Here is a 72,089-nt window from a genome sequence, read left to right on the forward strand (position 1 = left end):
ACGGAGTTTATGGACTGACTAATGAGAATAATTAAATCTTCACTTTTCTTTAGTGCTTTGAAACTTAGCTGTTTTGTTTACTGAGCACATTATTAGAGTCTGCCAGTGTCAGTGCTGCGCCTCTTTAATCAGAACTCATCCTCCCTTTCAACTACTACAAACTATAATGACGATCAGTGATGACTACACTGCGTTTTAACTGAACCTCAAGGCATAGAGTATAAGTCTTTTAAAAAGATTTATTCATCCAGGACGTTTAGAGCCTTAAAGATGACACATATGCTAAGATGATCCCCATGTGAGTGGAAGCGACTTGAATAGGTGGCAATATATGTCAGGAAATTATCAATGCAATTTTCCGACAGACATTATAAGGCAAGGAAATGATACCTCAGACACCAGAGGGCATCCTGTAGTTTTTATGGAGAACATAAAATCTTTAATGGATAACGATCCAGAATCAGTTTAAACACAAATCCAGTTTGCAAAACGTACAGAGAGAAAAGAAAGGACGGAGGGAGAAAGCAAGATGATGCCTAATATGATATGTGGGGGAAAAAAACAACCTGGGAACTGAGCTGTCTGCAGTTTTCTGTTTACCAGCATTTGTCAATCAACACAAGACTGGACTTGGCCTGTCCTTGAGCTTGACGTTTGTTGAAAGGGAGGTGAGGGCTGAAATTATGAAAATAACAGTTTGACTCATTTGCATGAACCGTACTCAGTTTAATTGGCTCCATTTACACTTTTTTCAAGTGGCTACTCGACAAACTCAGTTTCGGATGACTGCATGAAAAACAACCAGGATTATCTCGTATTCAGGTTACAGAAAAGATTTCCTGGCTCACTTGAAAATGTTTGCTTGGAAACGTTCAGATCACACATTTTACTCACTGGGGCCACCATGATTTCTCTCCCACATTACAGAAGTCACTGTAGTATTTCTCAGCCAAAGTACGAGGGATGATCGCATAGAAAATGGATGGATGGATGCTTTATTTATGGAAACAAGGACACTCAGTCACAGGCTCATAACGATGACTGTAAATATCTTCACATCAATAACACCTCATGGCTCTTGGACGTATGAAGCAGAATGTCAGTGTCTATTGATCCTTGTCGAATCCCCTGTAAGTGCATTGATTGAAATTGTCAACATGGTTCATACATTATTTAAATAAAGCTAATAGAATATATTTTTGCTGACTTTTATTTTCTACGAGCTTGGTCAGTCATTTTAGGAGCATTTTTCTGAACTACCGTGTCACTGCACACGCTACCCAGTGGCCATCTCTCTATTAGGAACAAGATATTCGTGATATCAGCTTATTGTCCAGACAGTCTGAGGCTTTCTGAGCTTGATTTCTTCCTCCTAATCAAACCATTGTTCACTGCCGTTTGATAGCGCATGTTTATTCTGACGCACGTTGAGAAGGTAAGCCTTGTAATGATGCTAGATGCCACAAGCAGTGATGTCAAAGTATCACTTTATTTTTTACCACTGGCTCACCTCAAAGATATTGCATAATTTGGGCTACAAACTGTGAATTAAAGCTGCTGGTTTCTTGGCACATACAGTTTAAGACATTTAAAAAATAATTGGATGGTAATTCATTCAGAGTTCTTTGGCTCTCGAGCATCATGTTAAAAGACTAAGTAACCTGAAGTGTGCCTTTACATCCAATCATTTGTTTACTCCTCCTGTACTGATCAGTGCTCTGCAGTAACACAGAGAACACTGATTCCCCAGTGGAAAGTGTTTGATCTTCTCTCTGTACAGTCGCAATAAGTGGTTGGGGCGGGGGGGCTGAATCTCACAAAAGCACAATGAAAGCCTTTTAAGTACGACACAGCTGCTACACATGTGTATGCTCGAGTGGCCGTGTAACTGCTGTGCCTCAGTCATTTGTAGATATTTGGCTTCCTTTCTGTCACCTGCCTGGTGTTTTTAGGCTGCATTCAATAGCACGCATGCCAATTTCTGCGCGCATGTATTTTTAATGAGGGGTCATTTGAGCTTTCTGTAAATTGCCAGACTGCAAGCTCCTTGTAATAATTACCAATAATTACAGCGTTAGGAATGCAGTGCAACATCTAGACAGTGGAGATATAAGGAAGGAGGAAACTGTGTACTGCTGTATAATGTGTTTATTCCAGGGTTTTATGTGATGTATTATCCTGGTTGTGTTTGTAAACTACGTCATTGCTCATGATTACTGAGGGTCCTGTGGGTGTAAGCCCAGACAACAAGAACTCACAATGAATGTAACAGTGTGGCCATCGGTGCACAGAATTGCCAAGCGTGCGCGAATTTGACTAACAACACAATAATAAACTGGTTGGTTCACAGTGGCAGTTTATGGACAAAGCAACTACAGCCCCATTCTCCAAAAGACGAAGAGACAGAATCAATCTGTTACACTGAAAAGCAGCAGCAGGAACACACTGGTTTGTATTTAAAATGTGCGTCAGTCACTGCGCGTGGAGGATACGGGACAGCCAAAAACATTGGCAGACGCTCGCGAGCTGCTCGCACAGCACAGCTTGTGTCCGTTACTGCTGGTTGACATGTAAACCAACAAGAAGCAGGAGGAGTTCAGTGTACATCCAGTGTTTTAGAGTCAGTTTAACACTGAATATTGAGGGGAGAACATAAGCTTTCTTTTAGCTTTTCATTTATTAATTAATTAATTTAAGATGATGCAGCCCAATGTGAACGTTTTATATCTTTATGTACCATCAAAAAGTGAAATTGCAATTGCCAAATTTATGGCCAACTTAATAATTACCTACCAAATATTCCAGCATGTCTCAATCTTTGAACCAAGAGCTACTAAATTAACAGGTAGCACCACTGTCAGTGAATGAGTTAGTAGTATTAGTAACGCTGCACACTTCACGTACAAAACCTTTTTGCTTTATACCACTGAATAAGAAAGACTCCGGATGATATGTTTGACAGCCACATGCTCTCATGTATTAAAATGTCAGTGTATCAGTTTAAGACCAAACAGACACCTTCAATCATAAATCAAAAATATAAACCAGTCAAGAGGAGGTGGATTGAGCAGGGTGACGTGCTGTAATTGAGGCTTAAATTCATGTTTCGAAATAGCAGTAGCAATTTGCCGATGCTTTGATGTCCATCACTTTTACCTGTTGGCTATTAATATCTTTAACTTGTTTTCTGGAGTCACTTATTAGCTGTTTGCCAGTCTTTGTGAGTAGCTTCACCATGACATAATGTCCTCCCTCCTCTGTCATTTCTGCAGGAGTCTCCTGTTTAAACTGATATGGCTGCTGCACTTTGGAAGCCTAAATCACTGGACTTGGGCCTGTGGATCTTCCTCCTGCTCCTCAACCTCCTTCCTGAAGCCAGGTACAACAACGTACTGCATATCACCTCTCAGTCTCACTCTTCCTCTGTTTTCTGTTTAACGTCTTCCTTCCTGTGGACCCATTTCATTCCCCAGACTCAGTCCCTCCTGTATTAATCAGGCTCACTGCTGCAGCAGACACTGTAATCTAACCAACACCATTAGAAGCAAAAGTTAATCTATATTGTAAGCTGAGAAAAAGCAAGAAATGTTTTTTGTTATTACACAGTGAGATGGTCTCAGCTGTGACTGTCAGTTTGGCAAATGAAATGAGCAGATCTCTATAATGGTGTTGACAAAACAACTGCAGGACTGTCTAGGAAAACCTTTAGCATTGGATGATCAAGGAAAGAATATTCTTCATTTTTTCTCCTGCACCATCAGTGGTATATACTTTTTGCACCCAAGGACTTCCTGGACAACATTGTGACTTTCACCTTGTCCTAAATTAGGCCGAAACATGAACATAAAGTGAACTTATCCTCTCATCTAAATGTAGCTCTCCTCAGCTGTGGTCTAAATTTCACTGACTGGTGAATTAATTTGCATTGTGCAGCACACCACGGCTATGATTGTCCATTCACAGCATTTTCACTCCTGCATCCTGTGCACATTTTTCAGTTTGTGGGTTAAGAGTCAGCAATAAAAAAAAAAAAGAAGCCAGGATGTCTAGAAGTCATTCTAATCACACTCCTTGTAATTTCAAGCGAAGAGATTGCACAGGTTGCCATGTTAGCATTGTTGATAAGGTAGGATGTTATGGCAGGGAGATGCGGCGGAGTGTAAATCACTTTAAGATTTTGCATGCTAGGAAAGGCTCACCGAACCAGGGAGAAAGCAGGCTGGGGAAAGAAATCAGAACAGTGTGACAGGGATTAGCCCAGTTTGCTTTGTCATTGTGCCACTTGGCTCTCCTTGCCTATTAGGAGCACACAGCACTTGTAATTACATATATTAAATAGAAATGTGTGGCCAGGAGAAGGTGCTGGCCAAACCTGGCAAGAGATCTTTAACAACATGTGTTTTGACTTATTGTACCTTTCCAATTCAAGGACATGGTGCATGTTCAACTGAACAACTTGGGGACAAACCTGCACCCCTGTCTACATACAGTGATCTACCATTGGTCTGAGGCTGTTTTTCATGGTTTGGGCTAGACCCCTTAGTTCCAATGAAGGAAAATCTTAATGCTACAGCACACAGTGATATTTTAGTCACATAGTTTGCTTCCAACTGTGTTTCAACAGTTTGTGGGAGACCCTTTCCTGTTTCAACCAGACAATGCCCCCATGCACCAGTCCATAAAGAAATGGTTTTCCCAGTTTAGTGTGGAAGAACTTGACAAGCCTGCTCAGAGCCCTGACTTCAACCCCATCCAACACCTTCAGGATGAATTGAAACGCTGACTCTGAGCCAGGGCTTATCACCCAACATCAGTGGCTGACCTCACTAATGCTCTAGGGGCTAAATGGGAGCAAATCCCTGCAGCCAGGTCCCAACATTTTGTGGGAAGCTTTCCTAGAGGAGTGGAGACTGTTGTAGCAGCATATTAATGCCCATGGTGTTAGAATGAGGTATAATGTTCAGTGTCCACATCTATCTAGATCAGAGGTTTTCAAACTGTGAGACACTCCTCCGTAGGGTGGTGCGAGTTGAAGGGTTGGCGTTGAGCTGCAATTTGCGTCAAAATTAGTCCTCCCTCTTGGAGTCATCACTCAGTCATATCTAAACACACAGACATGATATACATATTTTTTGATTCAGTGTGACATACACTTTCTGGGGATATTATCTCAGCTAAATCCACATAGAAATTATAGAAAAAAGATGCTCCTTATAACTCCAGAATTTAACTGAGAATCAATGTGTTTTTCAGTTTTCTTCAGTATCAAAGTAATCCGGTGATCCTGCAAACAGGAATTTCTAATAGCTAATTCGGCATACTTTTAATGGTTCCAAATTGACAAAATGTAAACAGATCTAGATAAATTTAGGGTAAAGACCATAAAGATATAGCTAAAATTCACACTAAACGTTAAACCATTGTAGCTGAAAACTGTCCATTCAAAACATTTTGTTTCTCGTCATAAATGACAAATCCCTGTCCAAACCTTTACTTTCACCTTGTTCTTTAAAACAAAAAAATAGGGAACAGATAATTAATATACTCATAGTTATACAATTGCAAAAGTACTGGAAGCCTGCCCTTGGTTTGATTATGCAGCATGAGGCCAGAGAAGAAGATTGAAGGTAGAATTATTGGCATGAGTTTTCAGGATGTTAAAAAAAATATGGAAAAATCATTAGATGTTATGAGAGCAGTGGGTTAATAATGGAAATGTGTGAAATGTTGACATATTCAGGAACAGAAAATTGTTATCACACCCTTTACAGCAGGGCCCAAGCAGTCAATGCAATTCATTATGCATGGACCTAACAGCACGTGACAAGGATTTTCACAAATGTTAATCTTTCTGCAATTACTTGAGACATGATGTAGTGCACATATGCAAAGCCCTTGCACAGCAGTCTTTACTTAACACATTTTATTCAGTTTAACCTGTACTAAATGAGGCTTTACTTTAGTTCATTTGAGGGAAGACATTATTATACGTTGCCTCACGAGAAATCAAACCTGAACCAAAAATGAAATTTCTCTTGAAATTTGCATCTGAAAGTGAAAGTATATGTTAATTGTCCATCAAAGTTCAAGTTGCTGGAGTTTAGAAATAATCCTCAGAACATCAGCGCACACATCCTCACAGAATATCTGCGTATCAGCAGAGCTGTTTCTCTCTGAAAACTGCCACCTCCCTGATGCCCACTGATGCTATCGGCAGGCTCCAAATCGGCTTTACTGCAGTTGAGGCAGGAGACTTTCCTAATGGATTAAGGTGTAACAGACAAATCCTCTATATAGGGGTCTGTCATTCTGCACAGCACCAAATTTCCTCATTTCCCGCAGACTGAAATACAGGGATGATTAAGCTATTATTCCTAGGAATCCATGTATTACATATGAATGAGAAGGCTGTGTTTATTTCCATTCACCGAATGTGCGAAAGTCCCATGGATGACAATGAGGCTGCCACGGTTGCTTGGTAGTTGCTAGAACACAACCCCTGCCGACCAGACTATAAAACCCCGCCTACTCAGTACTGGCACATGTTTTTGCCTTCTTTTCCTTGGTGGATGGTGGATATTCAACAACGTGTTGCTGTGTGTGAATGTCTACCCACGCTGCCCATTCCGCCATCAGTAAAAGATGTTAACTGCATCAGACGCCTCGACCTGAGTTATTTCCACTAGCCAGTCGAGCTGCTGATCTGTACCCTGAGAGTGCACCTAATCCTAGAAAGAAGGAGCAGCGCACAACCACCTGCTATCTCAACACCAATCACTTCCTCAGTGGCAGGTGTTGCCCACCTATGCACTGGAGCGACATATGCAGGACAGCAAAGTAGGCAATGAAGAATTTTTTCCATCCAACAGGCCTTATATTTTGGGACAGCGACAGCGACTGAAGCCTGGGACCTGGTGAACAAGATGAGGGAACTGCTTTCTATTAGCAAAACAGCGAGCTGTGGCTTTCTGAGGAAAGCCCCAACCTCCAGGAACGTACCTTGTGCCTGCGCTACGATTGTTGTATGAGACACCCTAGGGTACAAGAGTCGAATCTTGGAATCTTCCCTGCCCACCTTGAGACAAATATACAAGGTGCTTGCTTCCCAATAAGATCCACTGGGTCACCTACTTCCATACACTACCCGCGTCAAGGTTTTAGTACAAGATCTTTGGAAGACCTACTGGAAACATGGCAAACATGGGAAATCGAGCTACATGACCTGAACAAAGTGGAGATTCCTCTGTGCTACAACCCTCAGTGCTAAGACATGGCTCCAGATCCAGATCCAATTACGCACAATATCCTACTGATGGGCTGCGGATCATTTCTCGGTCAACTTTGTCAGGAATTACCTAACTGACTTGCAAGTGCTAAAGAAGGGGAAGAAGGATGAAGGAAAAAGGCAATCAGTCAGTTGGTTCTTATTATTGATCCTCAAAATCCTCAAGCATTCTGGCCTGTAGGAAGAGTATCAAACATCTTTCCTGGAGATGATGGATGCGTCTGATCAGCAGCCAACCCAAGACAAGGAATATGTACGACCTGTTGCCTGGTTGATTAGACTCCCTGCCAAAAAGGAAGATGGTGAGGATGTATCTACTTAGTCTATATACTGATGGACCTTCTGTTGTGTGTACAAAGCTACAACTGCTAACTTTGGGGAAGGCTGTGCAAAACTCCCATAGATGAGGCTACCATTGTTGCTTGGTAGTTGCTAGGACACAGCATCTGCATACCAGACTATGAAACCCTGTCTACTCACTGAGTGGCACATGTTGTCAGTTCATACACTACCTATTTTACAATCAGTAAAAGATGTAAACTGCATCAGACGCCTCAACCTGAGTTATTTCCACTCAACGTCAGTGCTTTAGGTCTCCACAATACTCTCTAACCAGGGTAATATCTGAAGGGTTACTCAGCCAGCCAAATTAATAGCGAAGTAATAGCGAAGGTCTTTCAATCCATCAGCTCGTTTCACTTCCAACCCCCTGCCCTCCCCTTATACAGTCAACACTTAACAAGTGTGGACACTCAGGCCGTCTTGTTGTCTATTTTGTTTGTAATCTATTGCCAAGCTGCTGGCTAACGTGGCACATAATCAATAGCTATAAGGATGAGAGTGCTATAAGTACACTTTGCCTATGGATTGATTCTGAAGTTGCCCAGCCTCCACTCGCTTTCTCACCCAATCTCACATGAATTATTCACAGCATGGCAGAGAAGGGCATCACTTTGTGATGTGACCTGGTCAACAGATAACATTTTGTTTCGGTAGCGTTGTCAAGGTTAATGTGTCACAGGTCCGGACAAGGGTAATGTATTCATGGCTGAACCACTTTGCTGATTGAATGACCAGGCAAATAGTTTCTACTCCAAAAGAGTGCCAAAAGAAAAGAAAGTCAAAGGTAATGTTTAATCAGAAATCATCTGTGAATATATAACTCCTGCTTTACTTAACTGACAACAAAACAACAATTATATGCAGCCATTTTTTTTTCGTTAAAGAAAAAATCAACAGGATTATATTTTACGAGTTGACCTGATTTTACTGGTGAGGGTCACAGTGGACTCAAATCCTCTTTTCAATTGAGTCCATGGGCATAGAACAGCAAGACCGGTCAAGCATCTGTTATATTCATCAATAGCATTGGAGAACTGCATGCACACACAATTAGTGCAAGTATAGTAGGTCAAAGTGGTGCCAGAAACTAGCTCTATAAGATCTAATGGATGATCATAAGAGGTTTAGAGGTTAAGGGTCTTATTGCTTGTGTTTGTCCTGCTGGAGAGTGTCTGCAAGCCTATTAAACTTATGAGTAAAATTATCTCAACTGATGGGAATGCTGGCCAAAACCTTGAAAATAAGACCGAGATTAATTAAAAAAGGAATAAAGAAAAACTGTTTTTTTTTCCTTTTTCCCATGTCTTTAATTCTTTTGAAGTTTTATTGATCTGTTTTGTAATTACATTGCGCTAGCGCCTGTCAATATTCTATTAATATAGTAACTGACTTAGGGCCTGTGTCCACATAGCGTTTTTTTCAGGAGAAAAGCGCTGGCAGAAGCGCTTGTGCTGCGCGTCGGTTTTGTTTCTATGACAACAATATCTTCACTCTAGTTAAAGGGTTTACTACACGGCTAACAACAATCAAACAACGCGTAGGGTGATAAAAGCACTCACACTCAACAGCAACGTTCAGTTTCCAGTCGATCTACACCTACAAATGGGCTCTTCTGTCTCTGTCTCTCCAGCACCTTCCTGCAAAGTTCAGAGATTTTCAACTCAACAAGCTTGATTTTCTAGAGTACGTGCATACTAACTGTAAACAACTAGAGAAATAATGCAAGTAGCAACAGGAGTGTCATGTTAAACTACTGTCCTTCCAACATCCTAAAATCTTTAAAAATGTCATTCACCTGGGCCCTCATTACTTTTGAGTTTCAGTCAATTTTCTATTTATATAATAAGCATCTGGCCAATGATCATCACAGTAACCAATTAGCGGACAACCCCAGCAGGCATGAATCAAACTGAGGCTGGAATGGATTTCCCAGAAGGTGTCTGCACAGCTGCACACTGACCACTCAGTGCTGGAAAATACACAAATGCTGAACTAATGTCTGGTGCCTCTCAGAATGGACCCTCAAGACGTTACCAATCCATGAAATTGTTAGATTAAATAGCATTTTTTGTTTGCTCAAGCAGTATCTTTTGCATGTTTATATTGTTTATTTCAGGGGTTTTTTCCTCGAGGAAATAGCTCTGACTCACCTTCCATGGAGCATTGTCTATGAAACACAATCATTTCAGTACATCCCATATCCTTCGCCACCAGCAACATCCACCCCCGACTCCCTCTGAAGTTGAATCTGTGTCTGAGGTAACGCTATGGATAAACAGCCCATTCAATACAGATTAAAATCCTTACACCTAACTGTGCCTTTGAAAATGTTGCACAGACTGACTCAAAGTGTTGTGAACAAAGAGTTTGTAATGGCTTTTCATGGAAAATGTAGGTGTACAATTAAACAAGGAATATAAATCTACTTTCCTGTCTGATTTATTGTGGCAATTGGGTTTTAAATAGAGTTGTTTCATAGAGTTATACATGTAAAACGTTTGTGTTGCTGTTGGCAAATTAACACTCATTTGTGATTAGAAACTCAAAGCAGGTGAGAGGTTTCCTCTAATGCTGACTGCATGGACATTTTCTGTTGCTCATAGATACATAGAAGAATCCTCCCTGTCATGGACTAAAAACTATCTGCCAAAAGTTAAGTCATAAAATGTGAAGACACAGAAGCTGTGCAGTAAAGAACGCAATATCACACAAACCAGCTGTATTGCACATTTTAACGACTCTAAAACTATGTTAGACTTCTTTGGCAGTTTATCAAATAGCTTTTAAATCGTAATAATAGGGTGGATGGTTATGGTTCTCCAGCCTGTGCTTTTTTAAATCAAATGTTTGGCAGAGTCAAGATAGACAGTAGGAAACAAAATCACAGAATCAAGGTAACCACAATATCTGTGGATCTGAATTGCCACGAGTTAAGCTGATTATCATTTTATCTGCAAATGTCTATCAGCTAGTGTATCCTTTTAATATTGTGATTGTTTAATCGATCATAGTGGTGGATTTACAGAATCAATAATGTTAAACTGGTAATGAGTAACTATGAGTAATTCCCCTTTGTTAGTTCTGTTAGTTTGTGTTATTGTAAATAGAGTTTATCCTTTCTACTCACAAACATTTGGTTTGTGGTTTATGATCCAAAGAATCCATGCAGCTCACTTGCAGCTTGTTCTAACAGCAGTTAAAGAGGGAAAAGTGGAACAAAGTCTGGAACAAGATGAACGCAAAGTAAGCAGGAGGCCAAAGGAGCAGCCTTGTGATAACGGCAAATTTCATTCCAGATCAGATTTAATTTAGTCAGAACTGTGATAAAACACACAAAAACCTCAGTACAAGGACGCGTACCGCTTTTTAGATTCATTATTTTGTCTGTTTCTTCAGTGTGTTGAATAAAGAGAGAAAAGACTATTCCTGTTCAACTTTTGTTTAAGGTATCCAACAACTGTAGAAATTGGTCAGTGCGTTTGATTGTGTACTGAAAACAACTTGGAGGATTACTAACAATGTTTAACCTTTCCAGCGCAAGGAAAAATACCACATATCCAGCATTACTCTTTTCTTTTTAAATCACTATGGATGCATTCTTCAGCACACCAGGAGAGGCTTAGAAGAAAAAGAGAAATCTCAAGGTATTTATTTTTTTGTCCCCCTCAACAGAGAGGGAATAATGACTGCACGATATACTACAAAAGAAAAAAAAGAAAAACAGAATGTGCTTCAATTGATCATATTATGCTTATCTGCATCCAAATATATTTCATTTCAAACTTTTTTGAAAGTTCAATTTTCCAAACATAAACTCTGGATGGTTTTACTGCCCTGTCTGTTGAACCAGTGGCAGTAACATTCATTCATGTCATGTTATCATAATGGCAGAACACTAGCAGGAAAAGATTTATTACACTGGTTTGGGGACAGTTAGACTTGGCACTTAAACCCATCGACCACGAACAAAAGATGATGCGGCAGACATAAAATCTGGGAGCTTGTGTCAGTTTTGTTCTAGTGTTGGCTGCAGTCCAGTAATTAGCTGCAGGTGAAAACTGTCATTTATGGATTACTTTTAAAATGACTTACGACTGTATAAATTGGCAAGATATACAGTTTTATATCTACATTATGGGCTCAGCATCTTCACATATTGTTTACTTTCACTGAGACCAAGTGTGTTTACATACACTTAACTCTTCAAGCTGTACAGTGGGAGGCTACTGTAGATTGGGCCTACTAATAAAGACGTCTACCTACTACTGACTAATAGGAACCAGCAGTGCTGCTGTTAGATTGCACTGTGATAGCACCTCCTTCACAGTTTTTGTTGTACTGTAGCTCTACCAGCTTCCTCGGAGGTGTCACAAGCAGTGGTGTGATGTGCCCCACAGGGTTGTCATGTAGGTGTCTTTCCAGAAGCGGCAGTGATTACAATGTTGCCTGGAAGCTTTTGACAGTGTCTCAGGTGTGAGATAGTTTATAGACCAGTTTATCCTGGTTTACAGTCCACTTGGCCCCTTGCTTTCCTCCTCTGGAGCCACAAAAACACCAAGTTCTCCACTGTGAGACTTCATTGATAATGAAATGAATCGCTAGTTGCCACCCTAATTTCTGTACTGTACATTCCCATCACAGGAGTAGGTCACTCCAGCATCAAGTGCTAAGCACTTTCTCCCACCAAGTACCAAATATGTTATCTCATCACAAATTAGCAGATTTTTAGCAAACATTACAGATCACATTGTTTATACTAATATCAAGCTAAGATCCCATTATGTTAAATCTATTCCCTAACTTGGTCCGAGTACTGTAGTTGTGTGGCTGTGTGTACAGAAGGTCATCTGAATGTCCTTAATGTCGCAGCGTGGTCGGCATGCTGAACGGACTGCTGTGAATGACACAGGTTGCCGAGGACAAGCTTTTACTGCAGAGGCTATTTTGGCAACACCTCACAATGACTGAAGGGTGAAATTTAATGTAAACTAGTAAATGTTTATGAAAGGCTTTTTTACCCTCGTATTCATACGCTGATAAAAACCACTTCCATATATCACATCTTACCTATGCACTAGTCCAGCAGAATGAGTAACATTCAGATATCTCAATTTGTTGGAAATATAGTCATTTTCTGCTGGAGTCAGCAAAAAAGAGAGAGAGAGAGAAATCAAGTTGAAAGGAGCAGAGCGATCAGAGATGAGGAGAGAGAACATGTGTCAGCGAGATGGAAAACGATGAAAGGATAACACTGCTGTCAAGGATGCGAGTAATGAGAAAGAGGAGCTCCAATATTTTCAGCCTCCTGTTTCACAGAGGACCCAACACTGTCACATACCCTGCCCAGTCAGACGGGGATCCATATGCCGGCTGCAAAACGTGCGAAACACTGTTATATGTGTCCTTTACCTGTGGCTTCGGGATCACTAAATCAAGGCAATTTAGGCAATATAAAAAGAAATATACGCACACTCCCTGGTTGGGAATTACATGGAGTGTAGTATGGCCTGTGCAGCCAGGATTTATGTATTGGCCTGTTACAATAAACTCGGCACGGCCCTATTTGATGTATTGGATTGTTTGTTCCCCTTCCTCTAGCTGTAATAATGCTGTATTCTTTGGAAATTGTAATGAGATTTTGAATTTAAAATGGGGAATGTCAGCCTCAAGATCATCAGCTCTTGAGTTGTTTTTAATCTAGCTTTCCCGGGGCTTTATGGGAAATTATTTACCACTATGAACTCGTCTACAGGTCCTGTCCTCCTCCATGAAAAATCTTTTTAAGAGTCAGGTTTTACAGCACTGCATAGCATGGAGTGCTACGGAGCATGCTAACAGTTATTCATGATCTCTTCATTGCTGCTGATGCAGGTGATTTAGCCGCTTTATTTAATCCCTGTAGATATCAGTGCCGCATGTGACACGAGAGCCGTGGCTTTCTTCTAAAACCGCCTCGGAAAGTAGGTTGATGTCACAAACGTTGATATCACGCGCTTCAGATCATATCTTTATGTTAGATAATTTCCTGCTGCTGTAGGGAGGGTGTTGTCCTATCCAGCATATTTCTTTGTGGTGCTGCATTTTCCAAATAAAATATCTGCAAAATGTATGTCTCTTATCACTGTTGCATGATTTTTAAAGTGGATTTGTTACTTTAAATGAAATGTTACATTAATTCAATCGCAGTAACACCTTGCAGTGGATCTACACATTAAGCCTGGATTGCCTTTTCAAATCGGATTAGGTTGAAATAATTGTTTACAATGTTGTGATGGAAATACTGAACTTAGCCGCCCTAGCTCTCATTATATTTTAAATAACATTTCTCCAGTTTTTTTTTTTGTATGTACTCTAAGCTTTTCAGACGACTGGTCAGCTTTCGTTTTGCAGCCTGAACAGACCGGAAAGACATCTCCCTGCCCTCTCTCTGGCCTTGGTTGTCATGGCAGTGAATTAAAGCTAGTTAAAGATCAAGGACAACAAGACAGGCGAAAACTGTTAAAATCCAAGATCAAGTAAGGCAGAGGCTTTTACAGCGATGGACTGGGGAATTGAGACTGTGTGTGGGAGGAGACAGGATGAATGCATGGAAAGAGGAGCACAGTGCTAGAAAGGATGGACCAGTGTTGTTTAACTGAAGACAAGAATATGCACCAAATGATACTGTACATGTAAAAACAGCTTGACGTTTGAGTGGATTTATCTCAAAATGCAGTATTAAATGTGTGATTTCTCAGTGGAAGACAGAAGTGTCATATACACACACTGTAAGCACACATTTCTGTAACTTCTCCTAACAAAACTTCTATGCAGAGACTGAAGACAAACTGCAAAATGCTACAAGACATTATTGCGCAAACTTCCACAAACAGTCACAGATAGCATCTTTTTTCTCAACACCATCAAGTTCAGGGTATAGAACAGCAGTGTTGGACGATTTGTTGGTAGTACCAGCTGGAAATTAACATTTTCCAATTGATTTTATTTTCTTCCTCTAGTTCCACAGTCTGAACACATTGTGCCTGTTAAACACAGTCTCTAACTTTTGGCGTCTAATGATGATCAATGGGCCAATTGGCCTCCACCTCTTGCTTTATCTGGAAGTGTTGAACAGATGCTGGGGAGGAAGTGCTGGCCATGGCTGTCGTTATTGCTGAACAACTATTGAAAACCTTTTCCCAAGGTGAAATAGTTTCAGCAGTCCACTGCTCCGAGCAAGAAAGCCAATGCAAATCTCCTGGCACTGTCTGACATTTTGTTCCTTTAAGTCAATTCAATGGGTAAAAGTAGTGAGCACTCTGAAGAAATGTTCCCAGTGGACACAAAACCTAACTTGGCATCTACTGCAAACACGCATCACAAAGTGTGTTCAATGGAGGTGGTTGGTTTGGGCATTTGCTAAAAATGTCCCCCAGGTGCCTGCCGTAAGACGTGTGCCAGGCATGGGCAACTGGGAAAAGGCCCGGGGGCTGACCCAGAACATGCTGGAGGGACTCCAGCCCAGCTGGCAGGGGAGTGCCTGGGGATCCCGCAAGAAGAGCTGGAGGAAGTTACTGGAGAACAATGGATAGATGGATGGACATGGTACAGCTACAGCTCTGCAATGGATATTGTGCAGAAAGCCTGGAAATTTGATATTTAACAAGACCTAAGAGTCTATAGCTAAAGCTAGGGTCTGAGCTAAATGCTATCATCAACGTGCAGACATGCCCACAATGATGATGTTAGCATGCTGATGCTAAGTAGATCTAATGTTTACCATCTTCATCTTAGTTTATCATGTTAGCATGCTGTACTAATTAGCACTGAACACAGTACAGCTGAGGCTGATGGGAATGTCATTAGGTTTGAAGGTATTTGGTCATAAACCAAAACATTGGAGACGTTTTTATTTTTCAAATTCATTTTTTGAACTGATGAAGGTCTTCAATATGATTACAATTCATCCTGATCAGAACATGAATGTGTGTAAATTTCATGGCAATCCATCCAGTAGTTGTTAAGACATTTCAGTCTGGACCCAAGCGGTGGACAGACCAACATTGCTGCATGGATAAAAATGACATTTTTTAAAGAAATCACTGCCTTCTGCAGTTGATTCGTTAAAACCACTCTGTTTATATCAAGTTTAAAATTTAAAGTGCACATTTCATTACACAAGTTCCAGTTTCCACAAATTCTAAAATATATTCTTAGGGCAGCTCCTTGAACTTGAATCAAAGTGGATGAAAGACGCAACAGGAGAAATGTTGTACTAGATGAACGAGTATAGTAGATGTGGCAGCTGTCCCCGGAGTCAGCCAAAGCTACTGTATGTTAGCAGCTATTACACCCCCCCCCCTTCAGTTTCTCTCCTGTGCACATTATCTGCTCCAAACAGGCTGGTGGAAGACAGAAGAAAGAAGCAAACAAAGAGAAATCAGTCATATTGTAAAGGCTTTGAGTGATACAAGGCCTCCATTGGTAAGAGACAATATGCTGCATAATGCGCTGCTGCATAACATTATCAATATATTGTTGGTAGTCTTGGAGAGAATGTGAGTGGGAGGACCTGGTGAGGAAGATTAGTTATATTGTAAAGGTTAACTCATGCATGAATTCAAGCTTGGAATTTACTATTTATTAATCAAGAATGTCTTTTCCCCCATTGTGGGATTTAGATGACAGGAAGATGGAATTAAATATTTGTTGCCACATAGATAATAAATAAACCAGTGCCCCCATAACCACAGTCAAGAAAAGTCATCAGCTTCCAATGAATCTTCCTACGAAAGCTCCGAGCAGCCTCACTAATCCCCTCCATTCGCCCCCGGTGCTCAGCAGCAAGACAGTTCAGTGAGTGCGTCGTCTGGGCACTTTAGTGGTGGATGGATATCAGGATTCTTATCAGTCATCCGCGGGGTGTTGCTTCAGGTACCAGTGAAACATGAAATACATTCCAGCAAGTCCAACAGATCCTTGAACTTTAAGGTTTATCACGGAGGAAATTATTTTATCTTTCCTTGTGATGTAAACAATAGAAATTCTGTGTTCATATAAAAAGTAGTCCACCAAGAATGTGTGCCTGCGTGTAATGGCTGCCGCAGAGCCTTGCCAGATGACGTCTCACTGTTGAGCCAGGTTCAACTTGTTTTTTTCCAGACAACCTTCTACCTCCTTGTAAATGTCCAATCAATAAATATCACAAATATTTCAACAGTCCGGCCTTCCTGACCATTCTATCAAATAAAATTGCCTAAGCCCATTAGCTTACACTTAAGATTGACCCCCCTCACTGTCTAATATGCCGCTTCAACATCCTCCTTTAAATGGAAATGTATTACATTAAGAAAATAATACCATTTCATGGGACCTTTTTAAGTCGGTTGTAGCTACACTGTGCAGGTGACAGAACAGGAGTACATTCGCCAGCTTAACCGCAGTTTTTCACACCGGTCTTAATTGGTCGACTTTTCTGCTGGCCTCTCAGAGCTCTTTTCTTTAGCTGATAATGAAATGTGTGCCCTGCTGTGTACAGAGAGAATTTAATCAAATTGTTTCAAACTGCTTCAAATGTTCAACACCCAGGAGCTGTAGGATAAAATAACTGACCTTATAAAACCAGTCAAATCAGTCGCTGAATGGAACGCAGGTTTGCACACTTGAACTGTAACTTGTACAATTACTCCTCCTCACCGAAGCCTATTTGCCATCACTCTGTCAGCTCATGAAGCACCTTCATCTCGTGCTGCCACCCAAACAGCTCTCATTACTGCCCACTTCCCTCCGGCGTCCCCACTCACTCCACACCTCCTGGCTGGCAGCAGGCACCCGTGTGCCCAGAGAGACCACCACTACATCTCTTCCCCGGCCAAGCCTGCAATCCTTCACCTGTCTGACTGGTTCAGTGCACTAACCTTGGATCAGGTCCAATCCACTCACTCAGTACATGCCCGTTCCACTAACTCTCTGCTCGGCCCACACACATTTGTTCCCGCCAGGCCACAAAGTCTGTACCCCCTTCTCCTTCTCACCCACCATAGAGGACATCCACAGTAGAAGCTGGCTACTTTATGATCCGCAGCATCCATGAACATTAATGAATACCATCAAGGTAAAGGTGGACACCAGTGACATGAAAGCACGGAAAGTAGAGGCATTCATCAAAGGCTTTTTGCAATTAGGTACAGTGGTTTTTAGAGCCTGTAAACTTGTGTGCACTAATAAATGAGTATATGTTCTGTCTGTCATCTTTGAAAGAGAGAAGAGAAAGAGTACCCTTCATTTCAGCTGAAGAACGCTGCAAATCCGGTGCAGAAATGGTACTGAGCAATAATTAATTAAAGAGACAGCTTCTACAGAACACAGCCAATTAAGAAACTTCATTTTTGCAGGGTAACATCTCAATGCAGAGTGTCTCTTCTTCTGAAGGAATGAACTTCCAGTAAAGTTAAAAGTCTATTTGCACTCCAGGACATATAACATGCTTGACTTTGTATTTGTGTTTATTCCATCGGAAAGTCTGACTATGAAGTTGTTGATGTGCTACTGCTTTATACTGCTACCATGAATGTGATTCTAACAAAATGATTCCTTTAATGTAATAATAATGACTTTTTCACGTCGGACTGCCCAGGCGAAAGATGTACTCTTTGAAGTATCAACAAAAAGAGTTTTACTTTGGAGTTAGGGTTAAAATATTTAGACCTATGCCAACAAAAATCCATTTTTGTTTGTCCTCCAGTCAAACCTCCCTCAGGTTAACATTGTGCACTATTCTCTGCTCCATTAAGTCTGAGGTGTTGTTGGATGTGGCAGTGATTTCCTTGTCGCGAAGAGTGAAGCATGAGTTGTCAATTTTGGTACTGCAAAATGTCAGACTTGGTCAGTTTCTGTGGCAGTGTGTACATGCAGCAAATAAACCAAAAGATAAAAAGGTGTGGAGAAGTCTGTGCTGCTTCCTGCCTGGAGCAAGTGGTGACCCTGTGCCAAACAGCCAATCAGCAGTCACTTTGGCCGAAGGTGTGGTACAGTTGTGTAGCAAAGAAAATCATTAACAAATGAACTACTGTAACAGACAATGAATATTCTGATATATTTTGGTAGCCGATGGTGCTGACGTTATTTAGTCAGTGTGAAAGACAGAGTTTTGAAAGGTCAATTGGACTAATCTGTCAATTAATCTGTCACTTAGACGATGTGGCTGAGCAACACATCACCTACAGTATCATGAGGATACTGACTAGACTTCCTATTGATTTCACACGTGAAATAAATAAGAAACTGAGGTGTTTTCACACATTCTGTCTAATTAACCCTCTGCTCAGGTTGACGTTGGGTTGAGCCAAACTCCATTCACTAATAGACCTTTTTTATGGCAGACATTTTGACTTGTCATGGCAGAAAAACAACAGTTGTAATATTATTGATTAACACTCCATTTACAGTAAGTGTCTCAGTAAGCCATTCAGTAGCAGTGAGCCAGCATCAACAATACCAGGACCCAGGAAATGGCACATCTGAAGGGAATGCAGCTATTGTATTATTAATGCTATTAGCTACACCTGTGATGAAATCTGCTGTGAAAACAGTCTATAAGAAACATAAAGGTGTTAGTTGTCTAACTGGTGCAACAAAACTAATATTTCACCCTCCTATATCTAAACCTTTTTACAACCAGATGTGCAATTTTGTAGTGAATCATGTCTTACAATTTAGTTGCAAACAAGCAAAATGTGTTTCAGTCAGATGTGCTTTGGGGCCAGTTTTCCAGGCTTACACAGCATTGGCTAATACATGTCAGTCATCTCATGATCAAATACTCACAATTCACTTTTAAGCATCAAACTTCAACTTCACAGCAACCACACGAAATAATGCAGTCAGAGAGCATGGTGTTATTAAAAATGAACATTATTTAACTGCTAAACCCATGACCAATATAAATATTCTATAAACGCAGGATACACATTGAAATGAGAGAAGATGCACAGAAGTGGGAGGCTTTGTGAAACATTGCAGATGGCTGTCTTTAGATCCTCAGTGTTTACACCAACAGTACTTCTCCCTTTTCGGCTCCTAATGCAGCTTGTTCCCCTTCAGGCAACATTCAGACATTCAGCATTCAACAATGTCAATTGCTGACGCAGAGTTTGTTCTCTTTAAATGTTTTTTTCTTTATGTGTAAAAAGTTCAGGATTATAATGACTGTTCTGTCCTTTCTTTTCTTATTAGGCATTTATTTGCATGTATTGAGACAGTGTGAATAATGAAGGAGACTGGGGAAGTCAAACAAGCGGCTGGCATGATTATAAAACCTGTGTGTTTTAACACAAATGATGTCAAATTCAGAGGAAATGTCCCATTTCTTTGTCCTCATCAGGGAATTTAAACAGCTGGCTGACACTGGAAGACGTTAGCATGCGAGCGTGTGTGTATGTGTGTCAGAGAGAGACTGTGTGTGTGTGTGCTTCAGTAAAGCATACAGATGCTACACACCACGCAAGTACTTTGTTTTTCTGAAGTGGATATTTTAGTGTGGAGCAGACATTGTAAGAATGGTTTCTCAGGGACTAAAGGTTTCTCATTAATTTTTGAGTTTCCACTGGTGCTGTCGGAGAGAGGCCACAGAGGCTTTTTGTTTGATGTATGATTCATGTTAAGTGAGATATTACCTATTGCAGTTAAACTCCCAGCAATTTCCAAAGCGTTGTGTGTTTGGTGTTTTCAGTGCGTCAGAGCTCCCTCAAACATGCATGCCTGTCACTTTTTGACAAGGAGCGTGAATGACAAACCAGTAATGTATATTTCTTTCAAATATTTATGAGTACACTGTTACACTGTCATATTTTAACATATTTTTGACAGAGCTTAATTATACAGTTAGGTACCCATTTGACAACCAGAATATATCAAACTGTGCTCCTCTCAATGAGGTGCAAATCGTGAGCTTAGTGTTAAAAGGCTCAGTCTCTGCGGAGTGCACTTTGGAGATACTGAGCCTCAAATATCTGACATGATCTGGCTAATCATTAGTACTTTCTTCTTATAGTTGTAATTCTTTCAGTCCTGGTTGATTTGGCGACACCTATGGTTGCCATGGTGACAGCAAGTGTGGTTTAATACTACAGCAAACACTCCATAAGTAGCTGCTTTGTCAGAAATACAACAGAAGAGTAACCGGTGTATCTTTAGTTTAGTGCAGCCAAACAGTTTTAATAAGGAACTCAGTCAAAAAATAATGGCAAATGATTTGATTTGATTTTTTTTAAGAACGATCTTGCGTTTCCTGTGGCTGCCTCAGAATAAAAGCCACAGTGTTTCACCAGCTAAATACACTTAATGTGAAGTAGCAGCAACAGGAAATAATTACTTAATACAGCTCTGACATGGTGTGAAGAGAGCATACAGTGAACATTGAGGCTTATATCAATTAGATAAAATTACGCTGGATTACATGCATGTATGCATCTAGTGAGTCCCTCGTACGTGTGAAGGCAATTTGAATCCAGCGCGGGAATGGCGGACTCCGCTACTAAAAGTAAAAACTATTAAATAGAGCGGTAATTACTGAAAATAAATACGTTGAATGGCTGTTGTAGAAAAAAAATCATAAAAGAAAAGATCAGTAATATCAGTGAGACAAAAATATGGGAGATTCGGTTCGAGAAAAAGATGGAATTTTAATTAATGAATGCATAAATGCATAGTTAATCCCTCAGTATTCCTGCATCCATTGCAACTGAACATCCACACAAACAACAAAATGTTCAGTACTACTGGGGCAGAGAATGGCCTTACTGGAGAGGTATTAATGCTGCATTTAAAACTTTATAATGTAATACTGGCAGTAGTTGTTCTCCATTCTTCTTTCCTAAAATAAAAACATACCTTTTTGTTCAATATTTTGGGCTTCGTAAATGTTGATGTCCTGGTTTATCATACTGTACACCGCGGGAACACGAGAGAGCTTTGACGCTTAATTGATATCTATTTATTGCCCACATATGCCCACGTAATAGCCACTTAGGTAGGCGAAAGTCATTTGCCCAAATGCCTCAAAATGATGATGCGTTTGCTGTTCAGAGCATGCAAGATTATCATTTTGAACTCCCAAACACCCCAAACGGATAGTAATTACAATTGCATACATTTTAAGAAGTGACCTTCACCCAGTTGGTGTTTTAATGGATGGGGTTGTAGCTCAGATGGACTCTCATGGTGAGCTGTTATTACAGGGCAGATTTGCTTCCTTTTAAGCAACACTCAGGGGAAATTCTTGTTACTCTTCAAGTCCTACATTCCTCCGTTCCTACCGAGCAGCACAATGCTGTGTCTGTGATAGTGCATCAGGACATGGACTGGTTGTTGATGGGGATTACTTGGATATTATAGGTCAGCTCCTCAGGGGATTTAAGTTTAATTAAAGATGGTACTCATTAACTCATCAATGTTCCACCTACAGTATAGTGGCCTTTTCATCTCACCACAATATTGTTCTGCTGGGGATTGTGGGCCATGTAAATTAATAACCAGTGGCTGATAGCGTATGATGAATTCTCTAACAAAACGCTGCGAGTATTTCCTTCTTGGGAAAGAATAAATTACCATAAATTCACTGTTTTTTTGTAAATATAGAGGTTCCAGCCTGTAAAGACGACTAGAACAAAACAAACATAACCAGACGTTATTATCCAAATATTGATTGAGGCCCGAGGGTGATCACAGACGAGATCTTGACTGTGAAAGAAATATTAAACAGGCAGGTGCAATTAGACCTAATTTCTTAATAGAAAGAGGTCACATTTACAGTACTGAATTATGTTGAAAAATTTCCACGTAGGATTTTTGATCATGGTCAAAATGTGAAATAATTCCCACATCATTCATTTATACTGACAGTGGGTATCCGTAATGTTTTAATCAATAAATCATTAATATATCAATTTGTGGGGTGGAGAGTCCAAACATTTGCAAACCTGTATGTTAACTGTAAGAACATAGATTGACTTTGGCTGATACCAACAAACAGCAGGCCTTCACACCACTGTACACTGAGAGCACGCCAGCCTCAGTGGAACAATGTATCAAAGGTTTTATTACATTTTATGTGTTTTCCATCTTTTGACTCCACCTGCGTCTCTCCACTTCTTCCTGCAGGGCAGTAGTTGGACACAGAGAGCCGTTGCCTGATGATAGTAAAGACAATATCACCATTTTCACCCGAATCCTAGACAGGCTGTTGGATGGGTATGACAACAGGCTACGTCCTGGGCTGGGAGGTAAGCAACACTATATGTTTGATAACTCACAGACGACTACAGAGAAAAACATTTCAGTCTGCTGCTCACTGTGTCCCTGTTTTAGCTCTCACTACAAGTCTTCATGCATACTTAACTTTTTATACATGCTGCTGTAAACAATATAAACTTCAACATTTTTTACCGTGTTTCTGAATGAATTATAAGGCACTACACTGGTTTTGCTAAGTCTTTGCTAAATAGTTTATTCTCTAGTGGTAGTTTCTGGACCTCATGGATCTAGAAAGGCCCTCCCTCGCTCTCTGTTAAGCTACTGCTATTGGCCATTAGGAGACATGTTAACTCATACTGAGGGCACACCGACACCAGGATCAGTGTGTGCAGAAAATCTACTTTCTCTTGGGTGGGAGTCTTTGTTCAATCATGCCCAAATGGCAAATAAGCACATATGCCAGTGGAAATCCCTCTAATTGATGCCATTTCATCCAAATATTCGACCCCCAAGGACAAGAAACTGCATAACAGCAAGCCCACATGCTCAAGCAGGCTTTGCCATTTCTCAGCCAGCCAGCTGGAATGGTCATTTCTGCTCTACTGCTTGCTGCTGAAGCCGCAAGCATGGCTACCAGGCTGCAGCCCCACCAGGCTGGATGACCTGGACTCCATGGCAGCAACCAGAGAGGAACCAGGCACAAGACGTTAATGTCATATTCCGCCTCTGTACGGAGGATCACATCTCCAAGGGCAAGGAGATAGTGAGGCCCGCACCACTCAGGGCTTAAAGTCAAGATGGCTTCCTATTGTAGTGCAGTGACTGAATGTACAGTCCTGTGTAGATCTAGTTGAAGTTACATTTTGGGTTGCAGATGGATCTACATCCATCTTATTTATCAAAATATGTTGTGAAATTACAAGATGTTGGTTATTAATCTGCAGATTTCTTTGAGAGGATCGAAAGACTCCTAGTAATGGATTAGATTTTGGACGTCAAAAGTCCAGCCGTCTACCTGCAAACAGACACACCAGTTGGGGCTCTCCTCAGTCGAAGTCAAGGACTTGAACTTGATGTTCATGAACAAGACTACCAATCTTCCTCATCACCCCCATGCCCCACTACCCATAGTCCTAGTGAGAAACAGAAACCTCAGACAAGCAGACTGGATAGAAACTGGAGAAAACATTTAATTTAATTTTCAGTGGCATCTATTAACTCTGCCCTATGCTCTGGTGCGTTGTTGTAAACCGCAACCGGGCAACTCATTCTGTTCCCCCGTCTATGCCTGCCATGCAAACTGCTGACTTGGTGTTGTGATAATCACGTATTTGTGAGAGCTATTTGTGTCACAGGAATGATTAATGTGGAAGTGGATCTCCTCTCTCAAGGGGGCCTTTTTCCAAAGGACTGGAGACTTCACCTGTGGGTGGTCGCTTAGATCTGGGACACAGTTAGAGCCGAGGATCCATTCACTTTTGGAAAAAAGCCTCATCACTCTCTAGTTGTTGCACCACTGGGAGCAGCCATTCGTCTCACCAATGGCCCAAAAGCCTGCTTTACACATTTGGCCCAGAGGAGCTGATTCAGCCCACACTGAAGACGGCAAATTTTGATCCGTCACGACTTCCATAGCATGCCCTACTTATATATTAAATTCCTTTGTGAAGTACAATTATTCCAAAGCTGGTAATTGATATCACATGACTAACTTACTGTATAATGATCAATTTGATCATTGTTACAGTATCAAGAATAATTCATAGATCATTGTGACAGAACAACAGCAATAATGGAGCTGGTAATGAAACGTACCATGCAACAATACATGTAATTATAATAGAACGAGAACTACATTGGCCCTAGGAATACACAGAGCAGAAAAGCCTTGTAGCAGTCATGCCAGATTCATACTACAATAGGCTACATCATGCCTAACGTGATTATAATGTGTGTATAGAATTGTGTAATGGCAGCAAAGTGTGCCCATTATTTGAATAAAAAATACCCACAGACCCGCATCCTTATTGCTGAGCTGCTGCATTCTATTTCGGAGCCAGTAGTCCCTTAGGGACTGTTAAATGTTTTTGGGGCAGGCTAACTAAAATTATTTTGGGTCAAAAGGGATGTCTTCTCTCCAAAGATACAGACTTGGGCCTGGCCCAAAGCAGATTTTATGCTGTAGTGGGCAAAACTAGCTTGAGCCAAACAAATGGTAGTTTTAAAGAACTAAAGACTCATTTACAGCAACATTTCTGCCCCTAAACTGAGGTTGAAAAAAACCCTCCAGGGCCAAATAGTCAGGAGTGCTCTAACTAGTGCTGTCTAGCAATGCTTGAGTCCACATTTTAGGAAATGTCTAACACTACTGATCCAGCATTATGTTCATAAACCTGCAATCTGTGGCACAACAAAGTTGGTTTTGACAAAATGATACACGGAGACAGTAAGAATCCAGGTATTAAGCCGTCCACATCAATTCTTCACTGAGCGTGCATAAATCTACAGTTTGAAGTGTGCCTCTAACCCTTGATTACAGTGGAATTTTTGTGTGAAGCGGCTTAGTTAAATGCCAACAGGCAGACTTCACCGTCATGTACACAAACAATCAGCTTAACAAAGAAAGCTGCAGCAAAGCTTTTTGTATACGGGCTGCATGGTAATGTTTTCTGGTCCTTGTTGTCTCTTTCCTCAGAGAGTGTGACAGAAGTGAGGACAAACATCTATGTGACGAGTTTTGGGCCGGTGTCAGATACAGACATGGTGAGTATTTTTCTCTTCTCTGTCCTCCTCACTCCAATCATCACCATGAGTCATCATATCTAAGAAGGTTATCACTCTGTATTCACTTTACTTGTGATCGTTTTACTTCGACAAAAGTGCTTGGAGAACATTTGTCAATTTGGATTGTGCAACATGAGAACCTCCTTTGCAGAATAGCTGAATTTAATATCAGCTACAATGAACAATCTTTGCCGTGTCTAACAGCAGTGTTTTCCCTACCTTTCATTTGGAGTCTGATTCATAGAGTTTCTTTATATGTTACAGCTTGAAATATCTGATTTACAGTATTTACAATAGAGACATTTGGTATTTGAACATCCTATCAACCAAGACTTTTATCATAAGCTGTTTCTAGCTTTGCTAAGGGGAAACTATATGAAATTATAGCACAGCAACATTGACATTAACATATTTTGTACATGTCAGGGATAGATGATAAGGTCTAGATTATGAAAACACACAAACAAAATGTAATTTCAACAATATTTTCAAAATAAAGTAATTAGGAAATTAATAAATAATATGGTACGAACCAAAGCAAACTCTTTTTTTCCACCCATATTTTCATGTTTTTTTTTTGTTTGTTTCTGACAGAATACAGCCACTTTTTGCATGAGGCGTTCTACCTGTCCCGATGTTGCTCCGACAAGCTTTGTGATGACATTGTTGGTCCTTGTAACTTATTTTCTGTACATAGTTATCTACCAGCCCATTTTCCTCATCTTTCATGTATGCAACACCAGACTACTTCTGGAAAAACCCAGTCTTGTTTAAGTACAGACTCTAAAATGCTGTTTCCATCAATGTTCTTGAGCTAGGCAATATTAAAAAAAATCTAATAAGACAATAATTTTTCAATTAGCGTTGGGTAATATAATCAGATAAAAAAAATCACTACTAATGTGATTTGCAGCCGATTGTCGTGCAGGTATTAGCCTTTAGACCTTGCATTGTTAATTTCACTACTCAGCTAGAAGAGTCAAATAACTTCAGGGAAAAGAACTGTGCTGCAGTCTTCACCAGCAGGAAAAGATACAGTCATCTCATGATATTTGTATTACAACAACCAAAATCTCCGAAACCACTGTGGACAAAGTTGTTCTGAGTCAAAGTGCTCCATTTTTAAACGGCACTATTCTGGAGACATTCCGTTACGAGCTCTGGATGACCCCCTTCAAACAGCAGATGCTGGAGATGCTTCATGCTTAGTCTGGAGACCTTATGCGACATTTGACATATTTTATCATGCATCTCTAATTGACCGCCTTGAGTCCTGGGTCGTTTCTCTGGCTCAGCAGTGAGCCGGCTCGACTGCCTGTGTGACGTTGCACGATAAGTGGGTTTTGGAGAACTTGGATTTGAGTTTTGGTTTCACTTGAGGGCCGCTTCATGTTGTAACAAGTCTCACTTTGCATGAGTGGATGAGGATCTCATCATCATATGTTACGATAATGACAGTGGCTGGGTAGAAATAGGTTTCAGGTTCAGGTTCATTACCACCGTCTATAGAAATAGGCAGATTTGATGGTCTGCCTGAAGAGAAAAGGCTTTGTTTGTTATGTAATTTAGATGATATTGAAGATTAAGTCCATTTCATGTCTTATTGCTCATTATATAACGATTTAAGGGCAACAGTTTTTAGTAAAATGTCCCTAATTTCTGATGAGTTCTTCTGTAAGGATTACCTTATCTGAGGAACTAGGGACAGTGCTTGCATTGTGTAAGAAGTTATGTAATTGTCTGACAAATGTTTCACCCCTCCAGTGGTGTTCTCTGTGTCTCATAACTCCATGTGGGCTGGGCACTTGTATGTAAACAATAAAAAACATAACTAACTGATTATGTGCAGAGACCATATTCAACATATTGTCAATATGAAAGTATCGCTGTGCTATTGTGATCAATGAGCTTGTACCATTTCCCAGCTATTCACACACTCACAAAGTAGGCAGCTTAGATTATTTAGCGATAGTTGAATACTTTATGACATTTACCTCTGCATATGAACTTCACTGAGAGTGATTGATTTAGAAGCCGACAAACATTTTTCAATCAGAATCTGAATAGAAAATACTTTCTCAACCTCAAGGTGCAGGAACTGATGGATGCTCATACTTCTCTGTTGATTCACTGTATACGTAGCTCATCTGTACATTAGAGCCAGTGACACATACAATGAAGGAGCTCAATCAATGCTGAGATGAAGATTTAGCACACATAGCGATGAAGATTTTCCTACATAGCAGACGCTTATACATATCGTTTTACTACAGTAACTATGCAACATCTGGGGTTTGACTTCCACCTTTATGCAAGGGTGGGGAAGGGGTGGTGGCACAGGCCCCACCCTGGAATCTGACTGGCCCCTTTTACATGTCCAGGGGCCTGTTGTCTCTCTTAGGAGTTATAAATAGCAGATATGTATTGAGATTATTTAATATTAGAATATTTAAGGTTAATTTAATTAATTACACTGAACAATGTAATTATTAATAATGTACAGATTATTATTACCATGAACCTGGGCTTGAGCTAATTTTTACTAATTTTACAAACACCCCCCCTCCCCCTTCTTTTAAACTGTGCCCCAGTCTGGCCTCCCCATTCAAAAGCCCCTGCCTTTATGAGGCCATTTCTGTCATTTTGAAGATACAGTATGCTGACCACAGTATGTTGAACTTGCTTTGTGAGATAGTGTTAGCTCTTTTACTTTGTTACAATAGACAATGCTTTATCTTTTTCAGCAGATATCCCCTTCAGGGTCTCTCAGGGCTCAATTCTAGCCCCAATCTTTTATTCTCCTCACATGGTCTGCTTGGCAACATCATGAATCAATGTCAAACGGCACAGAGTACAGTCAGTGGCACACATGACCGCTGCACAGGACATGGCAACCCACTTGTAGTAATGTTTTGATCAGAGCCAAAGTCAGTGAGGTCACAGCAGGTGTTTTCTGCTTTCAAAGGCATAAATACCTGTTGTCCATATACATTCACACCTTGGTCTTGTAATCCATGTAGGAAGAGTAGCTGCCCGGGTTTTGACTGTTCCCAGATGTGGAAAAATAGCATCAGCGTATCAAATTTCTGCATTGCACTTAGTCAGTTTCAGATGATGTCAGGGTTTGACTGATCATTACCCAGGCAAGGCTCATTCTGGCCCCGGGCTACGCTGCGTTTGCTGTCTCTATATGCACATGAACGCTGCATAAAGGCTTCAAGCATTTTCTTTCAAGATTTTCCACAGTCTAGCCGCAAAAGATGATCAGGCTTTTAGCCTTGAGGAAGAATCACAACTCGGTATCATCTTGTAAAACACGTTGCCAGTCAGTAAATATGCAGTGTGATATGTGTAGATTGCATACTTGTCTTCATCTTCTACATCTGTGATATATGTGGTGTATAAAGCTAAATCTCTTTTTTTCACTGTATCAGTTTACGGTTTTAATGTTTTCATTGTTGTGGGCTCAGTGAAAAGGTCTAGCCAGATACTTTTACATGATATTCTGTGAATAAGCCTAAATTGAGTGAATTTGGGTTCAATTATTTTTTTTAACATTGCATAAGTTGGAAAATGTATTTGTGCATTCAGAACAAACACTCCAACAACTTCCTCCAACTGTATCTACTTGCATGATATCCACAGGAATAAAAGCTGGTCACAGATCAGCACTGGGAGCTCTGGAGGAATGAGAGGACAAGGCCAACGATTACACAGTACAGTGAGCAAATTTGGATAGTAGGCTGCACTAAATAAGTGGGTCTTGACTTTGGACTTTAATAATGAGCGGTCTGAAATGCTGCAATTTGTGCTTGTTTCCAAAAGGGATAGCACCCCCTGGGAGTGAGTGGGTGGCTCGTTTATTCTTTTGAGTTTAGACAATAACAAGGACTGTTGCATCTAATGAGCGGAGAGAGCTGGACCAGGTTTACAGATCAGGTAAAAGGTGTACTGAGGGGCGAGTTATTTTCATGGCTTTCAGAAAGTATATCTGGGCTTTGAAGACACTGAGGTCTGGTACTCATAGCCAATGAAGGCAAGTCTACAGTAGGTCAGGGTCGTGTGATCCTGTTTTCTGGTTCATGAGTTTCCAGGCTACTGAGTTCGAAATGAGTCGGATGTGTTATTTGAGTGTGGAACGGGACAGCCTTGGAGTATTGAGCACTGCAGTAAACAGTTCTGGGAAACAAAAGCATAGACCAGTTTTCTAGGTCAGTTAAAGGAGAGGAAATAACTAATCCTGGAGGTATTTCAGAGGTGGAAAGAAGCTTTTAAAGATATTTCCTTGATGTGTTCACCAAAGGAAAGTTCTGTATCAGAACCAATTCACCAGAGTTTAACAGATTAATTTGGGGCAGTTATCTAGTCTTTAAAATAAAGTGAGGAAATCAGCTGTATGCCACTAAGGACGTGAAAATTTTTAATTTCTTAAGTCTACTTCTTGCTATCATGTTCTTACTGCGTCATTGTTTTGTCAAAACTAGTTGTTTCCCTCCAGGTTTCTTTAATAAGTAATTTAATGAACCTTGTTAAGTCTTTAATAAGCTTTAAATTGAAAGGGCTTCCTCTCAATAAACTAATATACCACTCTACTCACTATAAATGCTACCATACAATGCAGGAAACTTAACCCAGTTTCACCATTGCTGGTTGAATATCTGAGTATACACACTCAAAAAGGTAAAAACATCAGCTTTTAAGTCAATGTGGAAATGAAAGTTAAAAAGACGATTTTTGGCATTAATTAGTTACCTTGAAGCTGTGAAAAAGACGTGGAAATGTATTTAAAGCTTGTGTTTTAGATTGAATGGGACAGCATTTAAGGATTAGAGGATGGAGATAAGCATATTGCTTTGTGGGAGGGGAAGGCTAGAGCAAGCACATGCACACTGAGATAGCTCTGGATTGTGCTTGGCATTTAATACCAAATCACCCAAGTCAGAGAGTGCTACTGCACATTGTTACCCACTAGTCTTTGAAAAAGTGTCATTTTCTAAATAGTTTGGAGCGCATTCACTGCAGGTGACCTTGAATTCAACATTTGTTTGAAGTACTTAGTTAAGAGAGCGCTAGCGGTTCTGTGAGGCTGTACTGCAGAGCAGTACTTTCAGCTAAATGCTAACGTCAGCATGCTAACATGTTCACAATGGCAATGCTCACATGCAAATGCTTCGCAGGCATAATGTTTAACATGGTTACTATCTTAGTTTAGTGTTAGCTAACATATGCCAATTAGCACTAAACAGTACAGCTGAGGATTCTGGGAATGCCAGTTGTGCAGGTGTCTGCTGATCCCCTGATTTTTCATCTAGTGCCATTATCAGTTCTACATTTTAATTTGTCCAATACTTGGGTTTATGACCACAATCATTTCATGTTTGTATCAAATTTCATGGCAATCCATGCAATAGTTGTTGAGATATTTCACTCAAAACCACAAATGTCATCCTGATGGTGTTGCTAGAGGGAAAGTCAAGGGATCTCAACAGTCAGTAGGATACATCGTCTGGGTACCATGAGCATGATCAACACGTACAAATCCATCTTGTAGATGTACAGATATTTCACGGATAAGTGAAAATTCTGACCTGCTAGTGGCACTAGATGAGATGTGACCAAAGTGGTGGACCAACCTACCGCCATTGCCATCCCCAGGGCCACGCCACTAGCATGGCTAAAAATGTGGAGTTGAAACTGAGATGTTCCTAGACAGAGCACGCTCTATACCCTAGGCATCTCATACTTTATGCCATGTAAATCCAGTGTACCAATTACCCATCTCTGTAACATCAAGTGTCCCAGAAATGTCTGCTGCTTGCTCACCCTGAGGGCCACTCGTTCAGCCTTCACTTGGACCCCAATACGCCACATCTGCCTTTAAAATCCCCCTATCGCCACCGGAGGGAAGCTAACTGCATAATCGGAGTGAAACTCGAATATTAGGCCAATAACAAGGCACGTTGTTCAGACTCATGTCTGACCACGGCAGATTTCTGCAGTGTGTCACACACCAAGACCCAGAATGTGGGTTACGATCTTGATGCTGATCTCTGATAAGTAGATGGGTGTGTTTCTCTACCTCAAGCCTCTCCTTCCTCACTTCCTCTTGCTGATTCTTCTTCTGTGTGTCTCCCCCCACCCCCCACCCCACAAGATCTATGGAGTCACATCTCATTCACATGTACGCAGTGTCATGGCACATTTACCTATTTCATGGTGGGATTTGACAGGTCTGCTCTGATGAAATGGGAAGCGATTGAGGCTGTCACAGGTACTGTGCTGAAGCTTGCTCTGACAAGGTTGTCAGTGATGGCCAGATCTCACCGGGGTTTCACAATCTCCGGGAGTAAACATTTCATGGAATATCTGAGATTTTCAGCGCACAGCCGTGTGCTTATAATTCAGGAAACTCAAACTCCAAAATGCCTGAGCAGTTCAAGGTCTTTTGAACAGAACAGATGGAGGTTTGTGTTACTAAAATCTGAAGGTGAACTCCGGGATTCTGCATCAATCATGCTGACCTTGTTCAAAGACTTGCAAGCCCAATTAAGCCCCTTTTCATGAGAATTTTAAATGTCTTGTATATCCTCAGCACCTTTCAGACAAAAAACTATACTACACTAAAATAGGGCTTCATTTTTTTTCACTCACCATACATGTCACCGTGTTCCCAAGTGTCACAATATGATTTATGTGCAGGGTGAGAACAACTTGAAAGCAGAGCAGGCACACAGTCTTTTCGCCTCCTAACACCCCATTTTTTTGTAAAATGGCAGCTACAGGTAAGAGGACACCTGAAGACAATCGTATAATAATCATGTGGATCAGGAGCAGCCTATTGTGTTGTCCCTAGTTTCAATGTGATACATGTCTGAGCACAGAGAAAATAACCCAACTGCAATCAAATCCATAACAACAACATTGGAGCAAATGATGGTTGTAATAAGACATTCGTCACTGTTGCAGCCTTGTGTTGTGAAACCTGTGTTGTTAGACTGATAGGACGTGTGTATATCACAAAAATCTTTACAGAAATGTGTTGTATAGTGAAAAACGGGTCTCCCCCCTAAAGACATAATCTTCAACTATTTTCATTCAGTATCTCAGTCAATACTGCTCAGTCAGACAGACACTGTGCAGATTAAACCCAATTTAAACCCTGAATAGAATCAGGCCAAATATGATCGTTTGACATGCAGTTTGAGGGGGGTCATGATGGCCCAAACGATCAATGGTATGTCATTTTGGTTGGCTATCTTGGAGTTTGTTCCGCAATCCCACAGGGTTGCTGTCAAAAGATCTGTTAGAAACTACAGTGAGCTTGTTTTAACATTATTGGAGTACACAATGTACATGATACTTGTATCGGCCAACACTGTCTTTGTTAAATATTGAAAAACCCAACGGTGTAGACAGCTGGATTGATTAAAATAGGAGCACATCTGTTTTGTCAGATGAGACGGACGACCTAAGAATGTGGCTGAAACGACTCCTGTGTAGACGCGGCGCAAGCTTAACCACACACAGGATACAAGACTCAAACCTTGGTCGCTGAGTCTTTGTATGCCCATCATACCCCCGATCACCTACTTACGACTAGGGTTGGGCGATATGTAAATATTTTCCAACCGGCCACCATCAGCCCAAGAATCAGAGACTGCCGATACATTTGCGCATGTGTGTGTGTGTGTGTGTGTGTGCGGCCCACGCCCCACCATGCCTACGACTTACTGGAAGTTGCCAATGGACATAATCCACACAACAAGTATGTTTCCTTCAAAGCATATGAGGCAAAAACATTAAGAGTTCTTCTATACTTTGAATATGAAACACTTGTGTTCATTTCCCTGAGAGCAGCTCAAATAACCATAATTTAATAGTGTGCGTCAGATTTTAAAAATACAATGTGTTTTTACCGTCTTAAATGATGGCATAAACATGTTCACTGCTACATATCCTTCATTTGTTTACCACTTTCTGATTCTAGGCTGATTATATTTGTGGAACAAAATGTTAGTGTCTGAAGTGTGGCACAGTGAAGTGCTAAAACATGTTTATGCCTCAGAGCTGCAGAAGCTGAAGATAATTGGAGTTGGTATGGGATTCACAGCTCATTGCAAATCTCACACAGGTTACGCTCCCAGCAGGGAGAGGTGAACTGCACAAAGAAGCGAAGCGAGAGAGAATAATTGACAACCCGAGAGCGAGATGGATTAGTAATTAAGACATTAATCAAATCTTTGACTAATCATTACAACGCCCAGAGTGTGGAGTTCAGAAGAGCCAGGTCGAATGGACACGCTGCCTCCAGGAAGTAGTCTGTTTCATCACCACACCAGCTAATCAGAATGTTATCTCTGCTCTGTCAAAAACAAGACATCCCAACATATGTCACACATAACATTTCTGCACAATAAATTGGGGAAACTGCTCTCTTGCACAATATAATATCTTGTCAGGGGCACTAAATCAAACTTGTCAAACCGGTCAGCTAATGCAGATACACGTGTGAATCAGGTTTTAGCCAAGTAAGAACATTGGACAATAAGTTACTGTGTACAAATAATCTGAAATTTCAATTTGCGCAACTCTGCAATTTGTTCAGGTCACTGTGTCCTCAGATATGACAGTGTTTTTTAATACATTTGGAAAAGGGGGAAAAAATGTAGCTTTTAAAATGGCAGATTGTTAGATGAACCCGATAATACAATGTAGTACAAAGAAAAAGCTTGCACATTGGCTGAAGAGATCAAATGACTGAAAGAAGCCACAGACCACATCTGTTGAGTAAAACCAAATTAAAACTAAAACGTGATGACATTATTAAAATGTGATCTAATAACTAAATGTTTCGAATTTAATGAACCCATTAATTTAAGATAAAAGGCTGCATTAATATTCTATCAGATATTAGACACAACCTTCCTGCCATTATCAGAGAACCAGACACTGTGTCGTTTTTTAACGTCTAGACTCATTTAGCCCAGTCTGCTCTACATCCTACCTTAACTGCCACCATATCAGCCTTTCCTATCATTTTCCTCATTTCCTTTCATTCTCATCATTTTCTCATTACTTCAGCCCTGCTATTGGCTGCTTCTCTCCACTGAGACGCACACTCACATAATGAGCAAAGGGGACATTTCTGTGTGTGCGTGACATGCTTGTTTTTTTTCTTTGTTTCATAAACCCTATTTTTATCTGTTTGTGCGTTCTTCTCCTGCGAAGCACTGCTGCGACAATCCTACAGTATTTACTGAAAGTGTTCAGTAATTAACCTCGACTTGAGAGCATTAGAGACCCATTTAGTTATGGCATATAGGACAATGACAGTGATTTCTACATCATTAAACACAGAGACTGTGTTACCTAATTCAGTTCAGTTTATTAGGCTCTGCACTGCATGTGGCAGTAAAGACCAGGTATATGGGATTCAAATTATACAAGAATATCAAAAAGTGTAGTCATATGTGTGTTCTTTATATGCAACAACTAGGGTGACTAAATGGAACCTGATTTGACCTCTCCCCCTCAGTGATACACTAGATGCTGAAAGAGGCAAAAGCCTAACTGTGTACTTTGAAGCTCACAGTATGTGAAAGCACACTGGACGTGCGTCTGCAGAGAGCACAAGAAACTGCACCATCAAAAGAAACATAATCGTCTTGGGGTGTCTGGTTGCAGAGTGGCCTTTGTTGCCCGTCCTGCCTGTCTCTGCATGTGTCCACTCTGTCTCATACACCATCACTGTCCAACAAACGCACAAAATGCCAAAAAAAATACTCAACAAAACAAAAACAAAAAACTGTAGTTGTTTTTAGGTTCTTAGAGGGCTGCAGTGAAACAGTGTAGGGTAAACCAAATTTGACAGTTACCCCAGTTATGATAGAGTTTCTATAGCTGTCAGGTATTCTATCAACAGAATATGAATTAATAGAAATTGTTAAACAATTCATCTCTTATACCTGCATGACGCATTATTTGTTTTTGGCCACCTGGGGGCAGCTCAAAAAGAAGCTGTAAACACAACATTGGCACATAATTACCTAATAAATTTCATAATAATAACAACAACAATAATATATAAGCAAACAGTTGCTTATTTATACATCGAGCATACACAGAGCAACATTAGCATTCATTTGGAGTCATGTTTGTGTTGAAGTCCAACATTCACTTTCTTTAAAAAGAAACAAAAAAGGAAAAATATTTGGCGCTTCATATACAGTATGTTCACCAGCTAGTCGCCAACTTTTGGTGCTGGGCAGGAAGTGCACAGTGGGTTTATCAGAGCTTTGTAGCTGAAAACAGCTGCATGCTACATCTGGAAGTGACGCTAATGAGAGCGGTGAGAGTGAGTCAGAACAGTAAAACTGTGCGAGCTGAAGGATGCTGAAACGCTCCACAGAACAGAGTTTGGAACTGCATGCCACACATGTGCTTGTTTCAGTCTTTCAGATGTGAAGATTGCTGCTGCTCTCTGTTTTATATCACTGGAAATTGTCTCTTTTTGGTTTTGGACTGTTGTTCGGACAAAACAAGAAAGCAAGACGTCACCTTGGGCTCTAGAAACTTAGAACCACATTTTAAAAGATTAATTAATAATACAAATAATCCTTATTGCAGCCATAGACAACTACATTGTTTTGTTATTAATATATTTTTTATCCAGTTTTCAGGTTTAGGATTTCATTATATTTTGGTCATTTGTTAATTGAAGCAATATAAATACAAATAGTTATAGATAGATTTTTAATAGTTGTTAAATCTGTATGATGTAGGGGCGCCTTGGAGCTATAAGACACATACAACTTACCTCCAGTGTCCCACTTTCTAATCCATCTAGGGACCGTTGTGGCATGCCATTCCCTGTTTCTCTCTCTCCACATATCCTGAGTCTCTATACTAAATAAAGGCAGGACGCCAAAATATATATATATATACACACACACACACACACACGCACGCACGCACGCACGCAGCCATAAAAAAGGGATCTGTATTGCATTTGAAGAGTGATTCTGTATTCATGAATCTATCTATAACACTGTCATTCAGGTGCCATGAATGTGTTTTAAAATGTCATTTAAATTACAGTTGTTTGCTACAGTAAATCCATTCATGATCATCGCTGCTATAAAAAAGACATTTGAAAACTACTGTTGGGAGAAGCTCCGCTCTGTCTCCTCTGTCAAGGAGAAATCAATCACTCAGTCCCTGGAGGAATACCAGCTGGCATTTGAACCGATTGTGCCATTTGGCCTTGTGTGGAGATTGACTACGTTTTTTCTTATCCCTGTCGTTCAATCTTCAAATTAATTCCCTGTGCTTACAGGAGATTTCTGTCCAAAGGAAACAAACAAATGATGGCTTCGCCTAGCTGGGCCAAGCACACTAAAATCTATTTATTCATCACTGGATGTTTTACACTGATTGCGATGAGATTTTGGCCAGGAAGAATGAAGTGCATAACATGAGTATAACTGTGGTAATGGAGATTTAAAATGGTCCAGGGTCTTTCTGTGCCAGGATAGAACAAACTTTCTGTTGCCAGAAAGTTTTAGTCACAGATACAGAGGACACAGAACAATAAATCACCATGTACTGTGTGTCCTAGTGTCCATGTGTGTGTGTTCATCAGTCTTTCTGACCTGGAGAGTCCTCTGTTGTCTGCACTGAGCAACTAATTCAGGACCAAACTCAATGTGGTATAATTAACGCAGAGGTAGATAAATGACTTTTTTGTCAGTGCCTCGGTTTTCTGTTAGATGTGTAGAGATTGTAGACATTACTGAACAGAGACTGCAGTTAAATGAGGAACACCACTTAATAGGGAGAAAAAAGAAGACTGGTTGAGGGAAACGTGTTTGTCACACTCTTGCTTTTAAATGTCTGCGGAGCTCTCTGTGGGCACTGTTATGAGGACAGATGCAGCGTAATTTTGTTATGGCACCGTAGGTTCGCAGGCCATTAGCAGGTCAATCACTTCAATTAACAGGCGTCCATCCTGCGCTGTTTAGAGGAGCCCTGCTGATGTGTTGAGTGGAAGCTGTACACCTCTCCTGCTGAGGATGATGGCTTCCTGTTGTTAAAGCCACTGAGAGATGACTTGAAGTTTTTCACTCTGCTACAGCTCACTGGCGAGCAGTACAGTACGCCAGCCCTTTCACCGGACGAGCAAAAGCACAAAGAGGATGGCAGAGAAACACACGTGCCGCGCTTTTATTGATCACCAATAATGTGTACTGTTACGTAAAATGCAGACAGCTTACTTCCATCTCACTCCGCCAAGACGGCTGCCTTCAGTCTGCACAGCCGCTGTACGCAGCTGATGAAGGAAGTCTGTTGCTAGGACACCGAAATCCTATTGAATGAATGATGTGAAATACATTCCTTTTGACTGGCTACTTCCTGCATTCATTTTATTTTATTTACTTTTTCATGTGTTGGTGGCAACACAGAAAGACTTTGTTTGCATATTAATAAAACATGAAACAGATGTATTACAAGGGTTCTCGCTGAAGCTCATTTGTGTCGCCGTCCATGGTTAGGCTTTGAAAGATAAACACTACATTGTTAACAGAGTAGTAATGATGCAAAAATACACAAGTTAAAAAAAAACCACAATATATTCTACAATAACTTGTATAAAATGTACATTTGTGTTTGTACACATGGATACAGGATGCATGTGCTAGCTAGCTTTTCTCTGTTAAAGCTGTTTGTTGTTGACAGATGGTAAAGCATGGCACACCCCTGTGTACCTCTTAATTATCAATTAAAAACGATGACTGACAGCAGTTTCACATACAGTTGACACAAGTGATGATTCCACAAGAAATCTTCTGTGTTATTTGTCTGTTATCAATCATTTTTCTGTCACTTGTTTGTGACATGAGCAAAATAAGAAATATAATAAAAATACTAATTTGCATTAGTACGATTTTCTTGTTTTTTGGATGTGGATTATTTTTCCTTTAATAGTTTGTGATAGCTTCTTTTTTCCTTTTCATCCCTTCAGACGTCTTTTTTAACCCATGAGAACCCATGGTGACACCAGTGTAACACACACTTCAAAGGCCCCAGAATCTTCCTTATACAGCTTTGTGCTCGATCTCAACTCATTAAGTCCTTAAGCGACATATACGAAACATCCTGGTGTGGTGGTCATGTCACAGTCATGTGACTGTGACAGGTCGGGACCTTTTCAAAATGGTGGTGTGACATGTAAACACAAGTGAAGGAAGCAACTAATTTCAAAAAGCCTGTATTTTGATACTAAAGGTAAGTTAAAACCCATTTAATGATTCTAATGTTTTAATAGTGTCTCCTGTAGACAGTCAACCTGTTTTGACCATATTTCTTGAACAAATTAATATAAAACAATAAAACAAGTAAATTTACCATAAACGCCCAATGTAACGTATATGTACCATCGCAGATCTTTGACATTAAGGGGAAGTATAAAAAAAACCCATCAGAAATGTCTTCAATGTGGTCCACTTGGTCTGTGGTGTACTCCCCATAATTTTCCTGTGAGGGGAAATGGGTCTGGGTTCTTATGGGTTAAAACGACCACAATGGCAGAAAAGATGTCACTCTGTAAATAAATATGTTGCATATTCATATCCGTGTAACTTTCCATAGTACCAGCACTTGTAAAAGTTTTACATAGCGCTAGCATTCAGTGGGCAGAACAATAGATCCTTTTCACGGCAGACATTTTGTACATGCTCAATACCAGAGCTCCATAACTGGCTCACCTAAATGGAATGCAGTCAACTTTAATGTCATTAATTCCCCCTGTGCTTTTGCTGCTTTGACAAGTCAACAGGTCATTGCTTAACATGCTATTACAACCAAATGGATTACCTCTATGTAACCAGTGTCATGTCCCAACTCTGTTTACGGGTTATCTTGCCAGCTCATCTTTTGCACTCTCTTCCCTTCAGGAGTACACCATCGATGTCTTCTTCCGTCAGAGTTGGAGGGACGAGAGGCTGAAGTTTGACGGGCCCATGCAAGTTTTACCCCTCAACAACCTCCTGGCCAGTAAGATCTGGACTCCTGATACCTTTTTCCACAACGGAAAGAAATCGGTGGCCCACAACATGACAACTCCTAACAAACTGCTACGACTAGTCGACAATGGCACGCTTCTCTACACGATGAGGTGAGCCACTTTTGAAATGACCCCCCAGTCAACACTGCCACGTTTTTTGTTGAATATTGTACTTTAACAAGACTAGGAGTCTACAGCCATGCTAGCGACTCTGTGAGGCTGTACTTGGGCACAGCAATGCATGAGCTAAAAACAGTGCTTTTATAGGCCTAGTTTTGAACTGAAATGCACATAGCAGCTTGAACAAGCAACAGACTGAACTACTGAACTGTCAGCCAAACGCAACACTGTAGTGAAAGGTGATGCGTTCGATTAGCTTAGAAAAAAAGTCAACAAACTACATAGTCAGTGACTATGAATCTTTCAACTGAAATAAACTAAATCATTCGAATCAGCAAAGTGATTTGTGACTTCCAGCTCTAGTGGGAATGTCTGATGGTGCTGGATGAAAAGTCAAGGGATCACCAACGTTATTACAATTCATCCTGAGTGGGACACGAATGTCTGTACCAAAATTAAATGACCATTCATCCAACAGTTATGAGTTATTTCACTTTAAACCATGTGGTGCTAGATGAGAAGTCAAGGGATGAAACATAAAGTGGTGGGGAGCTGTTGCCGCAGCTACCTGGATCATTTCTGATCATTTCATCTGTCTTGGTGTCAGTTAACTGACTTGCTGCCAGTCTGGGCCATATATGTTTCACACACACAGACAACTCAATGAATAATAATCCCTTGATCAAAGGTAGCCATTGTGCGTATGTCGTGCCTAAAATACACTGTAAATAGCATCAGCTACCAAGACAGTCACTGTCAGTGAGTCCTATTATCTACAGGACTGCAGCAAAAGTAATTTATTGGCTTCAGTCCATCTAATCATTGAGTCTGTCAATCAATCAACCTTCCCCGCAGCTTTGCATCGGAGCCTTGATTCGCTTGAAAAGAAATATTCTCATGATTCTTGTCCACAAGGTCAGTATTGATTTTCAAGAGTGAAAATGAAATAGTGAAAGGTTTTTTTTTTTGTCATCCCACATGAATAGATTTGATGTAGTGGCAGTTCTGGCCAAGGCCAAGAAAGACATCGGAGCTCTAATGGAGTATTACAAGGACTGTTGTGTTTCCATAACCGAGTAAATGTGTGGTTACATGCTGAAGATGTATGATGAAGCCAAGTATGATAAACCTCTGTCAGACAAAAGCAACCAGCGTGTTGGTCATCACATATCCAGTTTGAAGCTATTTTTTTACTCAGATTCAAACTACAAAACTTAATTTCTGGAGTCACCGTTTTTTGTGTTGCATTTGCAATGGACTTTATTCAGATCCTGTGGCTTATTTATGGTTTTAAAAGCTACAATGATTCTTTTTGACCATTTCTATTTTAACTGACGCCATGTAAAATATAAGAAATCCTAAGGCTAATGTGTTTTTTAATAAGTGCTTGCAAGAATTTTGTGCAATTTACAGGCTACCTTACCTTCATAATGGAGCACTGGCTGATTAGTTGAAGGGGGTCTAACTCAATTTGACTGTATTGTTAGAGGCACTGGGTAACACTCCGAAAGGAGAGACCGATAACTTCACACTTCACAGGTATTAAGCCTGAGAATATAAATCCATCTATTTTCATAGGAAGTTTAGTCTGACACGCATCACTATGGTACCTTGTGTTGATTTACACTCCTCGCTACCGAACTGCTTAAATCCATTTAATCAGCACGTCTACAGCATCTGAACTGACAAATGCTGTGAAGGCCTCCGCTCTGCAGGATTGCATCATTATTCTGAATTGAGGGAGCTGGTATTGTCTGCCAGTGCTGCTGCAGTCTTGGGTTTGTGTGAGAGCATTTATCACTCACTCTCAGTTCACCTCAATTTAACTCAAACTCTTTGTGGTTACTGAAGCAATTCTGTCTCCCTGATAGAGAAAATTCCTTTATGAAAAGTTTAAAATGTACTCATCAAAGCCAGTGGTGTATACTTTTGCTTAAAACATTCTGCAGGAATGTATTCATTCTTAAATCCCCAAATTGGACTTCACAGCTTATGAACTGCCATAAACAAAAAGCAATGCCATATTTGGGGATGTATAATCTGCAGTCGATCTTGCTTTTTAGCCATGCTAGTGACATGGCTGTAGGCATGGCAGGATTGGTCGGTCCACCAGTTTGTTCCAGACTGAAATATCTCTACAACTATAGGATGGACTGCCTTACCTGACTTTTCATCTAACGGCACCATGAGGTTGACACTTTTGGTTTTTAGTGAAATGTTTCAACTATTCCATCGATTGTCATGAAATTTGGTATACACACACACACACACACACACACACTCATATCATCTAACACCTGTAAAACTAATGAAATTCCCATTGGCCTCAGCTGTGCTTGTGCTGAGAAAAAAAACTAAGATAAAGAACATGGTAGATTATATCTATTAAACATTAGCATGCCATTGTGAGCATGTTAGCACTGTTCAAATACACCCTCACGAACCGCTAGCATGGCTGCTTAGTCGTCTTTCCTTTCTTCTTAATATGAAGTTTTGTCATTGCACAGGCAGCTTGCTTTGTTGTCTTTGATCAAAGTAATTTGAATTCTGTTATCTGTAATCTTTTATTTATTTCTTTTTTTACCTTTGTTTCTGTCAGTACAGCTTAGGAATGAGATGAATTTCGTCAATTAGTTGCTAGTTATAGTGCCGTATGATATGCAGCGGTGCATTGCTCACATTTGATTTATGTTGTATTGCATTCATTTGCGCAGTTACTGAGCCACTTATCAGTAATGAGGCAGCACCAGAGAGCAGCCAAGAGGGAGTAAAGAAAGGATCACAGGGTTGTTGAAAGTGCAACACAACGAGCTAATTAGAAACAATAAGTTTGTCTGTAGAAGCGGCCCACGATGTTACTAGTTTTAATACTGTGGCTACAATAAACTTCATATTACGTCTTTCATCATGCTCTTCATAGAATATGGCATACAATATATACAGTAACTGATGAAAGCATTCATCTAGAAGTGATCATGGCATGTTTTACAAAAGAGAATTACACATGTTCAAACTACATTTACTTGCTCAGATATTCTGTTCCTGTCTCAGTTGGTCAATAACCCAGTTTTGGATTGATGCATGGACTATAAATGTTGTAACTGATTTACAATAACCCAGTTTGTGGTCCATGTATGAGTAGCTCAGTCCACTGTAGGATGGTTTTATGGGTTGCGGTTTTGTTTGAACTCAGGAAATGCAATCCCCATGTTGATTAAACATGTATGAGTGAGATAATATGCACCATTTCTCTAGTTACTTACAGAGTGCATTTTGTGGCTCTGCCATCTGACCAAATGAAATAAACTGGTGCTCTCTTGAGATTTTTTCTTTGTTGTCAGTCAGCTGAGCACTACTACAGGGTGGCTGTTCTTCCTCCACTTTCTCCTCCAGCACACATACTGTGGCTTTAAAATGAACAGAGTACTCAGATATTAAAGCGAGTGTCGTGTAAAAAACAATAGAGACATTGATTTTCTCCTCCAGGATCCGCTTTTGGTCTATGAAATTGCTGTTCTGTGTTTTGTTTCTGGTGACATACTGTATGTCACAAAGTGTTGTTGTCAACCATGCTGCAGCCTGACCAATGGAGTATTGTCTCTCCCTGTCTGTCCCTCTGCCCCCCTCAGGTTGACCATTCATGCTGAGTGCCCCATGCACCTGGAGGATTTCCCGATGGATGCACACGCCTGTCCGCTGAAATTTGGAAGTTGTAAGTCAGCCCAGATGGTCACAACAAAAAAACAGTTTAATGTAAAATCGCACTGCAGAACAGTGGTGATTGTTCTCTGCAGGTTTTAGGAGCTTTTCCTGACCTCGCAAAAACTTCAGAGGACTCAAACTGCACTCACCACTAGGAATATGATGCTAGGGGATAACAGTCAAGAGCAGTGTTTCTCTTAGCAGCATAGCAAAAGTAGTCAACCACTGGCTTGAAGTAAAGATGTCTATGCATTTAACACACAAAGTTAGAAAATATGTTTAGTATGAACACTGGGTTTCAAGCATGTGGACCAAACTCAAAACATGTTTAAAGGATGACTATCACTCTGCTGTTTACTAGAGCTAGACCAATAAATCACCAGGGTTGATGTCAGGCAATACGAGGCAATACAGGGGAGGGGGCCCTGGGTCTGGGGACTGACACCATTAGGACCAGCCATTTCCACCATCTCATTATCTGCAGTGGAGCTGCAGTCACAAACATCACCTGCGACTTCTACCACCCCTAACCCCAACCCTCCCATCACCATCTCCAACCTCAACCCCACCCAACTCCCTCTCGAGACCCCTTCCACACTACCACGCAGATATACCCACCAGCACACTCATATGCGCGGACATTTTTTTTCTTTTGTTCTTTCTGGTTGTTTGTTTGTTTGTCTTCTTTTTTGTTTTGTTCCGTCTGATTATTTTGTGACTCTGTTACCTCTCCTGTCCTGTCTTCCAACACCATGTTGTGTATTGTTTTGCACTTGCATTGTTATCACCTAATTACACAAAAAAACAGAAAGAAATTGCGGTACAGAAATGTCAGATATTTTCAAATCTATTATTGTACATAGTTTGACCACCAGAGACCACTGACAAGTTGATTTGTTTATCTATAAATCCGTTCATGTCTTGCTCATTTCATATCTTGCTTACAATTCTAAAAAACGTACCTCTTACCCGAGGGTCTACAGCCATGCTGGCAGCTCAGTGAGGCTGTACAGCCGTGCTTTGAGCTGAATGCTAATATGCTAACATGCCCGCAAATGACAAGGGTAACATACTGATTTTTACCATGCTCACCATCTTAGTATAGCGTGTCAGCATACTAACATTTGCTAATTAATAACACTGATCACAAAGCACAGCTGAGGCTGATGGGAATGTCATTAGTTTTGCAGCTACTTGGTCATAAACAAAAGTATTGTACAAATTCAATTTTGACCTGATGATGGATTGATAGTGTGTATAACTAAGAAGCACTCTCTCTCTACTGTATAGAAAAAGTGCTCAGCTCAGTTCTTTATTTCCTGAAGTCAATAGTAAACTTTGCTGCCATAGCAAATTGAAAAAGTTGCCTCATATGTTGATTTCCAATCCATGTTTTCTTCTGTTCCAGACGCTTACACCAATAACGAGGTGATCTACCTGTGGACGCAGGGAGACGAGAGGTCTGTTGCTGTTGCAGAGGATGGCTCCAGGCTGAACCAGTATGACTTACTGGGACACGTTATTGGCAAAGAAACCATCAGTTCCAGCACAGGTACATTATACGCCATCCTCAGCCCAGACAGCAGTGTACAGTACATCATTTTGGTGTGTTTGAACAGGCAAAAGGTACACCACATTAAGCTTGTGTGCCTGCAGGCTGGTCAGCCAAGCAGAATTTCACAGCAGTTTGACAGCTTTTGTGGACACACCAGGATACTGCAGGATACTGTAAACTGTGAAACTAAATTAGTGTGACATGGGATGAAACTCCTACCTTTGAAACATAAACTCTCATATTTCTGTAGAAGATTTGAGTAAATTAAATTGCCTTCCTTCTTTCTGTTGACATATGCAGGCACTCTTGTGTGTGTTTTCACAAAGTAACAGTCTGCACTTTTCTCCAGTTTCTGTCATTTCGGATTCAGCTTGCATTATTTGGGTCCATCGAGAAAATGATGATTTATCAGTTTTCCAGAAACTATTCAGCATATTTACAAAGATAATATGAAGAGGTATGCCAGAGGTGAAAGTCTTATTTTCATTCTGTTTTGGGCTATAGCCCAGAGTCAATTTTAATAAGCACAGAATTCAAATAAAATCTGCCAGCCCATACTTTTGATTACATATTCATTTGATCTTCAATTCCCATCGTTAAAACAGCTGCAGAAACCTTTAATCTGTAACTCACAATCAAATCACCTTTTCTTTATTTCCCCTCAGGGGCCTAAAGCTTATGGTAGCACTTTAACGTAAAGGGGTGAAATAACAAGGTAAGGGCTGGTACTGACATATGCTAGTAACAACAAGACAATTCACATCAATTATCTGGTAATTTATAAAAGAGTTCAACCAAGTGCTGTGTTGTTGTTGTTTTTTATGTGTATTAGTAGTTATTTACAAGAAGTTGCCACGTGATGTTGATAGAGACCTATCAGGCAAATAACAATCAATACAACATTTTCAACATCCATCACCAGCTTTAGGCAACAGTCCAAGAAGACTGGATACTGCAAAGCTATAGATAAAAGGTGGCTTCAGTGGGGCACTTGGTAATTACTGAAAGAGTGCGTAGCTTACAACTGAGCCACACTGGCTTTCCATTTTGAGAGATTTAACCTCTGCGGTGAAGCCGTTTGCTTGATGAGCGCCCCAGTCACAGAGATCTGTCAGACTTCGCTTGTGTTTGGACACTAAACCGCCATAAAACCGCTTTGTTCGACGGCCTGTTTTCTTAGGAAGTAAGAAGTGTGTTGAAAGCTCTTGAAATAATAACACGTAACCCTACAGAGGACACTTTCCTTGAGCCCATCTTTATTGCTGTGCCGTTCAGTGGTTTAAGCAAATTGCATAGGCATTTTGAAAGAACAAGTCCAACTAAAGTGTGGCTACAAGAACCAAAATTCAAGGTGGAGTCAACATGATTCCTTCCATACACAGGTTCAGCTTGTGGCTGTGACAAAAATCTAATTTCTTTAAACTTTAAACCTAATGGACTACAGTGAGCCGAGGGAATGGGGAGGATTTGAGCCAGTTCAGCTCTGGTTAGAATCTGCTCAGAAAAGAAACACCTCAGGGAATGAAAGGCTGTTTTTCTCATATCTTTGCAACACAGATTACAGACGTGGCAATGAGAGCTGGTGCTTAGGGGGAACTTTGCTGCCGTCAGTGACGAAATCTGGGCTGAAGGAAATGTTCAATATCAAGGGTTAGAATATGACGCAGGCAGAGGTTCTTCAGCAAAGAGAAGACCAGGAAAATGTAACTACTAGTTAAAGGAATACTTCAATAAAAAGGTGGCCACAAACTGCTCCTCTGTGGAGGACAGCCGTTGTTGTCAGACCTCCACGAACAAGCAACAAACTTTTCAGAGCCACCCAGCCTGGATTTTTGGAAATTTAATTTCTCTGACCACAATGATGTTCAGAGATTTGTTAACATTTTGAAAGGAGCGACATTGGGCAACAGTATTATATACACAACTCTCCAGACCTGCAGTAGCCTTTTCTATTAACATTGTACCTCAACTCAAGGTTTCCTAGGACACACATTGTCCTCAATCTTCTTTGTGTGTGAGGAACAGCGGTGCTGCTTTGCCATGAGCTCTCACTCCTTTCACAGAAAAAATAAAAAAAATTCAAGACACTGATGTCACCTGTCATTTAATTTGTTTCCACTCTTTCAAATTCCACTTTCTATGCTTTTCTGAGCAGATCCTAGTTTAAACTGAAGTGAAACTGAGGTCAGTTATGTGACTTTGGAATATTTCTAAGCACATGACATCTTTCACCTGACATTTTCTATGTTTTCATGGTTTAATGGCTCATCTAAAAGGGACTGAAAACAATCCTATGAGCTGCTTTGATGATGCAAGCGTTCATGTTGATGCTCTAACTTTAATAAATCTTGCTTTGAATATTTCAGCTTATGTTGTTCCCAACTGGGCATAGCTGTATTAATAATTACGACCCTGTGTGTCTCTCCCCATCTCTTTCTATGTTTCTCTCCTCTGCCTCAGGAGAATATGTAGTGATGACAACATATTTCCATTTAAAGAGAAAAATTGGCTATTTTGTGATTCAAACCTACCTCCCGTGCATCATGACTGTCATACTGTCTCAAGTCTCCTTCTGGCTAAACAGAGAATCAGTTCCTGCTCGCACTGTATTTGGTAAGTGCCATCTTGTGTTTATAATACAACTAAAATGCATTAAATGATTAATTGAATAGCTTAGATAATGTGGTGGAGTTTTTAAATGAGGTAAGAGCAAAGCAAATGCGCAGAGCTGCATTTGTTCACATTGTCAGATGATTCAGCAAACTGCAAAACAAGCGGAGGGTTTAAAAGAGGTTCCCCTTGAAAAGTTCTAATTAACATAACGATGTACAAAACATAGCTTCGTGCATTTAGGCTCACATGGGCATGAATGAGTCATTTATTTTCTCCAAAGCCTTTATCACAGTATTGACTCTCTCCTACCTCTGTAACTGCAAAACGAATTAATCAAAGATAAGTCGAAGTTGGGAAGTATAAAGTTGGAGAAGTGTGGCAGCTGATAGACGAGGTGTCACGTCTCTTGAGGAGGATGTTCGGCTGCTTTGTCAACTATATAAACAGCCAGCATGGGTTGAAGTGTTATTACTCACTGAGCTCGAGGTAATTTAGAAAGAACCAGACATGGCAGTTTTAAAAACAGATAATCCCACCAAAGCTACCATGGTATCTCAATGAGGGTCAGATCACACGTTTGCAGTAGTGGAACACAATAAATCAGTTAAGTGTCAAGGAAATGGCAAATTTAGTCACTGTTAATAAATTTAACCAAATCCAACCTTTCATAGGAGGATCTTCTATTTTACAAAGAACAAAATGTTAACGCATGTTATTTGAAAGGAAGCTGCACATGTGTACTGTGAATAATAGATTCAATTTGTCCATCTAGCATCATTTATGTTGAGAACATTGTGTCCGCTTGGATCAGGCCATACTCAGTGATGAGCAGTAATTTGCCCTTCCCTTTCTTCTTTCAGTTGTTGTTGCTGTGTTGCATGGTCTATCAAAGTGACCCTTGACCTGTGTTCATTGAATAATTAGCATTTTGATTTGGAAATTATGCACACATGTACATGAAGTAGCACACATTGTTCAACATATGATGATGAGCATATAAAGGACGAGGCAGTTTTCATCATGCTGGTGTTCTTCTGAATAACCACGGCTACTGCGGTTTTACACACACACACACACACACACAGACAAGAACATTTTTGCTTGAACAGACATTTGAAAATCATTTCAGTCAAACAAGAAATTCAATTTTTAGAGAACAATTTCCTTCACATGAGGAAAGGAGCTGTAATCTGTGTCATTTTCTCAGTGGAATGATTGCTGGAAACTGCGTCCTTCACAGTAAAACGTCTCAGTGTTCACATCTTCACACAGTCGCGTTGATCAGTTGAAATAAGGATCTTTCCTCTGAGTTCTTAGCTTTACAGCGACTAGACTGATTTATCATTTCTCTCTCAAGTTGAATTTTGCGGGCATGATTAAATACTTTTTGGGGGGGTTATCAGGTTTTAGAGTATCATCTATCGAGATGTAAAGCCTGATTGATACCTGTATTTCACTTTAGTATGGCCTCATTGATATTACATGCACCTCCATGTCCTCAAATTATCCAACAGCGATTAATCAGCAAACTTGTTTTTAACAATGTGCTAATAAAGACTCCTCTCGCTCTGTGAGGAGTAATATCCTAATCAAAGCACACAGTTAAAATGTTGGAATATAGTCAAGTTATGCAAAATGCAGCACTAGAAAATAAATCCATCTCTGTCCTTAAAGAAAGTGAATAGTTACCTATCAATCTCTTTGTCACAAATTCTAATGTCTCATCCATTACTCACTGAGATGAGCTGACCTCCCTGTTCTGCAACACAATATTCATTTTAGAGCCCACTGTGTATCTATTTTTCATCAGATGAGATAGGTTGGAACTGATAAAGTGACTGTTTTTATGTGGTTGTATGGGCCACCGTTGTCAGACCCACATTTCGTTCCCAACAGCTCTGAATGTAAAGACCAGGATGTGAAATTATTTGCAAAAGTTTCAAAGTTTATACACCAAAGATTAATTAATTTTAGTAGATGGAGGTCTGTTTTCACTTTCACGTGTTGAATTTTAAAGTCTTCATAGCCAACCTTTGCATATAATTGTGCACTTGAGATGGCTTGCACTAAATGTACGCAGGACAATAGCACGTTTGTCTCTGTTTGTGTATAAGATAAAGGAAATTCAGATGTTTTACAGCTTGGGTCTTATTGAAATGGTTTGTAATGGGCTTCTATTCTTTTATTTATTGTAGATATTTTTAACCTTTCAATTCCACTAGATTCTTTACAGGGGCATCTATTGATGCCAGGAAACACATGTGTCAGACGGGTTTTAACAAAAATACAGCCAAAACATCCTTTATTATGGTTCATTGCATTGAGAAGCTAGTTCCTTGTAGTTGGAATGAGAAAGACTGACCCAGCATACTCAGGATGTTTATGCACCATTGAATCTTGTTAGTTATATGTACTTGCTGATATCACACAGTAGATTCTGTAAAGTTTAAGCTCTGCAATGCAGTGGACCATCACTTAGCTTATATCTTTAAACTTTAATTTGACTTTTTAAGCCCAAAACAGTAATTCAGACGATTGAGCTAAATTGGACATTTTAAACCTAAAGTTTCTGGTACATGGCCCTAGTTGACACTCTTTTAAAGCTGCACACGGCTTCCTGGTTTCCAAAATCTCTAAAAAGTAGTAAGTCAAATTTTTTCACAATTGCCATAAAACCACAAAACCAATGCAAACTTTGAGCCAAGTTGTGAAAAACTGAACTTTCCTTTAAGTGTGTGCTTAAAAAAGAATGTATTTACTGACATTTTCATTTCATCCTCAGGGGTCACCACTGTCCTCACCATGACCACCTTGAGCATCAGTGCTAGAAACTCCCTTCCTAAGGTGGCCTATGCCACTGCCATGGACTGGTTCATGGCTGTGTGCTATGCCTTTGTCTTCTCTGCCTTGATTGAGTTTGCCACAGTCAACTACTTCACCAAGCGCAGCTGGGCATGGGATGGGAAAAAAGAAGGCATGGAAATAAGGGTGAGTGATTCTTATTTATATATATATTTTTTTTTCATTTTATTAAATGGACATGACTCGCCTGCACTTTTGTGCTGCACCAACATTATCACAAACATGTCATCCTAAAAGACAAAACGCAACACAGTTATTCAGAAAGGAGTCTCTCTCTCTCTCTCCTTTTTCTGCGTATTCGGTTCCAGATGAATTATTCCCCATCTTTTGATTCAATAACCTTGTTAAAAATGCTCCAAGTTGCTCAGTAAGTCCTCATTTTACACTGGAGGAGCGATGAGGGCAAATTGCACTTTGGAAACACTGATAGAAAGTTCCCTCCTTAAAGCAGCCTGGAGTACTCTATAAAGACTATAAAGAGAGATTTTATTTATTCATTAACAGCCAAATGGAACAGGGACAGCGGGGCGGAACAGTGAGAGCAGAAGCAGAGGTAAACTCCCAGAGACATTGGCCCTGATTTATGATGGCAGCATATGTTCAAGTCTCATCCTAAAGTCAGTGTAGGCTCATTCTCCCCATCCTTACATCCAGTCTGCACATTATACACGCACTGATTAAAAAGTGAGTGTACATTATTTACAGCATAAAGTCTAATGAATCACAGCTTACAGACTTTTAACTTGTCAATAGTCTGGGCTGTTTGTGTGTTGTTTATGAGGATATAGATATAGGTAGGAAAGAAGAAATACAGATGGGTATTGAGCATTTTGGCATTAAGTTGTTTTTTTTGTGCTTGACTCAATTTAAGGACTGGGTTATTTGAAGGATGCAGGGGTTTTAACAAGATGCTTTTCTCTGAAGAAGTCCCACAAATAAAAGCTGATGATAACCTTAGTGCTTCAATTTATCATGATATCTGTGATGTTTTATAACTGATTACATGTATGAATGTAAGAAACACTGATTAATTTTGCCTTCAGCTTCAGAAGCTCATTCGTTCCAGTAATGAAAGGAACAAATGCATCATTATTACTATTTTCGTACGGCTCACATGATTGACAGAATCAGGTGTAGATGGCCGGCTGTGGTTTGATTGACAGGGCTGAGAAGTAGACTCTGAAATATGTTTTCTCCTGTCAAAAAATATATTTACATTTACACCAACGAATTAATTGCCCAGATGTTTTTTTAGAGTAGTTACCTCAGCACATCCTCGCATGGTGTTGAGACGATGTCAAAGAATAGCATCAAATTTGATTTTGAGCACAATTTGCAGAAACACGTGGGGTTTACAAGTCACGCTGATTACTGACGCCACGGGAGCTGGCAAACACTACCAGTATCTGGTCAAGATGGCAGCACAAAAAACGGTGTTAAAACAAACTGTTACGGAGGCATTTTTATATTCTAAATGGATCGGCACAGAAGTAAAACTACATTAAAAGGATGGCCTTCTGGGTTTGGTGTTATGCTTGTGAATAATGTGAAAATCACATTTGAAACATTATGAAACTGTCCTAGTGGTAAGTAGTGGCTAGGTAACAGCTGTTACATTGCTGCCAGCACATAAAATGCTGGAATACTTCTATCGGCTACAGACACAACATAGGGAGAAACGTATTTCTTCTACTGCGACACACAGGGCCACAAATCTATTTTCTGCTACCAGTGTACAAACTGTTTGACACAATCAGTACAGCCTTTCCAGTTTATTATAGCTTGACATTTGGTCCTCTGAGTGATTGGCAGAAATGCATATTGCTGCCACAAAACTTTTCAGTCGGTGAGGATAATTTTCACGTTACATTGCAGCAGGGTGGAGGATTTTTCTCTTTTCCTTTTTCTCTTTTTTTTCCTCCTTTTGATGCCTCGTCTTAATGGCAACAGCCTGGGCGGCGTTCTCGGGGGCTGTGCTGAGCATGCAGTTGTCATGATAGATAAAAAAGAATGGGGTCACAGAGGGAGACATGGCACTCCCATCACACTCCCTGCTAGAATGAGCTACTGGAAAGCAGAGTACACATGCTTATTCCCCTTTTAACATATTTACATATAGAATAAAAAGGAGCCTATAAGAAGAGGACCTTTTAAAGAAAGAGTCTTTTCCAGGAGAGACGTTTTAGCTCAGTAAGTCCTTTTGAAAATACCATCCCCAGTCATCAGAGGCTGGGTTTCAGCCACCATCTTACTGGAACCAAACGATGACTTCATCGCCCCCAGGCTCTTTCTTTTTTAGGATTGAAATGGTGAGCTGTAGACGAGTCAATGTGCACTAATTTACTTTGCTGGTTATGGAGCTTCAACGCCATTTTCTTCCTTTTTTGTTGCCTAACATTCTGTTTGACAAGCGATCTACCTAATTAGCTCTCTCCTCGTCGGCTGAAGGTGTGCTTATTACAGAAATGAGCCGGTGGGGAGTTTGGCTAGAATGAAAGCCTGCGTGTTCTTGGCACTCCATGACACAGGATTGGACACTTCTGTGATAGACATTATGTGCTGGTTTCATCAGCAGAGGCAGGAGCACTGGCTCATTGTGCGGTGGTGTGACTACGTTTACTGACATTTTAACACAATAGTTAGAAAATGGTGGAGACACAGGCTGTCATCATCATTCCTAGCAGTCACATTTCAGTATGACACTGTGACTCACTTTACTGAACAACAGGGAGGCTGCGATGGCTAAGCTTGCTAGCAAAACAAAACTTTTTTGTAGCTAAGATTTTGGTGTACTCAGGTGGAAAAAAAACAAACCTGAGCTGCCTTTTCTGGAGGCATCTTGTTATTAAGTTTTTTGATGAGAAGTTGTTTGAACTGGAGGTGTCGATCTGCACGATTATTTGCTTCTCGGCAGGTTTCCTCTGACTGCTGTGGCTAGGAATAACCTTTATAAAATAGCAAGATGGAGTGGTTCATCTTAACTATGTTTTTACTGCATATTAGCTCCAGCAACCCTGGATGCAGAGATGTAATCAGTTCAGCGTTGCAGTATAACAAATGGACTTTTTTGATATATGGTGAAAAGCAGATACATGTTTGTAAGTGCTGTTTCAGGAAGCGAGTCTGAGCGGCACGAAGAGGAAATGAAAAAGATAAACACAGGAAAGAAGAAGTGTTGGGAGGAACCAGCGTTTGCTTTGATTCGGGATTACAAAGTCTGTTTGCCTGTTTAATTAAAACTAATCATTAACCTGTAACACAACCTGCACATCTACAACTACCAGGTTTAAAAAAAAAAAAAATGGTAGTGCAAGGGTCACTAAACACACACACACACACACAGGGAAACAAACATTGTGGCTCCCTAAACACAGTCTGCACGCTCATACACCCGCATGCTCACATTCCTGAGGCTATTAAATATGCCAACACCTCATCTCCAGTCTTAGACAGGGACAGACTGTCACAAGGTTCAGTTACACGCACACATGCACACAGTGAGCTCCAAACAGCAGGACACAGCGAGGCACAATTACCCTCAGGATACTTAATCACACTCATGAAGAAATTCTGATGCAACAATTTGCAGAAGTTACAAAGACAAGGTCAATAGATGCATTGTATTCATGGGGGGATATGTGCGCCTGCAGCTAGCCAAATGACTTTGAATAGTGTGCAGGAATCTTTGGCCGGAAGAAAATTATGTGCTGTGTCACATTAAGTTCATAAAAACATGCACACAGCCCAATGCCACATGTGGTTTCACCAATAATTAGACCATATAAATTACTGCAGAGGAAAGCCGAGCTAAATGGCGACGGAAAATGACTTGGCTTGACTCGTTTGTCAGGTTACTGGGCAAAGAACATCCCTTATGCCAAGGACTGAAGAGTTTAGGGGCCGTGATTAAGGTCATATGACACGTTATAGTAGTCATTGGCTTTTCCTGCTGATGTAAGCCATCGCTGTGATAGAGGAGGCTCGTGGTGGTGTTAGACGTGGAGGAATCGATATCCTCGGAAAGTATCTGGTTATCCAGGGGGCATGAGTGCAACTCTTTCTCTCCCTGTATTAATTGACTTGAGATAGACCCCTTCAGGCAGCGGCTAGCCGTTTCTCTGTTTAATGCAATCAACTGTCTGCAAGCTTTGTGAGCTCTCCACAGCCCTTGCTGTCTTTAAAGAGGAGCAGGATCATCCTCCTCATGTTGTCCTGCTCACTCTCCTCGCAATCCTGCGGCCTCCATCACCCTGGACAGAAAGACTTAATAACATCATTATGACACTTACAGCTAATATTATTCCACATTTGACATTAAAACGTGGTCATAATAGTGACAAGGCAGTCTAATTCAGACACTGAACAAACACAGAGCACATGTCTTGTCACATGTAAAACCTTTTTTGCCTCCATTTGTGAGTGCATGTGAATATTGAGACCAAACAAAACACTTGGTGATGAGCTGTGTGCGGAAAGAGATCCACTGTGAAGCATTTTGGAGGAGGGAAAAGAGGGGACATTAGTTATGCTAATTTAAAAAGATGGAGTCAAAGGAAAAGGAAGGAAAATTAAATGAAGCTGAAAAAGTGGAGCAAAAATTAAAGCTGGGCTCAAAGCAAACGGGGGAGCATTGAAAGTGAAACACTCTGTTACATGACAACACGGCGCTTATGTTTTTGCTGCAGATCTTATAAAGTGGCCACAGTGGGGATGAATGGTGTGAAGAAAATGATCCCAGCACAGGCTCACAAACTGCATGCCACACAGGAAACTAAAACTCTGCCCGGTGATCAATCTTGCTGCCCTACTTGTTCTCTCAAATTTTGCGTGTGTACTCTTTTAGGCTGACAGGATCCTCTGGTGATGCAAGTTTAGCTATCCGAGTGTACCAATTTAGCAAAATAAAATCCTGTCTCCCTGCGCGATTTCAATATGAAAGACAGCCTAATGATTTCTCTCTAGTAGTAGGAGGAAGGCAGTTTCTCCAGCCAGCTTTATCACACTCAGCCTTTGTCGTGTTTGTTTTATCGCGAGCTGTTTGCCTGAGGAGGCCTGGCTGCTCTCATTGATACAGTTTGTCAGACATGTTTTCAGGCACTGTTATTTTGCTTTGTTTCTAATCCTGCTCTGTGCTGCTACTGTTAGCGGTATCAGATGCCAGTCCAGCCTGGTTCTGCAGTGGTGCAAAATATAATTGTTCCTATTTTTATTTGACCAGCCTGATCATTTTGTCATGGATTTTTATCATGACCTTTTTTCTGCAGTCCAGATTTGTATGATGCAGATTTGAATTGACAATACTAATAGTGTAAAATGTTCAAAAGTACTTCCATCTAGATACTGATGAATAGAGTATGTAAGTTGGGTAATTTTAATATAATTGGTAAACTTTTTTTCTTTTCTACTTTTCTTTTCAGGAACCGTTTCAGGCTAACATGGCCAGGATTAACGATATGGTTAGGCTTTTGTTTTGTTCTTGTGTGTGTCGTGTCTCGTGGTGTTGCTTCTATTTCCTCTTTATGAGTTCAAATGGAAGTATTGTTGAGTCTGGTGCTTCGCTCCTGACAACCTTTACTTTACTGCCTTCTTCCTTTTCAGAGAAGAGAATCTGCGACTCTGTCCAAAAAGGCAAACAACACCTTCAACATTGTTGGGACCACCTACGCCATCAACGTGGCCAAAGACCAAGGTTTGACGACCATTTCCAAGAGTGCCACTGGAGCAGCGGCTAAACACTCCTATCTCCATAAAATGGACGACCCCTACACGGAGGCCAGGAAGTCCTACAACCGTGTCAGCAAAGTGGACAAGATATCCCGCATTATTTTCCCAGTTCTGTTCTTCATCTTCAACTTAGGCTACTGGGCCACATATGTCAACAGAAAGCCCGCTATCATGAAGGCAAACAACCTAAACTGAATTTGACCAAATGCTAGGCTTGATCTGGTTTGGTTTGGAGGGTAGACAGGTTTGCAGGAGGCCAAGTCCATTACATCTGATGTGTAGTGTGTGTGTGTGTGTGTGTGTGTGTGCGCGTTTTGTGTGTCTGTCCTCTCTTGAGAGTTTGATATTTTGCACGTCTGTATAGATGGAAGGCAAATTTTAACATACAATAGTTTCACATATAATCGTGGACCTTGGAGGGAGCACATTCTCACGTCAGACTGTGTTTGTGTAGCGTTTCTTTTCTCCCCTCCACACTTAGCTCTGGCCCTGTTCCCCGTTGTGAGTAACCGAGTGTTCCTTTGCTGTATCTTGATTGCTTGCTGTTCTGTAGAGTAGTCAAATTGTGTTTTCACTATGTTTTGACATGTTTGCGCTTTGCTTATTATAAGTTAGAGCGGGCATGCTTTCGAAGTTTTCATTGTAGCTCATTACCAATGATAAGGTTCAGACACATCCATCGAGTTAAACAACATGCATGCACGCACGCACACAGATACACAGTGATGCATCAGAAAGCGCCAGAAGAGCCATTCCTTGGCTGCTTTACTGTGCTCCGTTAGCCAGGGGCAGCCTGTATAGTTCCATAGGAACATCATTAATAATCGTCAGCGTCTGGCCTTCAGCTCACGCTGAATCTCAACAGACCCAATGCAGTATCATTTGGAATTGCTTTCCCGTCCCGTGGGGCTGCCTGTACATTTTCTAGTCCAGTGGCTCTTATTGTTTTAACTGGCTGAGTATGTTCATTGACAGAGAAGCTATGTGCCTTGGTGAATACACACATGATACAGAAAAAGGCTTTGACACACTCACACTTGCATTTACAGCACACATATGCATGGTCTGTGTGTAAATTACATGCAAACTGGTGTCCACAGGCTCCGTACGCTGCAGTATGTGGCTGTGCCCCGCCCACCCACGGCCCATTGGCATGGGCACCGGGTGTAAAAATTGTCCATTAGTGTGGAAGGTCCTCTGACAGACCTCTGCCTGTGAAAAGCTGAAGCGAAGAGATTAAAGGATCCAGCGTAGTCCAGAACAATTATCATGTGCATTTATGTTTTGGCTCATGGCGGGGCGTCTCCATGAGCTGAGCAGTCAAAGCAAACTACCACCATTACCTCAGACTGAAGTCGAATTCTGAATCGCAGTTTATCATACGTTTTCCATGGAAATGCAACACTAGATGTTTTATACATTAAATCATAGCAGACACTTTTTCTTTCTTTCGGTATATTGTGGGCAGGCACCCTGGTGCTGTAGCTGTTTTTGGCTCCATTATGATTTTTCTGCATTTCTGCCTTGTCATGAGCAGGATTTTGATTCATGTTGTACTTTTGTCCTTTTATACTTGATTGTGTAAAGTATATTGGTGTTGATTTGATTGTCTACATATGCTGTACTGTTTTTGTGTTTTGAAGTAGACAACAAAGGCCAATATGTCACAGTCATACAGTATTTCTTAACAAATGTTGGAGACACTCCATCATCGCTGGAGACTATTATACTGAAAAAAAGATGAACCGATTTCTCCAACAGTAAAATAATAAACTAAATGTAATTGTTGTGATCACACTGAAGAGCAAACTAATGGTCAAATTGATTCTTTTTCAACAAGTCAGTGATGGTTTGCAAATCAGACTTATCTCCAGCTGTGGCAACTGTCTCCAACTTTTGTTTTCCGTTTGTTTAGTGACATCTGTATTTTTGTTATGTGTAGAATTTGGTATGTGTTTATACGCTTTATGATTCTCAAGCGATTTCTGTTGCTGTTTTGCCGGATGCACTCTGGATATTTTGCATTATCTTAACTATAGACCCCAACATGCAGTGGATCTCGTCAAACTGTATCTTCAGTGGTGAACATAGGAGAATGAGTGAACTGTGTTGTGGCCTCTTTAAAAAGGTGTGTCAATAACACAAACCATGTACAATGTATCAGTCATAGGTTAATGCATGACAATCTGTACACGTGTATGTCTGCAACCTCCAATAATGGTGTTTGTCACACTGAAATAGGGCTTAGTATCAATGTTTCTGTAGTTCATCCCAGTTACTCATCAATTACCAATACTTACTCATAACCTCAGCAACATCTGCATAAACACACTTAAACTCCAATTATATTGATGTGATGCTAATCATTTACGGTTGGCACAGAGTTCTGAAAGTGTTTTTACCCTCATTTGGTAGCAAACAGATTTTAGGTTTAATTCAGTGTACTAACACACACGCTGGCTCTCCATCCATCTCAGTTACAAACGTTAAAATACAAAATGAGGAAAAGGGAAGTCAGTTTGCAGTTTTGCAGTTATGGAGATGCATGGCCACAATAACAACAATTCTTGATTTATTTCCCAACTTGGAAACACATTTAGGTCATATCTCAAACTGATAATCCAGGTTCAGCTAAGATGTAATAGAATGAAGGATAATTATTCTCATTGATGATGATTATGATTCAATGTTGTGATTTATTGAATTCTACATTGTAGAGGACAGAATCTTTTAACAATTACATCCAATCAAAACACAAAAGTCTTCATCCCACACATGCATGCAGACCACAGAGACCTTAGAGGACCCATTGTTCATTCCAGCCATCCAGAGACTTGCAACACAAAAGGAACAGCATGAATATCTCCTGGTAAACCATGTTCATATTCAAACAATACACACACAATAAACTCAAACAATTACTGGGCCGACATGATGAATCAAGACACTATAAACTCTGATGAGATTTGTGAGGAACTCATCCATTTTATAGTCACGTCAAATTACAAACTAGGTGAACGTGTCCCTGTTTAATAGCAATCATAAATACTTCCACATATTTCTCAACATCATAGGACAATAACAATCATACTGCTGACAGCGTATGGCTTTTTGAATCAAATATATTTCAGGAATTGATACTGTTTCAGTGAGGACTATTGTGAGGAGCTGTGTCTCATTTTCAGACTTGATTTTTATCATTTTGTCTCAAACAAACTGATTCATGATACACATCTGCTGAGGGTGTTTAAAGCCTGCTGGCTGCTGCTAATTCCGGATCTGATGACACAGAGCGCTAATGTTTATGCATGACTCCTCTGAGTAATGTGATCGAGGTACTGTAGGTAAGTAGTTATGAGACGCAGCAGTCGCAGATTTGTGAAATAACCTTCCTCAAAGACAGTCATCCTCTGAGCGACACAACCTTCTCAGTCCGAAATATCATCACCATGTCCACGCGCCTTTATCATTTTGTCATTTTGTTTATATATTTGTCAGCACCAACTGACATTATCAGTATCTTGTATAATGTGGTGACCAAAGATACATTCAAAATCACTTGGCAATTTCATGCATTGTAGGACTGTTCAGTAGTGTAAAAAAATCCAATTTATTCACCACACACAGCCAGAAAGGATTTTTGTGGGTAACTTGTGAAATCAATACTTACATACATATTTATACAATTCTCCTCGTAAAAGGTATATGACCAAATGTCTTATCTAATATCTTACTGCTGTATCTTTACTTTCTCATCACAGGGAAATGATCAAAAATGGTTTACCAGAAGATTTTATTTAGAGTTTGATCTATTTTATTTGTGATGTTACTCTTGAATGTAATCTATACTTAAATCATTCATAATCAATCATTATATTGTATATCAATACTTTGCTTAAATCGCTTAAATTACATTTTTTATTTTTTGCTAAGCACAATGTGCACAGTTACCTTTTAAATTCACGTCTTTATGTGTCTGTGGGTATCAAAAAAGGGTCAAAAACACTTGCAGAGCCTCACAGCCACAACCTCTGTACTCTGCAGCCGAACTACAGTAGAATCTCTGTCATCTAAACTGCTCAGACTGATGGCCACAGCAAACAAAACATGCAGTAGTGCAAAAGTAAGAAATGATTGATCTACTTTAAAAGAAGAACTTGTAATACTTCTAATAAAACAGTAGTTTGCATGTACAAGTGGCATATTAGGTCAAGAGTTTGTGGTTATTCAGGAATTGTTTTTTATTATCTTCATTCCTGAGGGGTTTTGATAAACAGGACTCTAGTGTATTGTTGCCATTTGGGTTTGGTTAGGATTGTGTTATTCTTGTGGTAAATCTTTTCCTCACAGGGCCAGAGTTAACTTCAGCTGAAACATGTCATCCTATAAGACACAGTATATTAAGAGTATATTACTATAGGAATATATTTATGCTATTCAGTACAGCATTAAATATTATATGTTTTATACGACGTAACCTCTACAGCATTGATGAAATCTGTTGATGGGTAGAAAGCCGTAGACAAATAGATAAACTGAATTAATTATTATAAACTAAATGGCAACAATTCTAATTGCTCAGAATAGTGTTACCAAGTTGTGAATTTGTAGATATTGTGAAACCAATTCCAATAGTTTTTGTGAATATTGATATGTCACGTCATTTATTTTTACATCTGATAAGTACCGCTGTCTTACGTTGAGCTCTGTAACACTACGTGTTATGGTATTTTAAAGACGTACAGTAAAGATAATATTCATCGAGCTACTTACAACATCAGTACCTTGTGTGCACTTTTCAAACCTAACTGTGAATTAGCAGCTGTCTGCAAGCAGAGTTGTACACACTGTGTTCTCTCTCCAGCAATTTCACTGCATGTCCCTACGCATTGAGAGATCAAAGACTTCCTCCACAAAGACAGCTCCAGGAACATAGTGGACTTTGTGTTTTTGTTGGGAAGTCGCTCTCTACAGTATATGCTCAGTGACTGGACTCTGTGTGTTGCCCTCTCTCGTTCATGTTCGTACTGTATGAGCTGTAGCGAATGGAAATGGGGATTAAAAGGACGTTGTATTTTGTCTTGGAGTTATAAGGCCCTCCTTGGTCACTTTCAAGCCTCAGAGGTGCAAATTTACAACTCTGAGGATTCCTCTGATGCTCCTTTAGGGGCTCATTTGAGAAGTGTTTTTGTCAGATTCTTTGTGTCTGTGCATGTTTTGTTTGTGGTGTTTACACTGTGATTTGTTAGGGATACAATCAAGCAGTACAGTGTGAGGACATCCTACAGGGAACAAAACAGGTTGCACACATTCAAATCAAAGCACAGCCAATTATAATGTCTCATGATATTTCTGTGATGGCACAACATGGAGCTTAAGATGTATACATTTTCATAAGCTCGCCATTTATATCACTAATGTTGCGCCTCTGTATTACAGTTACTCAACATCTGATTCCTATCCACCAGTAATTCATTGTCCAAATCGATTTCTGGAATGACAGAAACATGTTTATCCCAAAGGTATTTAAGAAATGGAGTTTTCCTATGAAAACTGCTAGTAGAAACACGGTAGAAACCTGGAATACTGTAGTGTGAGAGTAATACTTTTCTTTTGTAGAGCCTAACATGTAAATATGTTTAAAGGCTGCACTGCTGAACTTTGGCTAGAAGGTGCTGCAACAATTCACCCATTTGACTTCATGAATTACTTAGCACTTTGAGTAAAAACCTGCAAATCCTCAAAGCCCTTCTCTGTGAGAAAACTGCCAAAAAATCCCAACAAGCTTTGGTTTTTATAGCATCAATAATATCAACAATATAAATATCTAAGCCTGAGATTTCCACACTGCAATAGACATAAAAGAGATCAAAGAATCATAAAAAGAAAATTAAATCTACTAAAGTCTGTACAGAGCAAAAAAAATAAAGCAGAGGGGTTTCGATGTGAACATAACTAAGTGTTTTCAATAAACAAGGCTGTGTTGCTGTCTACGGACTTTGAAGGCTACTGTTGCCATCTGGCTCCGGTCTAGTCCTGACTGCCCTGTAGGTGCCTTCAGCTGCACAGGAATGCTATTATGTTTAATGCTAAAACACCTCATTTTTCTCAGTGCGCCGGGGGAAATGGGCTCTCTAACACCCCCCACGTGGACATATAAGGTTGTTTGCTTGCTATGATAAATGAAACAATCCATTAAACATTTACTGGCTATTGTTCATAGCAGCTCTAGGACCATATAGTGCTGTGTGTTTGCTGATTTCAAACACAGAAAAGCAGACACATTGGAGAATTTGACCATCTTCTACTGGGATAATAGCTCTATTTGTATAACATGCAGGATAAAATGAGAATTACAGACACAAATTTTCAATACAAATCAATGAACTATCGTTGATCGGTAGTCAGTAGAAGATGGTAATTTAGACACATTCATATCACGAAAGGCGATACAACATACACATTACTAGGAGGAAAGAATAATATGACACAAAAAATTATGAAAGTGTCATCAATACATATGGTGCGTAAAGTGAAAGAATAAAGTACATAACGCCTGGGATATAACGCCAACAAATGTGTTTTTTTTTTTCACATAAGCAGCAACCAAACATCACAGGATGCCTGCTGTTATCTCCAGAAAAATGCCAAGTTAAGAGTTACATAAGTGGTTCATGCATGAGAAAAGTAAAATGCGATTGTTTAAGAGTATAATTTGTACAGATTGTACAAAGGGATGACCTCAGTTATTATGGTAAGCCAATAGATGCCAACACTAAAGATGCAAATAGGGTTGATGTGCTTCTCTCCGTGATGTGAAGTCAGTTTTGTGGAAGAAAAAGGAATTCATAGTGTTTACAACACTGACCCTCCGATTGATGTGCAAACCAGGATGAGAAGGAAGAAGGAAGCTGATATCTGATCTCCACTGACTTATGAGGGTGGTACAGGGCAATCCGTATAAGAAGCTTCCCCTTTGTTTTTAACCTTTGTTAACCGTCGCTTTAAAAGTGTCCACCTTTCTATTTGTGGGGCTACTGACAAAGTGTTTCCATCCTTTTGTCCAGGAACTGCTGTTCTTTGCGGTAAAGAATAAAGATGAAAGAAGTGCTTTAAGTGTCTGCTCATGTGACTGAGTGTTTGATAAAATACACAACTGATTTCAGGTCATGAAAAACATTACAGAGAATACTGCAGCCCAAAGAGGTCCCCAGTAATTGTCTGGTCTGCCAAAAGTCACTTGGGGGAGTCTTCAATCTCACAGACATGCAGTTCTGCACAGGGGACGAAACCATTACGCTGCAGCCAGCTGGGGGCCACTTGTGAAGTAGTTCAAAAGGTGTAGTAACACATCTTAACCTCTCAGTCAGCCAACTCACATGGAGCAGATTTATATGAATGCAAAACGTACAAGGTTGGTGTTTTGCAAAGCCCCGGCCTCGTCAAGTTCAGGACTTGGTGTCACTCCACAGAAATAACTGAGTGACACTAATAAACTCCACCGCACCAGAATCACATTAGATAACTTGACACCAGATTATGTAGAATCCACTAAACTGCCACGTGGACATTACCCAACAGAGCACCTCCAAACATGCAGAGAATAAACTATCTATGGAAAAATATTAGCCTAACAATGCAGCTGATATGCAGCAACAGGCAAATGTAATCTGTGCAGCAAACACTTAATTAACTAAAGCCTATTAAACTTGCACAAATTCATGGCTTGAAGCAGACAGTCTCTATTTATGTAATGTTATGCAGTGTTGTTAAGCAGCATATGACCTCAAGTGTGTGGATATGAGTTTAAGTTGGCAATAAGGGCAGCTGAGTGTGGCAGCAGCATAAACTATAGAGCAGAAGCTCAGCACTTCAGATGTAATTATGAGCCATACAGGAAGCTGTCACATTAGCCCATTACTTTGAGCTGGAATATTTCTCTAAAGCAAAGTCTACCATGTGTGTTGCAAAAGCCCTGAGTTTCCCATGAAGTCAATATTACAAGGATGTAATTATGTGAATGAACTCTGCGGAGGACAACAGTCACATTAAAACCCAAAAGCCAAAAGGTTTACAGTATTACCCTCTACTAGAGACCGTTCATAGTGAGCCAAAAGCAAAGTCCCCAAAAACAACAACAACAAGCTAGGAAGAAAATTGCTGCAAAACCAATTCAGCTCATATAACATTTGAGTCATGATGGAGTCAAGTGAGTACTCATAACTCACCACTATTCAGGATATGAATAAAACGACAGCATTATAATGAACATAACAACCAAAGAAAAAGCCTCTACTAGAACTTCTTTCACAATAAAATTAAATGATAACAGCATTATAGCAGAATCAGAAGTTAGCAGATGCCAAGAAAGTGACCACAAGCAACTTCAGCAGCCATAGACACATAAACAGACTGGGCAGGGTTAAGTTACAAGGAGACGTAACTATGCTAGCACAAGCGCCAAACACTTAGCTTACCTAGCTTGTTGATGTGTAGCGGCCGCTGTGGTCCCAGGCTGCAGACAGCGCGACGGGAAAACTCCACCTCCAGCTTGAAGTTTGTGTCTGAGGCCAACAGGTGACACATACAGCGTGAGGAAGGTGGCGACTCCTCCTCCCATAATCTGTCGCAGGTGAGCTAGCTAGACCATGAATTGCTATATGACAAGCAGCAGAAGTAGCATGCTAGCGTTCGTTGTGTTAACAGCGGCGTTTGCTAATTAGTACTTGAAAGCTTACATGTACTGTCTTTGATACACGTGGCAGCAGAAAGTGTGTAGCATGAAAGTTGTCACTCTGAACTAGCATGAAGGGTTCACTCCATACAACAGGCCTTTTTCACAGTGGACATTTTACTGTAGTAAAAGCACAGGTGTTGCTAATAACATTTAAATAAAGGAACTTCATTTGGCTACAGCTACTATTGGAGGCAAATTTATATTTACATTCCCAAATATCTCTCAAAGTCTAATTGGACTCATTTGACTATTTCATTCAATAGCACAACATTGCGCCAACTGGCCTGAAGCACATTAGTCCCAGCCACTAAAAGGACGGTCCAAGAGTCACAGTTGCTAACACGATTTCATCTCCAGGCAAACCAAATGTGATGTAAAATACATCCAAAATAAGTCAACCGTGTAATGTAATGTTAATACAAATTTTAAGTATATAGGTCATAACTATCACTACCACAAAATTTAAATAAGCGTGCAAAATTTTTCTTACCATGTCAAAAAATTTGCAATTTAGGTGGCACTGACCAAAATCTATGGCTGAGGCAAACTTGTCCTACTTCTACATACTGTAATAAAATGGAAACTTTTTTAACATGAATATGGATTAGAAGTTGTCATGGTAGCCAGGCAGTTTTGAGATGCTTTAGAAAGGCATGTGGAGGTGTGAATATGAGACACGCACATCAATGTGGACTGACATTTAATGAGTCAATCATCTTTCAACATCTTTCAGCTTCTAAAAGCCTGACCTTTACTCCCACTGATGTCTCTGATAACCACATGTTAGGCAGTATTATTATCTTTAATCGAGGCAATGTAGCCGTCTTCAAGCCTTTGGAGCACTTTCTCATCAGTGTCAAATCCGACTGTTTACTACAGCCTGCTTCTTTGCACCACTCACTTTCAACCATTCAGGTGAATTTTCACCAATTGCTCCACCCAAATACAAATTTAATCCCATTTGTACATGATCCGCTTCAACAATTCAGTGTCTTCTAGCTCCAGTGTCCACTGTGAGCATAACGCCCAGCACAACTTGACATTATTCGTTCAGCCAGTGAAATAACCTTTTACTTATCCTGAGAGGAAAGATGTGTCTGTATCTGTAGATAACAGAATCCCCATGAAGTGCTTTCCCAATGGTATGGTCTGTATGAAATATACAGTAAGGTAGCACTTTTACATATCAGAAGTTACTTATTATTATTGTTGTAATTATGACATCATTATTGGCACTAAAAGTAATAATAATATGGAAGTAATAGTAAAAGAGAAATTATCCAAGACTCACTACCTACCATGTACAATGTACTAACTACAGTACAGTGATAATACAGTTACTATCGGCAGGTCTGTATATTAACAGTGTATGTCATTGTCAAGACTGAGTGTGATTTATTATGTCCTTTTCTGTAGAAGTTCTGTCAACAAACCCTCTAATGTGTGGGGTAACACTGGACTATCCAGCATTTGTTCACTTTGATTTCTTCCCCTCTAGGGTCCCTCTACTGTGATGACACCTTGTAATATTCGTCCTTGCCTCGTTTTCCTCTGAACAAGATACCGCTGGCCCCCCTGGTGTATGCTGCTTTTCAGCCATTAGTTCAGGTACTAGAACCTGCAGGCGAACACTTTGCCTGAAGGGTCTGTCAGGGCAGGCCTTTGTAGCTCTATTGTTAATTAGGTTGCTTGTTTTGTGTTCTGGTGAAAATAATGCTTGAATTGTCTCCATTCATTTCATATTTTGCGTACTCTCATTCTACAGAATACGTGTCAGAGGATTTGTATTTACTGGAAAAGTAATAAATATTAATCAAATCAATGACATTTATTTAAAAAATACCAGCACAAACTATTAGTGTACCGTGCCCTCTAGTGGCTTCACAATGTGTAATTAGGTACAAGACTCCAAAAAAGTTGCCCATTTGATCCATTTCGAGGTACTGACGGGATACATACCAAATCAAGCTCTACAGCACAATGTAAAATTTTAGTAATCAGGTATATTTACATAACATTAAGATACTTAGTTGTAGTAGTAACTTGTAGTTTATGGTCTTACTTCTGCGGTACTGTGTCAGTTACATCGGCTTGCATTTCGTAACCTTAAAGTTTGTAACTCAAATCCCAATATAACATTTGCTAAAAAGTTATTTAGGCTGCCTTTTTCAAAGGAATGTGATTATTGTTATCTAATGTTGTTAGAGTTTCCTACAGCTGCCACTAGATCTTACTAAAGAGTAAAGTTTTACTGATTGCACCTTTAATGGCTGAGATTTTTCTTGCATGTCATTGCCATGTCTCGTTTCACTGTGCACAATGCATAAAGGAAGACTGAATAATCTTTATAAAAAGAAACAGATGTTCTGATTGTTTTTTTTTTTGTGTGTGTGTGTGTGTAGCTCTCTCAGATGACTGTGTTTGATGGTCATTTTATCTGCCTTGGAAGAGATTGCCTCATAAACGTTGATGATTTCTCAAGCATACGAGAGCAGACTGACTGGTCTAAACATTACGACGAGGCTATTCATCTGCCTTTCAGTGGTGACACTGCTCTCTGCTGCCGGGACAAGCAAAGACCCCATGGCTCCAGACTATAGATGACTAACAAATGGGTTTGGGAATAAATATGTTATGACCTGAAGAAAAGTTTACTTGAAGAAAAGTTTACTTGCATACTTAACTTGCCTTCAATGAGGAGGAGACACTGGAAGCATCACAGACGTGTGAAGACAAACCATTACATGGGCATCAGTGGAACATGACATTATTGTTGTTGTAATGTCACAACTACAGATAGCTGTACCAAAGTACAGATCCAGTGTAGCTGAATATGGAATCAGTTTAAAATCTGCCTCTACTCAGCCTTACTGTACCTCCAGGAGTTTCATTTTCAATTCTACCCCATGATTTTCAGCTTAGGTTATGCCATCGATTAGCAAGTTAAAATTGACTATGTTGGCATGTTTCTGTAGCTCTTAGCGCACTTGCCAGTCGTGGTACATTAGATTAGATGTGGAGTGGAAAGCTCAGATGCCCTGCAGTCAGTATGGGGTATCCTCATGCAGGAAGCAACTCGACAGCTGTACTTGTCCTTGGGAAGGTAACCCAGTACGAGCAGTTTGAAAAAGAGAGGCAGAGCAGACATTTTCTAAAGGTGATGAGAGAAAATGAAACACAGCATTGTAGGTAATAAGAAAATGGACTGGTCCTGAATTTTAATATTTCGTGCTACTTGTGTGGCTTATTAGAATGGCTGGAGGATTAGATTGCAATAAGATGAATCACATTAACATATGACTCTGATATATAGCTTCCTTCTTTTCCCACACAGGAGACATGTATTGTTGTGTGCTGGTCACTGGGCTGTGGTGTTCTCAGCTCTGTCTGACATTTTTGTAATACAGATTATAATGTGGTTCAGTGAGCTATGCACAAATTTCGGTTTTGATGGTGCCAACCTCTTCAGTTTGGGTTTTATTGTCTGTGTGCCTAAAGTCAGCCCACATCACATCTCCTGAGATGATAACCTGACATACTTAGCCATTCAACTCCCTTCCTCAAAGCCCCCCTACCTCCCCTAGGAGATGCATGGATGAGCAAGCTTATTCTCCTTGTGGGGTGTTCCCCATGCATGACTGATGTTTAGATTAATATCCTTGACTGATTCCTGCTCCGCAGTGAAGAGAGGGGTAGGCCTATCAGAGCACAGCCACCCCCTCAAGAGTCCATTGATTTCCGCACCATTCTGACAAACATAAACATCCTAGACCCGCAAAATACTTCATTTGTTGTCCATTTAGATGCCATCTCCTCTGACCCAGCTGTCCACGTCTGCTTTTTTAAAATAGCTCTGTTTGTCCTTCGCCTGTGTTAGCAAAATTGAGTCTGCTGCCTGGTATTTATTGCTAGTCTTATTCACTTAAGAATTAGTCATTTAAATGTATGCAATATGTAAATGACAAAAATATACACAACTACAAATTTGACTGCCTCAAACATTTGCAACTATATAACTTAACAGGTCAGCATTAAAGACAACCAACCAAAGCAATAAGAAAAAGCATAATGAAATAAATCAAAACAAAATAAACAAAATCAGCATGAACATTTATGTTGAACTATAATGACTTGCACTGATTCATGTATAATGTGAGTTCCAAATGTGGTCTGGCAGCTGCACAGTGTTGACTTGGCTTCTAACTCTGAAAATGATACTGACTATGACAATAAAATACCTTAATATTAGTGCACAACAGCTAGCAAGAGCTAGAACCATATATGCAATGTAATTGGACTGTATTCAATGAAGTGCTGCTTTTTCAAATATCCTCCAAAAAGCCTCATGTGGAATGAATGTTGAAATCCATGCAGGAAGGAAAAATGGTAATATCGCCCCCTGGTGACAAGAACAACACTGTGAAAAGGCTTGTAAAGAGGTTAAAAACTGTATTGCAGTATGATTCAGATTCAAAATGAAAATTCATTTTGTAAAGATCGTGATATTGTATGTTTGGTGTTAGGCTTCATCCCAAGTCGAGGCATAAGCTTACAGCGTGCAGATCAGCAAAGCACAGACATTACAGACAGCACTGACAAGTGTGATACAGGATTTTGTGCATGTCTCTTCATGTGTGTTTGTGTCAGACATAATCCATTTTATATTTGAACAACGGGTTGATTCAGTTGTGACAACACTTGGCTCATAATTTTGTGCCGTATGGAGAGCTGGAGAGTCAAACCAGCTCTGAATCCTAATGCTTTTGGGTTGACTCAGAGCTTAAAAACTGACATGCAGCTCTGTGTGAGCTCAAAGACTGACACTTTCAGCACGGACTATTTGTCTTTATTATGAATAATAATAAAGCTATCAACAGTCAATGACCCAACCCAAATATTACGATATTGAAGGAACGCGGGGGTACATGACACTGAGTCTGAAATTGACATGATAACAATGACCAGAGGAATGTTGGGAAGACCCGGTGGTCAATATCGCATAATACATCTAACAAAGCACAAAAGTACAAAACCAACGCAAATATTAACATAATGCTGACAGACATTTGCATACTGTAGCACAATCAAACAAAACATCAAGTGTTTCTGCCATATGAGTACAGTTATACTTGGCTTTTAGAGAATATCAAAATGATGTATTCCTCACTGGAGAAAACTGAGGCTCATGTTGAAAATGACAGCTTTTATGGGAATATAGAAATATTGTTTTCATAGGCAGGGAGTTTCTGCTTTTCTGTCTTGTCTGTGTAACTGAAGCTGTGTTGCTGTTTTTTTTTTCTCCCTGTCCAGCTGTTCTTTCTCAATCCGCTCAATCTTCAACTAATTGGCCCTTTTCCACCAGACCTGACGGGTCTTGATTTCACTAAGTTGCTCCTATCTGACAGTTTTTCTTGAGGAGTGCAGTATCTCGAGCCAGGAGACCAACTCGCTCTTTATCCCTCTGGATCAAGTGCTGGGAGGCCAGTTGATCTTTAGCCTTCTCTCCGCTCCTCTCCACGTCCTGAAGTGAGGCCTGGACTTTATAGCCAACAGTGGCTTGTAAACTGAGTCAGAGTATTTCCCCTTGTGCGACTGAGAGAGCATACTGTATTACCCTTTTAAAGAATGTTGAAAATGGGGTCCGTTTTATTTTTCCGGGCAGCAAGTGATGGGAAAGAGTCTGCTGATGAGACAGTTTCCTTATCAAATGACAGCAGGCCGTCTAGCTGCTGAATGGAGGCCTGAATCACCTCAGCAACCTGTTTGGAGCCTTCCTGGTTAATTATGGTAATTTCATACAGCTTTAATGTCCCTTTTCTGCAAATATGAGCCTTCAATGCAATTGAATGGTCATCAACATCTGTGTCTTGAAATGAAAAAACATCATGTTCATACTGTATTTGAAGCTAAAAGGATAATTTCCTCAGGAATATGACTGTTTGTATTGAGGTCTACTGAATAGTTTCATGGTACTATGATACTGTGATTGCATTCCCGCTCATGCATGTTATTTATTTATGTATATATTAATTTTGAACTCACCTGTTTTCCTCCTCTTGATTCCTCTCTGTGCACTCATCAGTAAATTATGTTGTTAAGCAACTACCTTTGTATACTTTGTATTTAAAACTCGTCTTATTCATGCAATACATTTCAAGACTAGATGCTGATTACACACTCCAGCTCAGTGTATCCACTGTACAACCAGCGCAACCAAACCAGCATGCCACGTATGCCCTTACTGTGTGCATAGTAAAGCAGTTTTGGCCACACTTACGATATTTCAACACAGTCAGTCATTTGCATTCAGAATGATGGACCTGCTTTCAAACAGGTCCTGCACTACACTGACTGCTACACACACACACACCCCTTCACTAATGGAATTATGTCAGCGTGTGGTTATTTTAGAAACCGAGCATTGGCCAACCAAAGCAGGCACTGTGGGAGAAACATTAGATGCATCCCAAAGCTTTTTCACTTATCCTCTCTTCTCTTCCCTCACGAGTCCATGTCAGCCCATTCCGTGCACCCTCGTTCAGTCCACTCCATCTCCCCTTGCAAAACAGTTAGTATGGAGAGTGCATACGTCACTACCCCCTTCTAGGATGGAAACACAAAAATGCAAAATGAACATGGAGGAAACCAGCTTACAAATGAGTTCTCTGTGGACTTTGCTATTGGCAAGTAAATATTATGTAATTTACTTCAATCGGACTTGAACATGTTTGTCCATAGTTTGGAGGCTTAATGAAGGTGTCCCACAGTTACCAGTTCTTATTATTAACATTATTATTCATAAACTTTGTAAATCAGGGGTAGCTAAATACAGGATGAAAATCATTCTACAGAACTGCTCTTCCTAATAATAGGTCCCAAGAACCCCATGTGAGAATATTTTTCATGCAGAAAATGGAAGTAAATAACTGTCCCACAGATGTTCCCTGTGGAGAAGGAAACCTATTAACACATTAATTGCTATTATACACTTTCTCATTACTCCAGTATGTGGTGAAATTAAAATCATACTTATTAGGCCGAAGAGCCCCCATGCTGATGAAGGAATGTAGTT

General features: G+C 40.2%; 1 protein-coding gene across 1 annotated transcript; it reads left to right on the top strand.

Annotated features, from left to right (window-relative positions):
- The first annotated feature begins 3,293 nt into the window (after positions 1–3,293).
- Positions 3,294–56,475, top strand: gabra3 (gamma-aminobutyric acid type A receptor subunit alpha3). The gene is made up of 10 exons (XM_070916691.1): positions 3,294–3,379; positions 22,766–22,887; positions 25,554–25,621; positions 39,595–39,815; positions 43,454–43,536; positions 44,935–45,078; positions 47,542–47,694; positions 50,477–50,682; positions 55,974–56,012; positions 56,155–56,475. The coding sequence occupies exons 1-10, from the start codon at positions 3,294–3,296 to the stop codon at positions 56,473–56,475; spliced, it is 1,443 nt and encodes a 480-aa protein (XP_070772792.1).
- The last annotated feature ends 15,614 nt before the right edge of the window (positions 56,476–72,089 follow it).

The sequence above is a fragment of the Enoplosus armatus genome, chromosome 13 (genome assembly GCF_043641665.1).
Source record: "Enoplosus armatus isolate fEnoArm2 chromosome 13, fEnoArm2.hap1, whole genome shotgun sequence".
NCBI lineage: Eukaryota > Metazoa > Chordata > Actinopteri > Centrarchiformes > Enoplosidae > Enoplosus > Enoplosus armatus.

What these genes read in the sequence shown, in the direction of transcription:
- gabra3 (XM_070916691.1), top strand. Translation starts at nt 3,294, where the DNA reads ATGGCTGCTGCACTTTGGAAGCCTAAATCACTGGACTTGGGCCTGTGG. An exon ending in AACCTCCTTCCTGAAGCCAG is followed by an intron (nt 3,380 to 22,765) that starts GTACAACAACGT and finishes TTCTTCCTGCAG; the next exon opens with GGCAGTAGTTGGACACAGAG. An exon ending in TCCGCTGAAATTTGGAAGTT is followed by an intron (nt 43,537 to 44,934) that starts GTAAGTCAGCCC and finishes CTTCTGTTCCAG; the next exon opens with ACGCTTACACCAATAACGAG.